General features: G+C 56.1%; 2 protein-coding genes across 3 annotated transcripts; one reads left to right on the plus strand and one right to left on the minus strand.

The window, feature by feature from the left end:
- Positions 1–7,362: 7,362 nt before the first annotated feature.
- On the plus strand, positions 7,363–36,811 carry SMAD7 (SMAD family member 7). 2 transcript variants are annotated; one of them, XM_080683739.1, is made up of 4 exons: positions 7,363–9,110; positions 10,395–10,448; positions 16,386–16,460; positions 34,828–36,811. In XM_080683739.1, exons 1-4 carry the CDS (start codon positions 8,501–8,503, stop codon positions 35,364–35,366), a joined length of 1,278 nt encoding a protein of 425 aa, XP_080539865.1. In that variant the 5' UTR covers positions 7,363–8,500; the 3' UTR covers positions 35,367–36,811. The 2 variants fall into 2 exon arrangements, with proteins under 2 accessions (XP_080539865.1, XP_080539866.1); XM_080683740.1 differs by having other exon boundaries at positions 16,389–16,460.
- Positions 7,376–8,450, minus strand: LOC308255807 (uncharacterized protein; the record flags this gene model as incomplete). Its single annotated transcript, XM_080683742.1, has 2 exons — positions 7,376–7,911; positions 8,021–8,450. 2 exons carry the CDS (start codon positions 8,448–8,450, stop codon positions 7,376–7,378), a joined length of 966 nt encoding a protein of 321 aa, XP_080539868.1.
- Positions 36,812–69,127: the final 32,316 nt, after the last annotated feature.

Genomic DNA, 69,127 nt, shown 5'->3' on the forward strand with positions numbered 1-69,127 from the left:
TGTGTCGCTCAGATCCGAACCTGCACTTACTGGGCAGAGCTGAGCGCCAACGGCATTCTTCAACGACTTTTGGCAGGAGAAGGGGAAGATAAAAGCATACAAAGTCAGAAAACAGCACAGGGTGCCTCGGTGGTCCCATCTGACCAGGGGCTTGGGATCTGCGTGAGGGGGGTGAGACAATGAGAACCACCTGCAACACGGACTGGGAGGTGGCACCAGGGCTCACCAGGGGGCCTCTGAGATATACATTGACTTTGGAGAGAGGAGGGGAGACAGACAGAAACACTAATTTGTTGTTCCGCTTATTTATGTTATTTATGCATTCATTGGTCATCTCTTGTATGTGCCCTGACGGGGACTGAATCCACAACCTTGGCGTAGTATCGGGACGACATTCGAACTAGCTGGGCTACCTGGCCAGGGGCGTCCGAGCTCAGCTCAACTTTTATTTCCTTGCTTTGCTGTCTTTCAAATCCATTTTTTTCAGTGCCCGTGGGTATCATCCAAACGGGGTGTGTGTCTGTACTGCGAGGGCGAATAATCACTTTTCCTTGTTGGCCTCGAGAGCATTATCTAAGGCCCCATTGCAGGCCAGGTCGCCGCAGAAGGCACGCCCCTGCCCCTCGCGTTAAAACAGGCGCCGATTCCCGACGGTTGGACACAGTGAGGCCTGACTGTGGATCTGGGGAGTGGAAGTCACGGAGGCTTTCCTGGTTGTTTGAGAAGCGTCTCTGTGACTGTAGATGAGCTTAGGTTGTGGCTGTCATTTTTTTTCTACAAAGAAAACTTAATTCCAAGGGACTTCCTGAGGCTGAGGAGCAGTCGTGGGTAGTTATATATGTAAGTGACAAACACGGCTTGGGTTTGTTTGGAAGAGAGCATGAAGTTGACAGAAAACTACACTTTTTTTTTTCCTTTCTTTCCTGTTTTCCTGGTTAGTCAACTCAGCTAATCTAGTCCCAAATAGTTCTTCCTTTGTGACACTTTTTGAGACCCTTTCCAGACAGAAATAAGTGCCTCAATTTTCTGTTCCCCAGGCAGTGCCCCCATTCTCGCTGCCAGGGTAGCGCAGGTGACATCCGGTTGTTGTCATGGTTCTGGTCCCGCCTGAGGGCAGAGGCCCCCCACCCCCACCCCGACTGGGGTCTCACCTGGAACCTGGCACCACTTCTTGTCTTTAAAAAAAAAAAAAAAAAAAAGATATATTGATTTCAGAAAGGAAGAGAGAGGGAGAGAGAGAGAAACATCAACATCGATGATGAGAATCACTGATCGGTTGCCTCCTGCACACCCCACACTGGGGATCGAGCCCACAACCCAGGCATGTGCCCTGACCGGGAATCGAACCGTGACCTCCTGGTTCATAGGTTGACGCTCAACCACTGAGCCACGTGGGTCTGGCGCTGGCTTGAATCGGTGCTGCCTACATGGATTGAGAATCCTGGGAACACCTTTCCGTTCCAGAAAGCCAAGCTCTCACTGCCTGAGAGCGGGCAGGCTCCTTCCTGTGTCTCTGTGGCTCCGACATCAGTATTTACGAGGCTGTCCGTCCTGGGTCAGGACTTGCACCTGATTGGTATCTAGAATGACTTTTGATTCAGGCGGGCATGTTTCCTCGCTGACTCCTGCCGGGGTCATGACGAGGCAGCTCCACCCTTGCCGTCTGGGATGACACACTGGCCTCTGCTGTCATCCGCCTTCCTGTAGTCACTGCCCCACAGAGAGAAGCTGCCGGCAGCCTCACTGCCACGTGGGACCTCCCCAACGCGTCCCTTTCTACAAGGACATCAGAAGAGCAAAATTCAAGCCCGGCTGGCCTGGCTCCGAGTTGGAGTGTCATGTGGTCAGCCCATGCACCCAAAGGTGGCCGGTTCAATTTCATTTCCTGGTCAGGGCACCTGCCTGAGCTGTAGATTTGATCCCCTGTTCGAAAGGCACCCAACTGATGTTTCTCTCTCACGTCAATGTTTCTCACATCGATGTTTCTCTCTCTCTCTCAGCCTCCCTTCCTCTCTCTAAGCCAGTGGTCGGCAAACTCATTAGTCGACAGAGCCAAATATCAACAGTTACAACGATTGAAATTTCTTTGGAGAGCCCAATTTTTTAAACTTAAACTTCTTCTAACGCCACTTCTTCAAAATAGACTCGCCCAGGCCGTGGTATTTTGTGGAAGAGCCACACTCAAGGGGCCAAAGAGCTGCATGTGGCTCGCGAGCCGCAGTTTGCCGACCACGGCTCTAAGCATATCCTCAAGTGAGGATTTAAAAAAAAAAAAGCAAATTTCAAGAAATGAGAAAAGCAGGCAGGGATTTAAAAAAATGATCTTTTTTTAAAAAAAAATATATTTTAATGATTTTTTACAGAGAGGAAAAGAGAGGGACAGAGAGTTAGAAACATCGATGAGAGAGAAATATCGATCAGCTGCCTCCTGCACACCTCCCACTGGTGATGTGCCTGCAACCAAGGTACATGCCCTTGACCGGAATCGAACCCGGGACCCTTCAGTCCACAGGCCGACGCTCTATCGACTGAGCCAAACCGGTCAGGGCTAAAAAATGATCTTTAAATCTGTACATTTTTTGAATAAGTAACACATTCTCATGGTACAAAAAGCCATCTACAGTGAAGTGTCCCTCCCAGCGCTGTTTGTTAGTCAATCAGGGCCCTTCCTGGGAAGAAACCACATCACATGTGACTACATATTTGAATGTTTCTCTTGTCCTAGACCTTTACTTTTTTTTGGATGTTTCTCATGTGTTCTCCATAAGCAACATGCATTTCCGCCTGCCCCTCCCTCAGCCCCCAGTACCTGGCTGAGCGCTCTGGACAGCCACCGGGCAAGTGTTGTGGTTCAGCTGACAGCTTGTCTGGAATACAAGAATACCTGATGAGTCAGGGCTTAGAGCGTCTCTGTTTGATTGTGAATTACCTGCATTTTCATTCACTTATGTTCCTGCTCTGCTAAGATAAGCCAAGAAGTGCTGATTGTCACTTCGGCCTCACGCACGCCGGCTTCCTTTCCTGAGCCATCGCTTCCACGTGTGTGGCTGCCAGTTCGGGATGGTTTGGGGCTCACTCACACATTTTTCAGGGAACAGTTGTGCAAGAAATGTCAGTATTTTCCAACACTTTTTTAGCCTCTCCAATTGTTGTTCTCTTTTGGCTTCTGCAAGGAGAAATCCTTATCCCTGCCTCATCTCGGCTTCACCCCTGCCCTCACCCCTGCCCTCGGCTCCACCAACACACACCCACTTGCACTTTGGGCCTCCTCCTGCCCTTCTTGTCCAGGAGCCCCTGAAAAGGAGAAAAACACGAAAAGGAAGAACCCTGTCTTCCCTGGACAGGACTGTCTGTCTGCTTTTGCTTAGGGCTGCTTGTAGGTGTGGCGAGTTCCATGGATTCTCATTTTTCTGCCTTCCTCTTTCTCACATCAATCACCCCCTGGCCACCGGCGTGTCCTCCACGTCCCATGCACTCTGGGGCTCTGAGTGCCGGGGGCCAGGGGCCTGGGAGAAACTTCCCTCCGGCTTCCTCTCTCCTCTGGATGCTTCACCAGCGGTCAGTCAAGCGGCAGCCCCCGCAGCCGTCCGGGTGCCAGGGGCCAGTGATTAAGTAGCCAGGTCTTGAGCTGACTCCATCCTGGTTTGTCATAACTCGGCCGCAAGTTATTTTGGTCTCCGTGACTTGTGGCTGCACCATGATTTCAGTTTGATATCTATCACCAAAGTGACTAAAAGATGAAAATAGAAGCCACAACAGGAAATAAACAACGCAAATGAGATATTTTATTCCATATTCCCTGCCAGCAAGTGATTAGAATCAAACTCATTCACAATAGTTTGGTGAACTTCTAAACTTTTTTTTTTTCCCTTTTAAACGATCAGAATAGTTTGAAACAGGGTGCTTGTCGGTCTTATTTAGGCCCGTAGAAAGGAAAGGAACTCCCTTTCTAGGCACCCCAGCCAGCCAGGAGTTCTCTGCGCCCAGCTTCTTTCTTGGAAAGGAAAAGAATAAGAATGTGACGGGGTGGGGCCCGCTCTCAGGAAGCCTCAGGATGTTAACCGATTCAGGGAATGCCAGGGCGCTAATAAAGCAGCCCCAGCATTGTAGCTACTTGCCCAGCATCCCACCCATCATCTACTTAGGGCAGTAAAATGGCCGCGTGGAGAGGGCAAGAGAGGAATGACGCCTGAATTAAAACACCCACAATTACACTATATGGGAACATATCTCTGCAAGTGTATGCATGTTCCACCCAGACAAGCTGTGACGTCAGGTTCAACTCCTGAAACACCCACTGCCCCTCCCTGCCCTGTGTGTGCTTGGCCTCTCCTTACAGAGTGTTCGCACCATTGGCCAGATTTCCAAAAGTTCAGATTCTCCACAATCCGAAGCTTCCTTTGAGTGATGACATTTGCTTTTCTGTTTAAGTCCTTTCTGTCAGGTTGAGAGCCTTGCCTTGCCTCTCTTGAAAAGTGAAGATCTTCTAAGTGAGGCCCAGAGCAGAGAGAGAGGAACGGGACCCCCGAGAGCAGGACGCTTGCCCAGAAAGCTTTTAAAACCCTGCCAACTGCTCTCCTGATGTGAGGATCACCACCAGTGCGCGTTATTTAACCAGTGAGTGGCAGGGCCCTAGCCAGGAATCAGGCTTTCTGACTTCTAATCTGGTATTTTTTTTCCCCTCAGCTTTTCTAAGGTTATACATTTCCCAGACACCTCAAAATTCTCATTTATGCCTCTTCCGTCTTCCCTTGCCTATGCTGATGGGATCACCCACATCCAAACCCTTCCCTCATCCATTTTTCTCTTTTTCTCCTGGGCTTTCCAGGCTGCTACCTTTGCAGGTTGCTTCTTTAGAACATTACACAACCCTAGCTGGTTTGGCTCAATGGATAGAGCATCCGCCTGCCAACTGAAGGGTCCCAGGTTCGATTCCGGCCAAGGGCACATGCCTGGGTTGTGGGCTCCGTCCCCAGTAGGGGGCGCGCAGGAGGCAGCCAATCAATGATTCTCATCATTGATGTTTCTATCTCTCTATCCCTTTCCCCATCCCTTCCTCTCTGAAATCAATAAAAATATATTTAAAAAAATAGAACTGTTACACACACAGTCTCTTTTCAGTAAGCAACATTTTTATTACAAAATTACGAACTTATACAATTGCAGTCTATGTGGCCTTACAAAGTAACGTATAGAATGCCAGCTTCTTTGCCATGCTACAATGTTTCTGCACTTGTTACCTCCGTGTAGTGGAGACCCCCTTGCTTGGAGATGATTATGTAATCAATGTTCCTGATTTTCTCTCATATTTATATCTCCAAAGGTGCTTTTGGTGGGTTTGGGGTGTGAGGTCCAAATGCCCCTTTAAGTCCTATCCACTATGTTGATTCCTATATATTTATTGAGCATCTATTGCATGTCAGACATCTGTAAATTGCTGGAGGAGAGTGGGGCTGAGCTGTAACGCTAAGAGTCACTTGTGCTTTTTCCTTTTACGAATGTATAATTTAGCTGGGAACATGAAAATAGTACAGCTCACCTTTCCTAAAGATCCCTTAAACTCCCCAATGAGTTTCATTGTCCTCCTGGTCTCACAATTCTAAATGACATAAAAAAATCTTATTTCATGAAATAAGATGTGAAGTTAGATCACCATGCCAACTAGTTGCCTCGTTAATACTGATGCCTATATATTTAAATCAGTACGTTTCTCAGTACCATCTGCTTTCACAAACTAAACGCTTCTGGTCCTTTGCCCTACCAGTACTTTACCCATTTCCATGCGGTAATCTGTCAGCGGGTCTAGGCTTCCCCCAAACCTGGGGTCAGGGGATAAACTCTCTGACCCTAAGCACCTTGAAAGCTACAGGGCCAAAGAGGGTGCCGAAACAGCCCCACATGCATATGCATGTCCTGGGCAGGTCTGCTCCAAAGGTAACCTTCCCGCGCCGGGAGGCGGGGTGACTGAGGTCTTCCGGGCTCCAGAGGAAACCTGCCGGCGGCGGGCGTGCGAGCCCCTCCCGCTCCCCTTCTCTCGCCTGAATGCTGCCCTTCGCAGCTCGTCAACCAGCCAAATGCATTCCAGAGCTGTGCACAAGACACACTTCTCCAAGCAGTCCTAGAAACCCGAGCTCGGAGCGGGAGAGGGCGGGAGGGAGCGCGCGCCCGCCGCTGAGGTCACATTCGCGCCGCCTCCCCGCCCTCGGCGGCCCGGCTGTTCCCTCCAGCGCACACCTCCCAGGGCCTCGGTCCAGTCCAGTGTAAATGTCTTTTAAACCGAGACAGCGCTCTCCTCCCCCTTCCCTCCCGCGAGGCCAAGGGATCTGCTGCCAGGGCCTTTAAAACAAAACGAATGAATGAAGCGCTAGGGCAAGCGCGCGGGACAGCCACCGCGAAGCTCCACGGGCTGGGTCTCAATCGGGCCACCGACCGGCTCGTTCGGCTCCAAAACTCGTCTGCGAAGCCCGCTGGGTGCCCTCGGGGCTTCCCATTTCCCCTCTGATCCGGCCAGAGCTCAGTCGACTCTGGGAGCTTCTTTGCTCCCCACCTTTATTAGCACCCCCCACCAAGGTTCCCCTCTCTGCAAACCCCGGAGGGGGTGGCGGTGGCGGGGGGGTGGTGGGGGGCGGGGGGAAGAAATAGCTTTTAGAAACCCGATCTGTTGTTTGCGAAACACAATCGCTTTTTTTTTTTTTTAAAGCGACAGGGTGTCTAGACGGCCACGTGACGAGGCCGGAGCCGGGCGCGCCACTGCGCAGTGGAACCAGCAGAGCAGAGGGCCCGCGGGGGGTGGGGGGGAGGGAGGCGGCGGCGGCTGGGGGCGGGGGAGGGAAGGGGGAGGAAGGAGGAGGGAAGGGGGCGGGGGCGGGAGGCCTTGCGGGAGGCGACGAGCCTGGGGCACACTCACTCGCTAGCACGGCGCGCGGAGGATCCTGTCCCCGAGCCGCGCCAGCCGAGCCAGCCGGGCGCCTTGCTCGGTCCGCTCACCGCGCGGAGAGAGCTGCTCCAGACAGAGCCAGCCCGCCGGCGCCGAGCTGCCGAGAGCCCGGTCCCAGAGCCCCTGAGTGCGGCGCGGCGAGCCCCCGGCGGCGGCAGAAGGACCCGAGCGCCAGGAGAGGGCGGACGGGGGACAAGGAGGCTCCCGGCGCGACGAGGAGACTCTCAGAGGAGGAGGCGGCGTGAGGACACCGGGGCCTCCTGCCGCCGCAGCCGGGTTGAGGCGAGCAGCCCATACCGAGAGCTTGGCGGCCAGCAGCGGCCAGGGGAGGGGGCGCCGGCGGCCCCCGCACTAGCCAGCAGCTTGCACCCAGGAGGGCGAGAGCGCGCGACCCGCCAGGGCCCCGCTGCTGCCGCCGCGCCGCCCTCCCCCGCGCTGTCAGCCCCGCCGGGCGCTGCCGCCGCAGCATCTTTTGCCTCTGCGCCCCCGCCAGCCCCGAGGAAGTCCCCGCCGAGGACCAGAGCTCCTGGGAGCGAAGGAGGAAAGACCAGAGACTCCCCTAAAACACCCAGACGCGGAGGATTGGAGGAGCCTAGCCAAAGCTTTCTGTGGATTAAAAAGATACACGATTTTTTTTTTTTTTTTTTTTTTTTTTGCCAGAAGAAAAGGAGAGGAAGACCAGCGGGGATCTGCAAGGAAAAAGGGGAGATGTAACTCGTGGATACATTTTTTTCCACCCTTCAAACGTCTTGTTCTACTTTGTAAACATTTTCTTTTTTTTAAACCCCAGCTCAAGTCTGACGGCTCCAGATCTCCAGGGTGCGAGGAGGTGGTGGTGTTTTTCATTTTGGGCTTTGCATATTTGGTTATTAGATTCTGAGCCTTTATTTCGCCAGACATCTCATGCGGGGTGAAGTCCACTCGGCCCCCTCCTCCGAGTCTTCGTGTGCACGGAATTTGAGGAGATCCGGTTACTAAGGATATAGAGGAAAAAAATAAATCGCGTGCCTGCTTTTTTTTAAATTGCCTGCTTCTCCCCACCCCCAAATTAAGTTGCTTAGCAAGGGGGAAAGAGGCTTTTACCTCCCTCCTGCAGCTCAGCCGAACGCCTTCCGTTTTTTGCCCCCGCGGATCTTCCATGTAGGAAGCCGAGGCTGGCGAGCCCGACAGTCGGGAGCCGCTGCGGGGGGGCCTCTTTTTGGGGAGGCGCCGACCCCGGCAGGCTTCGCCGACCCCAGAGAAGCGGCGGCTGCGTTCCTCCGGGGTGCGCCGGGGCCCGAGAGCCGCGCTCGGCGCGGGCCGCGCGGGGTGGGGCAGCCGGAGCGCAGGCCCCCAAGCCCCGGCGGGCGCCTCCGGGCCCCCGCGCGCGCCCCGGCCTCCGGGAGACTGGCGCATGCCACGGAGCGCCCCTCGGGCCGTCGCCGCTCCTGCCCGGGCCCCTGCTGCTGCTGTTGTCGCCTGCGCCTGCTGCCCCAACTCGGCGCCCGACTTCTTCATGGTGTGCGGAGGTCATGTTCGCTCCTTAGCCGGCAAACGACTTTTCTCCTTGCCTCCTCGCCCCGCATGTTCAGGACCAAACGATCTGCGCTCGTCCGGCGTCTCTGGAGGAGCCGTGCGCCCGGCGGCGAGGACGAGGAGGAGGGCGCGGGGGGAGGTGGAGGAGGAGGCGAGCTGCGGGGAGAAGGGACGACGGACGGACGGGCACATGGGGCCGGTGGCAGCGGCGCAGGCAGGGCTGGCTGCTGCCTGGGCAAGGCGGTCCGAGGTGCCAAAGGTCACCATCCCCACCCCCCAGCCGCGGGCACCGGTGCGGCCGGGTGCGCCGAGGCGGATCTGAAGGCACTCACACACTCGGTGCTCAAGAAACTGAAGGAACGGCAGCTGGAGCTGCTGCTCCAGGCCGTGGAGTCCCGCGGCGGTACGCGCACCGCGTGCCTCTTGCTGCCCGGCCGCCTGGACTGCAGGCTGGGCCTGGGGGCGCCCGCCGGCTCGCAGCCCGCCCAGTCGCCCTCGTCCTATTCGCTCCCCCTCCTGCTGTGCAAAGTGTTCAGGTGGCCGGATCTCAGGCATTCCTCGGAAGTCAAGAGGCTGTGTTGCTGTGAATCTTACGGGAAGATCAACCCCGAGCTGGTGTGCTGCAACCCCCATCACCTTAGTCGACTCTGCGAACTAGGTAAGAAGTTGTTGGGCGCCCACCCGCTCCCCCTGGGCTGCAGTGATGGAGGAAAAGCCCCCGTGGGCTGTGTGTGTGGAGCCACCGCTCCGGAGGGGAGTGCCCAGCCCTTCCTGGTAGGAGACCTGGGGACGAGTGAAGAAGGGACAGGGACACTGGAGGGCGTTCCCGGGGGTTCCCTTACAGATGTTTCTCCTATGCTGTGCCCATGGCGGCGGTGGCACTGCTGGTGCTGCACACGCTGCAGAAGGCGGTTAGACATTAGACGTCCTCACTTCCGGATCAGCTAAGGGGTGCAGAGAGGGGTCACGCCTCCCCCGCACCCGGAAAGGCGTTGAGGTGTGTGGCCGAGTTGGATTTGGTCCAAGCCCGCCAAGGAAGGCTGGGAGAAGCGAGCTGTAAAGGCTGGCAAGTCTCTGCTCCTTGAGTCAATACGAGAGTCACTCGGGCTCAGTGGCCCGCATACTGCCCTGGCCGCGCAGCTTTAGGAATTTGGGGGCAAAGAGGGTTAGGATGGGAGGCCGAACCTTCACAACTCTACCCTCCACTCTGCCAGCCCAGGGTGATAGAGAACGAGGAGTCGGAAGTTGGTTGCTCCCTGCTTTCCTTCCTTCCCGCCCCAGAAAGCACAGCACTCACTGTAGGGGTGGTCTTGCCGGCTCCTCCGGACGCGGCCCCTTGCAGCGCTGGGCCTGGACTGAGACCCCCGCCGCCGCCTCTTTATCCGCTCGGCCTCCTCCACTGCTTCCCTTTCTTCTGGGTCTAGGTGCAGGGTGGGGGAAGGGTGCGCCCCGGTGCCACAACAGATCCTCCTAAGTTCACCAGCGCACTTGGGGTGTCTCTGGGGTGGGCTGGGAAAGGGCAGCCGGGTGCTCCCCGCGCGGGTGCCTCCCGGAGCGGCAGGGGGGGGGGGCGGAGCGGGGGTGGGTGTCGGGCGGTGGGAGTTGGGTCTGAAGTTCGGGGACTGGGAGGGGGGCCTCTGTCGGCCCCCGCCCTGGGAACTGAAGTGCGCGGCCCGCGGAGCCGCGGCGGATCGGGGGTTTTGGAGCGAGCGCCGCGGTGGCGTCCGCAGACGCGGAGGAGCGGAGCCCGCGGCTGGCGCCAGGCGGCCTCTTTTGTTTATCTGACAGCTAAATATCAAGGCAATCACCGCCTCGCGGCCCTGCCTCCAACCCCCACAGCTAAGACAAACAGTTGGGCTAAAAGAATGCCTCTGTTATCATAAGTTTTTATCTCTGGTTCTCATGGCTCGGCACTTATTTTCTCTTACTTTCTTAATTCCAGAGTCTCCTCCTCCTCCTTACTCCAGATACCCGATGGATTTTCTCAAACCAACTGGTGAGTAGATGATTTTAAAAATATCCTTCCTCTCTGAAGTTAGACACAGAGCCTCTAGAATGCGGGTTTTTATGTCCTGGCAGCGGCTTGGGGAGGTGCTGGGGTTGCCTGGAGGTGGTTATACGTTTCCTGTGTTGTTGGAAGTTTGGATTTTTGTTTTTGTTGTGGCTGGAGATGATATGTATGCGTATGTATATCATATACACATTATGTAGATAGTATGTATATAATATATGTAAGTTTCTTAGATGTGCTTTACAATTTGTTCTTTTTTTCATGTATTTGCACCGGGACTGAAATTGGCTCAGGTTTAACACGTGGAATTTGATCCACGCACAAGTGTCTTGGGAGCCAAAGAGGACAGGTTGATGGGAAAATTTGGAGGCTCTGTGAGTGCCAGTGGAGTCAGTGGGAAGCATGGATAATTCGGTGGAAGGGAGGGCAGTTGGAAAAGGGGCAGAGACGACTTGTTGGGAGTAAAAGGTTAGAAGAGTTAAGAAGCCAAGACACAACCACCCTCGTGGGTTTCCTCTCCTCCCTCCCCGGCAAGTCAGCACTCCTCCCGGATTTTCTCAGAATTCTAGGTCGGGGCTATAAAAGTTTCTGGCATACTGTGCCTGCCTGTTGCTTTGTCACCGGGTGGCATGGGGCCAGGGCAAAAACTCACTGGAGACTGGCACCAGCTCTGTTGTGATTGTCTGCATTCAACTCCTGGCTGGCAGTGCAGGACTCACCCTATGGAGCTGATATTCCCCAGGGGAGGGGGGGGGGTCAGCAAGGCAGGCTGTGGGGGTGACAACCGGGTGGCCCCTGTGTCCAGGAGCTCCTTCTTACCCAGGGAGGTTCATCAGCTGAAGAGCAGTGATTGTAACTTTGAAACCTGGTGCCCTGTGCACTGGATGCCTGGAAAATAGAATGTTATTTTTTGCCAAGGTTCTGAGAAAAGTGAAGGGTTGGGCCTCATTTCGCTCTTGGAGTTCTACAAGTCCTTGGCCTCCTGAGTTTTGCCTGTTGGGCTTTCCCCCCACTAATTAAAAGTTTTGCTGGGGCGTTGTCATAAATTAAATACTTTAATGAACGGTGTAACCGAAGCCCGCAGCCCTCCCGGGACTCCACGCTGCTCCCTCAAGTCGGGAAGGCGTTGCTGCTTGCCGAGTGCCTGTCTAATAAGTGGCCTGCAAAGCATGTGATATTTTGCTTTCGATTTACAAAACACCAGATAAATGGTCATTAATGAGGAGATAACCAGCTCTCTGTATTTGTAGCAAACGGTAACTGAAATTATCAAGCCCTGTTTTCTCAAAGAATAACTTTGACGGGGTTTTTGGCTTCAAGACTCAAGAATTCTTTCTTGAGGTTAGTGCTCCAAAGGCCACTTCTGTCCTGTTTTTGTTTTTTCTTCCATAGTCTTCAAATTTGGAGGTTTTCCCCAAAAGAGAGACAGACCAATCACCTTGACCCTCTCCCCCCCCCCCCCGGGGTAAAATATCCCCAGAAACCTACACCCCTAGAAGAAAAGGGTTGCATTCTCTCGCGTTTCCTGCAGAGATACCGGAATAAGCCTGCTCACCGGATTTAAGCGGCCATCCTGCCAGGCCAGGAGTTTTCAGTGAGTGGAGTGATATATTTATTCATTAGCAAGTGTTGACATTAGGTAGCAAAATGTGTGTAAACAGAGAAGCCACAAAGACAGGAATGTGCCATTTCCAAGGGGGAGAAAAGTTCTGCAGATCAGCCAATAGGAAGTGATTAACCTGCCAATCGGAAACGCAAACAGCTGGTTACTCACCCAAAACGCTTTGTTTAAAATAAAACCAAAAAAAAGAAAGAAAAAGAAATGAAGGAAAGGCGGTGATGTTTAAGGACATAGAGTGTGGTAAGGGGAAAGGCCCCCCCCCCCCCCCCCCAGCACATGGAAGGGGCTGGGGCTGGTTTTGCTGGCTACCAGGGCCAGGGGTGATGAGGTCAGATCCATAGATGGGAGGCTGCCCCAGGTTTTTCTCCGAATGTGCGAGAAGAATATTTGGCTGGGGAACTTAGATCTGCCACTTACATGCATTCTTTTTTACTTTTAAAATAGATTTCAGAGAGGAAGGGAGTGGGAGAGAGAGAAACATCAGTGATGAGAGAGAATCATTGATCGGCTGCCTCCTGCACACTCCACACTGGACCTGCAACCCGGGCATGTGCCCTGACCGGAAAGCGAACCCTGACCTCCTGGTCATAGGCTCACGCTCAACCACTGAGCCCCGCCGGCTGGGCTGCCGCTTACATTAAGTTTCTAAGCTCTGGGTGGAATTTTTGGCCTTGGGTTCCTAGGTGAGAACCAATGGACAGCTGTTAAAATCTTAACCATTGCACAACTGAGGGAATCCCTTCCGTGAAGTCTCCAACTTGGGAAGAGGCAGTGGGAAGGGGGCTGGGTCCTGAGCCTGCAGCCTTTGGAGGGACTCAGGGCTAACAGCCACGCTCCGTTGTGCTGTGGTTCACTGCCCCCTCTGTGAGGGCCTGACATTTGTTGACCTGGGTGCCAGGCGGTCCCGAGCCAGCAGCATTTTCTGGGAAGGAGCAGGGTGGCTGTGTGCCCTGCGGCAGTCAGAAGTTAGGAAGACCCCCTCCTTCCCTCATTGAGCAAGGGGTAAGGGCATGGTGTTTGCACTTAGATCTCACTTCATGGAGGGGGTTGCTCTGCAGGCTCTGCTCCTTGTGCCCCATGGTTTGAAGAATGGCTGGGGACGGGGGCTGTTGCTGGGTGTGAGGCCCAGGTAGCTAGTGTTCATTGGCAGATGGAGCCTCCAAAGTCTAGTTGAAAAGTTAGAGACCTAGCCTGCCTTTACCTGCTAATTCAGCCTGCTCTGACCTTTTCCAGGCCTCTTTATAAATCCAGATGGTCAAAGAGTTGCCATTCATTTGCTCAGTTTTTGGTTCGTTCATTCATTCTGTAGGCCTGACGATGCGCCTGCCTAAAAACCGGGATGCTTCCAGTGCAGTAGATTGTCCTTCTGTGACCAGGGTTATGGATTGGGGCAGAGCTGGGACAGTCGGTGTTTAGTGGTGGTGGTGATGGCAGTGGGTCCTCTGTCCTGGACAGCATTTAGGAAACTTGGAACTAAGTTGACAAGGCTATCCTGGCTCTGGAACCATTCCCTCGGTGAGGGGCGTGGGACCCCAGCTTCCTCCCCTTGTACTCCTCCACCGATCGGATCCCCAGGCTTGCATCTAGGACAGTGACTGGTGGTCCTTGGGCCACGTGGTCTGTGAGGTCCGAAAGGTTGGTGACCGCTGTTCTAGGACTCTCGCTGCTGGGAGAGTGAGGGACCTCGCACAGGCCCCACACTTGCTGGGTGCTTGGTAATGTTTAGGCTCTAGGAGTGTGTGCCAGCCTGGGCTCTGGGGAGTGGGCATCACCGGCCACAGCGGAGCCCCTGACTGCAGCTGTTCTCTGGCGGAGCGATGGAGGTGGGCTGCCTTGACCTCACTTGATAAGCCTGGCTGGCAGTAGCTTGGGGCCAGTGGGGATGCGGAAGCCTCTTAGCCTGCCTACCTGCAGGGGGGAGCGAGGGCTCTGGTGGCCTGGGGAGGGAGCGTTTGGGACAGGTGCTGAACCCTTGGGGATGGCCCAGCGCCCCGGGTGGTCCCTTACGCTAGTCAGTGACACCTCAGTTTACCTGGGTGCCAGTCGAACAGGTATACTTTGCTACTTCACAGGGGTGGTAGGGAGGCCTAATTAATGTTTGTAAATCCCTCCTGAGATCAAAGACTCTGCAGAAGGGCAGAGCCCCATTTCATAAAAAACGCTTGTGGTTGCCAGTGCGGAGCTGGCTTACCTTTGATCTGAGGCAGGCCGACACCCTGAATGTGGTCCCGGCTCTGCTCTGAGAGGCCGGGCCCTTCCTTTGAAACACACCTTGCCCTGGGATTCAGCCAGCCAAGACTGGGTGGGGGGAGCGGAGCGGAGCGCCCTGGATAAGTCATCATGGTTGATGTGGGCGTGTCTTCCATTTGGGGGTAGGTAGCAGCCAACCTGTAGAACATGTGAAAGACCATCAAAGTAGCTTAGAAAGTGCAGGGGACACACCATGTAACAAGCAACTCCGTTTCCTGCCCTCCCCCATTGTTTTCCATGTGATTAAGTGTATCCTGTAAAACCGAATATTCCTGTTAGGAATTGTACTTTACACTGATACACAGTCTCTCTCTTCCCTGCCTCCCGCCGCTCCTCGTTCCCCCCCTCTCCGGGTTAAAGAGAGTTCTTGAGAAGTTGTTTTTCCAGCCTGAGAGAAGGCCACAGAATGGTGGAGAGGGAGTAGAGAGAACAGAGGGGCGGGTAAGCAGCAGAAACCCAGAGGTGCTTGGGGGTTACCTGTAGGCCCCCTACCTCCCTTTATCAGGTCACGGAAACAGCTGCGGGGCTAGTAAAAGGCTCCCATGGGCTACTGGCCTCCAGACTGCTCTTTTGCTTGGTTTCCTATGGACCAAGTGGTTCCAGTGGGAAACGGTAACGGACATCCCGGTACCTCCTGCTAGTGGCCGGGGGCTGGGGACTGGCACCTGCAACATCCACCCTGGTGTGGTGCTTGCTGCCAAGCCTGGCAGCCCCTTCTCTGAGCCAGCCTTTCTCGCTGGATTTCAGTAAGACAGGGTTGGTGTAGTTTTGTTTCCTGGGACTAATTAGTTCTGATTCGTGGGCATTATTTTATTTTATTTTATTTTATTTTATTTTATTTTATTTTAATTGCTTGGAGGGAAGTTGGTAAGTCAGTTTCTCAGCTCAGTTTGTCCTTATCCTCATTGACTTGCAGGTCACTGGGGCTAGTACCTGAGGGTTCAAAGACGTGAGGAGAAGCTTATAGGATAGTTAGCACAGTCAGGATCTGAAGGTGAAGGATCAGGTCCAGACAGCAGAAGGGAACTCCCAAGTGCTGGATGCCAGAAAGATGTTACAGGAAGTGAGGGCCGGGAGCCTTACAGGCCTGGGGGTTGCCCGGGAAGGTTTCCAGAGATGGGGAGTTTGGACTAGGCCTGGAAGCAGGCAGAGAGCATTTCCCCTCTGGCTGGGAGTCTTGCTGGGAATGTTCTGGGTCTTGATCTGGTGGTGGCTCTACACAGGTGTACGCATGAGTACAGGTCATGGAGTTGTACTTGAGAGATGGATTCTCTCCTGTATTTGTTGCCCCTCAGTTAAAAAGGAAAAAGAAGCCCTAACCGGTTTGGCTCAGTGGATAGAGCGTCGGCCTGCAGACTCAAGGGTCCCAGGTTCGATTCCGGTCAAGGGCATGTACCTTGGTTGCGGGCACATCCCCAGTAGGAGGTGTGCAGGAGGCAACTGATCGATGTTTCTCTCTCATCGATGTTTGACTCTTCGCCTCTTCCTTCCTTTCTCTAAAAAATGAATAAAATATATTAAAAAAAAAAAAAAGGAAAAAGAAGCCCCCCTGGAGCCCAACACCCGTCTTGAGAAAGTCCTAAGAACTGGGAAGTTTGTCTTGAAAAAGATGAGGGTGAGACATTGGACCATGGGGCTGGCGGACAGGTCCCTGGGTCCAGGCAAGGAGTGTCTGGGCTCCATGGCAAGAAGACAGCTGCCAGGGTTGAGAGTCGGAACCGGGGCCTCCTTTGACCTTGGGAACTACCTGGTTTCCTCAATGGGGGACTTGCAGTAACAGAGAAATTCCAGCCAGTCTGCCGATCGAGCCTGACTTGACTAATGATTAACTGGCCTTGGGAGCCCAGACGGGTGACAAGGTGCTGTGGTCTGTCTGATGATGGGCAGCGAGCCCTGAGCAGCCCATTCATAATCAGCCTCGTGGCTGGGAGTCAGCCGTTTGGAATGTGTGGTTTCTCTTTAATGCTGGTTAGAATGTGCTTAAAAATTAATCTTGGTGTTTTTATTTATTTGTGTATTTCTTTCTTTCTCTCCCCTTTTCAAATCCACAGCAGACTGTCCAGATGCTGTGCCTTCCTCCGCTGAAACAGGGGGAACGAATTATCTGGCCCCTGGGGGGCTTTCAGGTAAGACACCTTCTCGGGTTTTCCTGGCAAATTCCAAGACCTTGAAATTACTGGAGACGGAGGAAGGGGGGGTGGCCAGCCTTCTGTCACCCCAGCTGGTCTGGGATTCTCACTTTCCTGTGCATTAAACTGGATGTGATCTTGGTGTCACTGGGGCCCTTCAGCTCATCATTCTGAAGTCCCTGACACACCAGGACACAGGACTGCTCCATGGATGAGGAATGGGGTCCACCTGGGACTGGTGTTGTGCTGTGTTTTATGGTTGTTGTTAAGCAACTCCTGCTTGGGGGTGGGGGGGCTTCCACTTGGCGACTTCGTTGTCATTAGTTCACAGGTTTCAGCTCTTGTTTTTGCTCTTGTCCTTTCGACTTCGGGCGCCTCCAAGGGGATGGGTCCACTTTTCGGGAACTTGTTGAAGACAGATCCCAAGTGTAGGATGGGCGTTCAGAGTAGATGCCCTTGATGCTTCTCCCAAGTCCTAATTCCCCATCCAGCTCAGGGCCGGATGCTGTAGTGACAGGGTCTGGGCACTGAGACACAGGCACTAACACTGCTACCCAGGAGGGAGGGTTTTCCTTAGAGCTGGGGGTTATGGGATTGGATGGGGGGCGTTGGGTAGCCGGAGCATCATTGTCCCTGAGAGACGAGAAGAGAGTGATAAACTTGGAGAAACTCTCTAGCAATGTACCCGAGAGGCATTGCTGTTCTTTCCAAAGCCATTCTGTTTCCACCTGTCTTTCCCAGGATGCCCACCACTGGGTTTTCTAAAAACCAGCTACAGCAAGAGGAAAGTAACCTGGGGGAACATTCCAGCGGAGTCTGGGCATTTGTCCTTTCTTGCCTTTGTTTGGAGCACTGGCGTAGGACCATGGCAGCTCAGAGGGAAGCTGTAAGACTGTCTGTGGGAGGCTGTGGTGCATCCTCTCCTGTGAGGTGACTGACTGGTCAAGCGTCACTCAGGCCCAGGTCATCCCGGGCAGTCCCGCCCAGCGCCTCTCCAGGAATGGAGCTTGCGAGAGTGTCTTCAGGGAGACCTTGTTTGTTTTTATTTCTATGCAGTATATACTCAGTGTTATCTGAGACAGAAGGGATTGTTTACTCAAAGCTCCTAATGAAAACTGAGCAGGACAAAGAGGGACCCCCAGAGGGGAGGGGGCTTAGGCGGGGAGGGAGGATGGGGAGTGAGCCAGAGCTTGCAAGGAGGGGAGGCCCCGCGGCCACACGGGAACTGCATCTTTTCTGCTTTCTAAGGCTCGGAGAGTTCCTGAAAGAAAGAGAAAGAAGGCCAGGGGGAGGAAAGGGTCTGGGCAGAATAACTCAGGCTCTAACTCAGGATGCTGCTGTTAGATGGTTTCGTTTTTTAAATCCTGCGCATGCAGGAGGCACCCCAGCCCCTCTGAACCACATGAAGTGAGCAGGGGAAGTGGCAGCTTTGAAAGGGGCCTTGGGAAGGTTTGTCTGATTGATAACATCTTGTCTGTCTCCTCTGCTGGAGGAAGTGACGACACCTCGCTGTGCGCCCCATGGCTGAGCAGTGTGACCCACTAAACAGGACACCCCGCCGAGCCCCTTCTGAGATGGGTGGGCTTCTGCTCCCAAAAGCTTTTCCAGTTCTAGAAGGAAACGGGGGGGGGGAACAGTTATTAATCCTGCCCCCCACCCCCAATTACAACCAGTTAGATGAATGAGGAGCTGCTAGGAAGGCGTGCTTGCCTCTGAAAGGATCCCGTGGTTTAACAAAACTGCAAAGAGGAAAAAAAAAGGGGGGGCCCCAACATGAAAGAGCATTTGTTTTGAATTTTAGCCCTTGATTTACTAATTCCCAAGGCTTCAAAGTTTGAGCTCTTTCTTCTTTCCGTTTGGAGTTGGAGCAGTTTATTAATAATGTGCCGTGGGGGGAAATTGAAGAAATTGTGTTTTGGGTTGGTGCCAGCGGTTTGGGGGTGTCTGGAGGGGAGGTGATGGGCATGGAGAAAACCTAGGGTTACACCCTTTGCATCGAGAATGCCCCCCAAAAGATGATTGTACTGGCCGGGGGCCAGGGCAGAGGGTTTTGAAATGGAGACAGCCCAAACCTCCTCCTCTTCAAGAAGTTGATCTTTCCATGGGGGGTGGGGGGCAGGGCTGGGTGTGTCTGCCTTGCAGAGGATGAGGCCATTGGGGGCTGCGGTGGCTGCGGAGCCCAGGAGGGGGGCCCTGCTGGGCAGGGGAAGGGGTTAGCAGAGGCAGGAGGGTGAGAGCTTGCCTTGGGGATGGGGGAGGTGGGCATCAAGGTGCAAGCGGCGAAAGCGCCCACCAGGGTTGCCCCCTCCTTCCCCTCCTCCGCCTTGAAATAGCCTCTCTGAGTGTCTCTCTCACAGGCCCCGTGTGCTGTTTTCCTTCCTGTCCTGCCCTGGCCGAGAGCGGCCTTAATGAATGGGGCTCAGTTTAGGGTGGGCGGCAGGTCGGCAGCGGGAGCCAGGGCTTGATGCTCTTGGCACGGGAAGAAGGGAATGAAAAACAGCCGAATGTGAAAATGTGGGGCCTCGGCTGTGGGGGTGGGGCTCTGCTCAAAGGCATGCCCCTCCTGAAATGCAGGGTGATTCCAAGGCGGGCCCTTCCCTTTCCTGCGAGGAAGGGGAGAGGAAGGGGAGTGGGCGGCCGAGGCCCTGGGAGCTGGCCTGCTGGCTGCGGGTCGGAATTCCAGCCTCGCAGCGGGGCTGGCCGGGGACAGGCCGCGGCCTTCGGGCCTCGCAGCGAGCGCACCACCCCTGCACGCTTCCCGGTCTGGGAAAACGGCACATTTTTAGAAGGCTGGGCCTCGGTTCCAGGAGAGCGTACTTTCATTTCTGACAGCCAGCGCTCCAGACAGATGGATTGCTCTGCGCAGGGCCGGGTGGGCTGTGCGCGCATGCGCGCCAGCGTGCTGTGCCGCCGACCCCCAGCTAGGCGGGCCGGTGCGCAGACAGGTGCCCGCAGGTGGGTCTGGGACTGGCCTGGGCCCCTCTCACATGGGGTCGATGGGCTTCTTGAGCTTGTGCGCTTTGGGGGCAAGGGAGTGAGTGAGTGTGGGTTGGCCCTGCATTGTGACTTGTCGCCCGAGGACAGTGCCTTTTGAAAGGCACCTGACTCTACAACCCCAGAAAAACCCCAGAACCGGCCCTTGCTGCTGGGAGGTGTCCTGGCCTAGGAAGACCCCTCGGGGAGGAGAGGTCTGACCCTGACAGGAGCTTCTCGGTTCGGCTTGCTGTTGGCAATGGAGGGGATTGGAGCTTTCACTGTGTCCCTGGCGATTAAACGCATGTGCTAGACGCTGCCATCTCTACAGCTTCCATCTGTGGTTTCCAGGAGGGGGCTGTTATTGAGCGTGCCTGCTGTCCTGGTTTGCGGGAGGGCGAAAGAAACACCCTCTCTCTCCCTTGGAAGTTCCAGGTTATTCACCCATTCTCCAGCCGCCTCCTTTATCTATTGAAGTGCCTGGCGCGGGCTGGGCCTCACCCATGCAGACCTCCCCGGTGAGGGCAGGGAGTGGAGGCCAGCAACCACTTGTACTTGTTTAAACTTCCAAAGAGGTGGCCCTGTGGGCTTCATGGAGGGCGATGGGAAGCCATGGAGACTGAGTATCGAGGCCGTCTCTTGGCTGTGCCAAGTCCTGCTTATTGGAGAGACACTGTCCCACCATCCAAAGGGAGGCCGACTCCTTTGCTAGGTCTGAAGGCCCTTGTAGAGTTGTGTCTGAGTGATGGGAGTGTCCTTACTTCAGCAGCCGCTTCTGGAATCCTCCTTGATCCCTGCTGTCAAGAGGAGTCTTCAAAAATACCTGTATGATCTGAAAATTGGGTCCTGGCTCAGTCCAAGTAGCTTGGGAAAGCTTCCTCCATGTTTTAAGGAAATGTATTCAGCCGCATGTGAACAATTATGTATTGTCTGGGTTGGGATGGTGATGGCAAACGGGGCACCCGGGCGCCTGTGGCTGCGTTTTTGGTGTCTCCTTCCCCTGCCTGGGCACCAGCAGCCAGTGGTTGCACGGAGCTCTCCATTGCCAGGTGGGGGTGGGGTGGATTGAACTCATCCAAGTAGCCAAGAACATTAGGCTTGGAGGGATGAGTCAGATGGACCAGCACATGTGACCCTTCCCTACTCCCCAGGCCACAGTGAGAAGTGACCGTCTAATCTCTAGGGACCCAGTCCATATCTCGCTAAATGCCAGCATCGTGACTCAGGGCTAGGGCCCGCTCACCTGGGGCACACCCACCCCGGGAAGATCAGTCCTGGACAGCAGCTCGGGCTGTTGGCTGCGGCCCTGTGGAGAAGGGCTCACTGCTAAAACCCCTTTTGTCCCAGAAAGAATGAGGTTGACAGGCAGGCAGGGGTTAAATGCAGGGTGGCAGCATTGAAAGTCTGGGGCAGATTTGGGCTGCTGCCTCATGCATCCTGTTGTTGAGGCGGAACAGGCAACTGCGAAGGGGGAGAGGGTCAGGGGAGGGCTCGGTGTTGGTGTAGCTTTTGGCTATCGGCTAGCACACTGCCCCGCCCTCCCCCTCGGGCCTTTTCTTAGCAGAGCCTGGCTGGAGCTGGATTATACTGGAAGACCTGTGGGCCCTGGCTGGTTTGGTTCAGTGAATGGAATCTCCTGAACCCCAGTCTGTTTGTTGGTGGGGTGCTGGCATCCGTAGGTTTTGAAGGCAAGTTGGGGAACCCCAGGTGGAAGGGGTGGAAGGGTCTGTGTTCCTGTGGGGAGTTTCTTCGGTGGTGGAGCCGGTTTTCTGTGATTCTATACAGTGGCCTCCCCTTACCCGCCGTTTCACTTTCTGCGGGTCCAGTTTCCCAGAAATAAAGCAGTTCCTTAGTTTTATATTGCGCACCCTCTGAGTAGTGTGATGAAATCTCTCCATGAACCAGCCCTTTGTCTGGGGTCTCCACACTGTAGACGCTACCTAGTAGCCTCCCAGTGATCAGACCCACCCTTACTTTACTTCCTAATGGCCCTGAAGTGCACTGGTGAGAGGAGTGACGCTGGTGGTCAGAGTGGGCCACAGGGAGCCTACAGGGCTTCCTTAAAGTGAAAAGGTGACCGTTCTCAAATTACACCACCGTGAGAAGAGTGGTGAACGGTACAAGGCAGTTCGAGAGAGATCACATTCACGTAACTTGTATTACAGTATATTATTGTAATTGTTAATCTCTTACTGTACCTACGTTGTAAATTATACTATCACAGGTACGTCTGTCTAGTATATCTGGGGTTTGGTACTACCCGCGGTTTCAGGCATCCACTAGGGGTCTTGGAACGTCTCCCCCTCAGATAAGGGGGGGCCTACGGTATATGCTGCCGCAGTGAAGAAGATGAGTATCTAGCTTTTTGAGCCTCTTCCCAAATAAGGCTTTTGCTTGATTGTGGAAACGTGACGAGGTGTGTATTAACTTGTGCCTTCCTTCAGTAGCCTTTGACGTAGACGTGACCCATGGGGGCCAGGCTTTCCTTTTGGGATGATAAAAATATCCTGGAACTAGACAGTGGTGGTGCTGGTGGCGCCGTTCTGCGAACGCACGCAATGTCACTTTATGGTAAATTTCATGTTAGGGGTAGTTTGCCACAGTTTTAAAAAGGAGTGCCTTGTTGGTAGCTTTTAAGTACATGCAGATATTTAGATAATCAATAAAAAAAACCAGTGACTCTGCGGATAAAAATGGGGAGACTCCTGTTGGGTGCCTGGGATCCACTGTTGATAGACACTTGTTTCCAAAGCACCCCTGAGGTCTCCTGGGGTTGGGGTGTGCGTCGATGAGCCCAGCTCTCGGACTCAGTGTACCTGAAGGAGAGTTCCCTGTGGGGTGTTTTTTGAGCCTGGCCTTTCTGTATGGGAGGTGCCTGCACCGGTTCCCCACCAGCTCGAGGCAGAGGCCGTCTCCCAGAGCCTGGGGTCCCCCCGACCTCCCGCTGGCTGATCAGACCCCTCCTCTGGCCCTGCTGCCGGAGTCCCTGGTCCCCCTGGTCGGTGCGACATCCCTGCCCAGGTTCCAGGGCTGCGGAGGAGGCGGGAGGCGCGCCCGGGAGCCCTGCCTTTGTGCGAGCCTCGTGAGGATACTGTACGGCACGGCCGCCGCGAGGTCACCACTGGCCCTACCATCTTTCTCGCTCGTGTTGAATGGCCAGCCCCGAGCCTGGCTGCCTGCCTACTGTCACGGAGAGGCTTCCTCTCCGGGCTATTTTCAGCGGGAAGATATTATTAACTGCTGAGGCACAGCGCTGGATTTAGTGGCTAACACACCGAGAAAGCAACCATCACCTGGTTGTCGCAACGCCACCAAAACACGGTGGCTCATCTGGGGGACTTGGCTGCCTCGGGTCCCCTCCACTTCTCCCTCTGGGGACCCGGGCCGCCCTGGCCTCGTTCCTGGGGAAACGGATTGTAGACCCAGTCCCCGCTGAAGAGAGAATGAGGCTTTTTATTAAGCCTTCTCTTTCCCGGTGTAGAAAAGGATAGTGTTCATATTCCAAGGCGGGGAGATTTTGGGACAGGGACGGGGCACTGGGTGGAAAAAGAACTTTCTATAGAGTTCAGGACGGGGGTTTAAAACAGGGTAATAACTTTCACCTTGTAAGCGGACAGGAAACATTGGGACAAGACAGGAAATTGCATCATTCCTTTTATGAGAAGAACTCCAGAAAAAAGTTGTTCCTGAGAGGTAGTGGCCGGCCCTGTTCACCCCCTTCTTCCCTTCCAACCCCCACGAGAACTTTTAGGCCATTTCTTTTAAGAAAGAGGCTGTTTGAGAACTTTATGTTATTTTTATTATTTTAAAAAATATTTTACCAGAAGGGTCACCTTCAGTGGAAATGCGCGCTGCAGCCTCCGTTCCCGGCTCACTAAGGGATCTTTCAGGACTGGCAGCTTCCTTCCCCGGGCGGCGGGGCCAGGCCAGGCGGCCTTGGCTGCAAGCGAGTTTTGGTTTGGCTGTGCAGCCCTCCGCACCGAGCCCCACCCAGTGTCATTTGCTCTGTTTTAACTTGCAAAAAAAGAGAGAAAAAAAATCGTATGTATTTCATTTTGGTGGGGTTGGGTAGGCATTTCCTCATGCCCTCGGTCCTTCCACCCTGGGGTCTCCTTCCCCTAAATGGAGGTGCCTGGCATTGGCAGGTTGGAACTCAGGGCTGCCTTATTTTGAAGCCACTGAATTGCCCTCTACCCACATCCCCTCCCCCTGCACCCCAGCCCCCAGTTCCTTAACTCCTGAGACTGTTTCTAGGGCACCAGTGGGGAGAGGGGAGGAAATAGGCGGCAGAGTGTCCCTGGGACAGCCAAGCCCAGTAGCTGTGCTCTGCTCTAGGGGGAGGGAGCCCCGCCCCACGGTGGTGTGGACAAGGTGATGCTGACCCGGGTGTGAAAACAGTGTCCATGGACCCATCTCTCGGCTTCTAAGCCTGATGATGCCATTGTTCTAATGACCTGGGACAGCGCCCCACCTGTGCTGCCGAGAAGCTGGAGACCAGAAAGAAAGCCGTGCGCACGCATGTGTCTGTGTGTGTGTGTGTGTGTGTGTGTGTGTGTGTGTGGCCTGCTTGCTCCCCACTGCCCCCTCCCCCAGCTTTTTCCCTTAGCGTGCGGGGTTTTGTTTTCATAACACTACAAGAGCCCTGGGGTGTGTAAAAGCATTGTTGAACACTCAGTGAGGGTAACTTGTCCAAACAGAGCAGGGCGCCAAGGCAGACTGCTGTGGGCAGGTGGTGTGCCCACAGAGGTTGCCGGGCCGGCGCCTGGCGTGGAGACGCCTCTCAGGATCCTCTCCGCACAGCTGACTGGGAAGTCTCCGAGGGCAGGGGTTGCCCTCTTGCCTTCTCCACGGGGAGCCCAGGACAGGGCCTGGGCCTTTCTGGCTGACCCCTGCCTGGAAGGCACGGTTCCTCCCAGGGTGGGTTCACAGGTGTCTTCCTCTGTGGGTGTAAAGCTGGGCGGGCCGGCTGCTTTGAAGCCAGCGTGTCTCTGGTTCATTCATTTAGCAACTGTTTATTGAGCATCTGCTATGTGCCAGGCTCTCTGGGGTGTGGAGCTGCGGTTCTTGGGCCCTGATAGAACGGAGGGCGGCAGATGGGGTGGCTTCTCTGAAGGTGCCGTTGGGAGGGGACTGCTTCCCAGGCAATCTCTCCAGGACAGAAGGAGCCAGGTCCCATGGGGTTGGGGCCAGGCCTGGGGGTGCATGGATGGGCCCCTGGGGTGATGGAGCCCACAAGGCAGGCTGAGGGCTTCTGTCAACCCGTTTGTCTTCTGCTTCCATGGTGTGGTCTGTTGAGAGTTGATAACAACAAAGCTTGTGGATAAACAGAGGTCCGTCTCCTCCCTCCACACTTGTTGATTGTGAGGTTACAGCAGGAGGCACAGTTATAATCCAGACCCTGGCAGTGGCCTGAGTGTGCAGAGAGGGGACCAGCCGAGCACTGGCTCTGCCAGGGACACCTGGAAGGGTAGTGTCCTGGCAGCCACAGGGGAGGCGGGATGTCTGGAAAGCCTGGGAGTTTGACTTCCCTTTCAAACCCGGTGGGCTTGGTTCTCAGGGAGAGCACCTGGGGTGCACCTGCGCTTTCTAATTTGAAATCTGATGGTCAGGCGCATGTCAGGTCCCAGCCCGGGTGTGAGGCCTTGGCCTGCCTTGCGGGGAGGGGTTGCACGGAGTCATCTAATACTCAATTACCAAGGTGTTTCATTTTCACACTCATCCTGCGGGTCCCTTCCCTGGGGGCTGACTCATGCTAATTTAATTAATCTTGCTTCTCGGTGGAGCCCGATGGCCTGTGGCTGGGAGAGCTGTTGGGGCCTGGAGTTAGATCCAGGGCAGAAAGGGCAGGATGCATGTCACCTCCAGTTTCATCCTGCAAAGGGGGGGTTCCCGCCCTTCAGGCAGAAGACAGCTGGACACCCAGGCCAGGGGGTGTTGGTGGCTCTTGTCTGTTCATTTCTGTTTTCCTTTTTGCTTTCTAACGTGGCTAGTCGCTTCATAGGAACCAAAACCTACGACGCCAAGAAAGGGCTGGGCTCTGCTGTCAGTAGTCACACCCCGGAGGTTAAATTGTCTCCAACCACCCACCTGTCCCACCTCCCACCACGACCAGTCACCTAATGAAGTTGGGAGTGTGTCCTACCCCAGTCAGCGGCGAGGTGAGCTTGTGAGGCTGGGAAAGGGTCATGAACCCCACCCCGGAGCACTTGGGGACCTTGTGGGTCTCACGCTGCCCCTGCCCCGTAGCCAGCATGGTCCCTTCCCCCCATTAATGAGTAACCCAGAGGGAAAAGCTTTAAAAGTTGAGTTCTTCTGTGATTTGGGGTGCACAATACAGTTCCCTCACTCCAACTTGGTGGGGTCTCAATGAAAACCCGCTGGGGATGAGGCCTGGAGTAGGCGGCCTGCAAAGATTCAAGCCTCCCCCCATCCATGTTAGCTGGAGGCCCGGTCCAGGGCCTTAGAGAGAGTTAGAATGGGAAGGAAAGCAAGTGATTGGACCTGGTCTTCCAAGTTCCTTTCGGTTCCGGCATTCTGTGATCTTGGGTTTCTGGTTTTGTGCTGGAGTGGGAATGAGACCCCTGTTGCTGAGGTAGTGGGATGGCTAATGGCCCCTTCTGTGCACGAATGGGGATTGCCGTTATTCCTGTTTCTTGGCTTACAAACTCTTCCTAGAATGAGTGACAGCCAAGGAATCTTCCCCAGAAAAATGAAAATGCATACCCCTATGGCATATATTCCCAGGGGTCTTCAGGCTGGCGGTGGGATCCGTGTGCGCATGCAGGGAGAGCTTTGGGAGAAGCAGGGCCTTGTTCATTGTTCAGGGGGAAGACGTATACCTCACATTGACCGTCCTAACCATTTACAGGGGTATGGTTCAGTGGCATTAAGTACCTCACATAGTTGTGCAATCATCGCCGCCACCATCTCCAGAACTTCTCAGCTCCCCAAACTGAAACTCTGTACCCACTAAACCCTAACGGGGGCCCCCTCTTCCCAGCCCCTGACAACACTTTCTTTCTATGCGTTTGACTATTCCAGGTACCTCCTAGGAGTGGATCATACAGTGTTTGCCCCTTTGTGTCTGGCGGGTTCATCCATGTTGTTGTAGCGTGTGTCAGAATTGCCTTTCTTTAAACGTGTCTGTATACGGCTCGCTTATTCATTCTCCGTCGGTGGACATTGGGGTTGCTTCCAACTTTGGGCTGTTGCGCATAGTACTTCTATGAACACAGGCGGTAAATCATATCTTCAGAACTCGGCTGGGTTTAGACCCAGAAGTGGGATTGCTGGGCCAGGTAGGGATTCTAGGTGAGTGTCATACAACAGGGCCATCTTGACTTGTGTATCTGCATAGACTGAGCCTGCGGGCACCCCATCTTACTCCTGGAGGTGCAGCTGGGTGGGCGTGAGGGTGAGCCCTGGGCGGGGAGGGGGGGTGGTGAGAGAAGAGCAGGGGTCGGGGTGGGGTGACTAAGTCTATCCATGTTTTGGGGGGAGGAGTGGCCTGGCTGTGCAGCAATGCAAGCCAGACTGCAGCCCACCTTTTAGAGGACTCCGGGCCTCTGAAATGGGGGGCACAGCACAGAGCAGCCAGCTCTTTGTGTTGGACTCCAGGGGCCCTGTGGTGGCAGCCCAGGGTGGGGGAGACGTTTCTGTTTTTTTCATTCCATTGGCCTCCTCACTGGAGGCTGGGAGGGCACTGGAGAAGGGGGAACCTCAGGCCCAGGAGGTCCTGGGTGCTCTGGGGTGAAAGGGCTGGGATGGCTGAACAGTGAGTGTGTCAAAGCCAGAGAGATTAGATTACAGAGGCAGACAGAAGTAATGATTAACTTTCCCAGTCTGCACACTGTCTCCAGTCTGGCGTACTGTTGTTTTTCCCTGTAAGTACAGTGTGGGCCCCGGCCTGGCCAGGCCCTGGGTTGTAAAGAAAGAAGGAATGAGGTCTGGGAGTGAGCAGGGGGTGGGGGGCGAGGGGGGCGGGGAGCCAGGGAGCCTGCTGGAGGAGGAGGCTTTTCCATCGGCTCCTGCACTGGAATTTATTGGCCGGAATGTAGTAAATGTTCAAAATGTCATCCCATCCAACAGTTTTCATAATTGTTATGGAACAAGGGGAGCTGGGGAAGGGGAGGGATGAAAAGGACTTTTGTTTCCTACTGTATTTTTCCACGTCTTCAGAGGGTTTTCCCTCCCAGTCTAGAAAACCTGGAGTTGAGTTGGAGCTGTGGGGGGGCTGGGGTGGGGGCAGGGCGGGGCCTGCGGCCAGGTCCTGGAATACCTTTCCGGGAGCTGGAGGTCATTGTGCAGGGGGGCTGATTAAAAGGGGCCCACAGAGAAGGCAGAACCAGGCCGAGCTGTCCTGTACCCCTGGGGGTGGGGTGGGGGGGGGTGTCCTTTGGGAAAATGGGCTTAAGCATTCATTTTTATTAAGATTCTTACAGTATGTAGGCAACATACTTACAAGGGGTCAATAAAAAGCAGAAAGTGAGGGACATTTAGTGGTTTCAGGAATGGTTCCTTGGTTGGATTCACGTGTGAGTGTGTGTGCATTCCCAGTTGGGGATCCCCATGCAGAATTTGGGGTGGGGGGGGGATCTCTGGACTCCCTCCAGGAAAGAGGTGGGTGGGTTTTGAGATCTGATTTGACCACCTTCCTGTTGCCACCTTCACATGTGTCTTCCTGGGAGTGGCCAGCCGGGGTCCATACCCTGTGGGCGGGCAGGTAATGCCAGGCAAGCCTGGGGGCCTCCGTGTGCGCATGTGTGTGGACCCCTTTCTGGAGAGAGCTGCCGAGTTATTTGGGGGTATTGGTGGGAACTTCGCGGTGCAGCTTGGAGTGGAAAAGTCTTGCCGTTAAAACTTGAGAAGTTTTAATGAGGCTGGATGTATGCTAAACAACAGCCAGAGAGGCCATTTACTGTAAATATTATGAATGGAGTTGGCTGGACTGGAGTCCCCACCCTTCCTCTGAGGCCTCTGCAGCGGGCAGGGCTGGCCTCCTCCGAAGGCAGGCAGCCGGGTACACGCTATAATTTGCATGGCTGACGGCTGGGGCACAGGAAGCCGCGTCAGCCGGGCTGGCGAGACAGACGGGAGCTTTTTGATTTCTGTGGCTTCCCTCCCCTGCCCGGCTCTCCCCTCAGCTATATTCTCTGATGGCCAAGCACTGTTCTTAGGAAGGACCCCTGGGCTGGGGCGGCCCTCAGACTTGGAGGTTTGAGGGGCCTTGGGAGGTGTGGGGGTGGGGCCCATTCGGGGAGCAGGGAAGTACATTTTAGCTGTAGTAACTGATTAGTCATCACAATTTGTCTGGAAGGCACAGTCACACATGAGTCTTCTAGACCTGCAGGACCTGCTGATAGCTGATCAGTCAGCTTGGGAGCGTTTGCAGGAGGAGGGTGATGGGTGGGAGACGTCAGGGCGCCAGGGGCACGTTGGAAGAAGGATGGTGAGGAAGGAGACCCTCCCCTGGGGACTCACCCTTTTCCTGAGGGTCATGAGTGACATGACAGAGGACCCAGGTTAGGGATTCCTTGAGATGGACATGTTGGTTTAGAGGTGGGCACAGCAAAAATCTGACCCAAATCTCCCGGTCCTTTTGATTTTGTTTTGTTTTTGTCTTATTGTTGCAAATTAAATGCAAAAAATGTACGCTTTTCTCCCAAAGAGATTTTCTTACCGTCCGGAAGGTAGTAAAAATAAGTGGAACCAGCACGAACACTTTGTGAATCATGGAGTGCAGCCGGAGCCGGGAGTGGGCCCATGGCGCTGTTTTGCCCCAACCCCCTTCGTGTTAGTTATGGACCGTCAGCCTGAGACTCAGAGAGGGCAAGCCACTTGGCCAAGGGCACAGAGCAGCTCCCTTGGCAAAGCCGCTTCTTGGTGTGAGACAGCTGGACCCCCACACAGCCCTGAAGCAGGCATAGCCTTTCCGAAGTGTGTTCCGAAGGACACTTGTTCTCTGACATCTGCGGAGGAGCCCTTGGGGACGGGTGGCTTCAGGGGCCTGGGGTGGCTGCCCACCCACAGCTCACACCTAGCAGCAGCGTTCTGGCCTTGCATCCCAGCTCTGCTGTTTGGCAAGTGACTGTGCCTAATGTCCCATTTAACGTAAGGACAGGAATAGCCTGCGACCTCGGAGGGCTGTTGGGAGTCGCTTTGGAGCAGGGCCTGTACACAGTAGGTGCCTATTAGGTGTAGGGTGGGGCCCAGAATGGGTCTTCCACGGGGATGGGGTGGGCAAAGGAGAAGGTGGTTAGTGTTTTCCCAGCAGCTGGAGACCCCGAGAGATGAGACCCTGGAGTGTAGAGACCCCGAGAGATGAGACCCTGGAGTGTAGCTGCAGGCTGAGCCCTGGCTCCCCGCTAATTTGTAACTGATCATCATAACAGCCCTGTGAGGCTGGCACCGGGACGCTCCGAGCTGCCAAGGTTCCGTGGGAGGTCGATCTGGACTGGGGCGGTGGGGTGGGGTTTGCGTGGAGGTGTCACACCATAGCCAGAGGTCCCTGAGGAGCAGGATTTGGGGAACGCAGTCGGTTGGGCCCAAGGAGCTGAGGAAGTCCCCGGCCTTGGAAGGAAACCCTGTGGCTCCCCCTGCCCACCCCTCAGTCCAGCCACCTTCGTGGAGAGAACCTTGTTACAGAAATCCCGCTTTCTCAGCCCTACGGCCGCGGCCGGATTCCATCCTCTGGACCTTTTGGTGGAAGTGCTTGGCGCGTGGGTGCGAGGTGGGGTCTGAGAGAGGCGGCACCGCTCGGGGTTCGTTTCCACCCCGTGGGCAGCTTGCTCCAGACCCCAGAGCTGTCTGTGCTGCCTGGGAATCGGAGTCCTGGCGTGATCTCGCGCGTCCCGACGAGGGTGAAACACGGCCGATCAGAGCTGACCCCAGAACCCAAGCTGGACCCAGACACCTCATCGGTTTTTGTATATTGACTTCAGTTCTGGGCCATTTGCCTCTTGAAAACAAGAGCCCGGGAAGGGTCCTTGACCATTGTGAGCCTTTGGGATGAGAGCAGATCGACGATGGGCACCGGGCGCCGTTTCCTGACAGGGTGGGGAGCAGGGCCGCGGTGCTGTTAACCTTTGAGATGTCTGTAGGGGAAGGCAGGATGAGGCAACCGCTGGTGGCGCCGGCGTTCTGAGGAGAGAGGACCCTGGACCTGTCGTGGGCGAGGCTCGGTGATGTTTGCGTTCCAGGGCTGCTGGCTTTAACTTCTGGGTCTGCTTTGTGCCCTTCATCTGCCCTCATCCGCCTGGGTGAGGCCGCCATTTCTGCCCACGCCCATCTCCCCTGGCTTCTCCATCCTCAGCCTCCTGCTCTGCTGGGACCTTGGGGAGGGGGGCTCACAGGCCCATCCCACTGCTGGATTTTGGCAGAGAAGTGCCCCTTTACAATCCAGGTGCCTTGCAGAGGTGAGCTGGAGTGGAGACCCCTCCTTGCTCACCTGGTACTCCAGCCCCCTTGCGCCCTGGCAGTGGGGGGCACTGGAGGCAGTGGGCACCAGCTGTGTGCCTCTGTCCTGCTTCTCAGGTGTGTGCCTGTCCTGGAAGGCCACAATCTGGGGGACCCTCTCCTCTTTAGCCCCACCTCTGTGTGGGCACAGCCAGGCTCAGATGGCCTCCTTCTCACGCATGCCCGTGTTCTCAGTGGCATGGGGTGACCAGGTCTCCAGGCCAGATTTTAGGTGAGGGGAGAATTTTCTCGCTGGCGCTTTGGGAATAGCGCTTGCCTTCCTGGTCTCGCGGTGGACTTATAAGCCGGAATCAGAAGGGGGGGATGCCTGAGGCACTGGCCTTGCCTCTCCTTCCTTCCTCTGTTTTCCCCTCATCTCTTTACGCCTTCAAATAAAACTTTTTTAAAGGGGAAAATTCTTCCCCTACCTAAAATCTGGCCTGGAGATCTAGTCACCCATGTCGTTGAGACCCCGGCAAGAGCTTCATTCATGAGCCTCTGGTCTTCTGGAAGGGCCCGGTCTGTCCATTCATGACTGGGGTCATCAAATGGCGCTTTGTGAGCCGCAGAGAGCTCCTTGCTACGTGGCCTTCCCTAATGCACGTGCCAACACCAGGCAAAGGCCTTCCTCGGCACCCCCTCCCCCTCCCCCTTCCTCTTCAAGGGTCGACTTTATGCTTTAAGGGAAATGGGAAAAGGGGGGCCGGGGGACAACCTTACAGGAATTTTAGGCCGATTCAGCATTTTTTCTGGGATCGCTCCAAAAATTCCCTAAACCATAATAAAAAGAAAAAAATTGTGAGCAGGCATCTGATTAGTTAGCTTTTTACAACACAGCTTTTCTTTTTGATGCTTAAAAAATGCGCAAATACCGTTTTAAAACAAGCCCCTGTGCAGTGTTCTGAGGAGGGAAAATGCCAGAAAAGGTGATAAAGCTGAGGGAAGTTAACGAGGGGCGGCCGGCTCGCCCTTGGAGTGTGTGTAGCCAAGCTGGGCTTCCGAGGCCCTTGCTTAGCCCTGGTCCCGGCTCACCAGGGAGGCTCTTCTTGATCCGCCGGGGTCCTCGCCGCGAGACCTGGGGAGACAGACGCTTGTGCTTGTGGGCTGTGGGCCCCGTTCAGGGAACTGGGTTTCTCTGAAGATGATGCTGAGCGCTTCCCCGAAGTGAGCCCAAGTGACGGGGAATTTGGGGCAAAGGAGGAGAATCTCCGAATCTGCCACGCGAATCTGCCACGCGGGACGCTGTGCTGGGCCCGCAGTGTGCATTCAAGGGGCCTTAGCGGTTGCAGCTGTTTGTGCTCAGAGACGGCCCAGAGCAGCCGGGGCAGAAGGCCGTGGGGTGACTGGGGGTCCCGGTGCACGAGATCAGGGCACCTGGTGAGCTTTCAGGGGCCTTGTTCACACACAGGGACTCCCACACGCTGCCGTTTATCTGGGCTGGGCCATTAACCTCCACAGAAAAAGGCTTTTTCCAGGGATGTCTGGCAGCAAATTGCTGGGTGGACTGGCAGGCTGCACAGATGAAAGAGAAACCCGCCAGAACGCTCCCCTCTCTCTCTCTCTCCCCTCAGGCGCTGGGCTGGGCTGGGCTGGAGTCCAGCCGACCTCAGGCCCAGCCCCGCCCCAGCCCCTCCCGGCTTCCTCTGCCCCCAAGAGGCCCGTGGGGCAACACGGCCCCTACTTCTTGCCCATGGGCCTGGCACAAGGGCAACTGATCCCAGGCCCCCACCCCACCCCACTCTGCAGCTGCTCCTCCCTCCTAGCCGGGGCCAGGGCCAGGTTTCAGGGGGCCAGGCTCCATGAAGCAAAGTATTGTAAGGCTCTGCTGAGGGTCTCCTGCGCCGCCCTCCCCGTGGCTCCCTTCCAGCCAGGATTGTTGCCCGGAGTTGGGACAGTAAGGGAGAGCTTCTTACGTTTCCGACACCCACCCCCTCTTCCAGAAGAGGCGCTCCGCCAGCGCCCTGCGCGCAGAGACCTTCTTTACGTGGCTGCTGTGGGTCTTTGTGTAGCCTTCAGGGCCGAGCTCCCTCGGCAGGAAAGTTCAAAGATTGCCAGCGCTCACGAGTTTATTAGCAGTTGATGGATCCTTTGCAGAAACAAGTTAATGCCTGATGAGTCACCTTCTGCTTGGAGCCCTTGTCCCTCTCTTGTTTTTCCATATGTTCCCATGTGTGCGCATGCAAACACAACACACTCAAGTGTGCTCACATTTGGGGACACACCGTCTCGCTCACACTTGTGCTTTATAGGTGCCTGTGGGGGGGGGGGCGGGCCCGTGTTCTGGGTTGGTTTTCGGTGGGGTGGGGATTAAGGGAAAGGAATGAGCCCTCCGTTCCCCATTGTGTGGCTGTCGGGCAGGCATCTGAGAAGGCCAGGTGGGGTGTGTGCTTGGCTGCCTCAGTGGGTCAGAGGGCACATTGTCCACTTACTCATGGGACACCTCCATGCGAGACTGGCTGCTGCTGAAAAAAAAGTTCATGGGGCTCCCAGGTCCTAACATGCCTGTCCACACTGGACGGAGTTGTGTGCTGAGCTGCACGGGGGCAGCAGACGGGGGCGGGGGGCGGGGGGCCGCCCTCCTCCACCCCGTGGCCACGCTGCAACAATCCATCTATTCTCCAAGCCCAGTTGTTCCAAAATCAGAAAGGCCAAGCACACCGAAAGACACCTCACAGCCAACCCCTCCTTCCTGTCCTAAGCCTTTGCCTCCTGCCCCCCACCCCCACCCCTCTCCCCATTTTTGTTAACAAATACAAGACTTCCGGTCTCCGCCCTGCCACCACAAACCGCAGCCTCGTTCCTGCAGCCCGGCCTGGCTGGGGAGATTTATGGTTCCCAGTCTGAGGCCTGCCCCGCTGGCTCCAGCTTAAGGAGTCGTCCGAATGCCAGCCGCCAAGGGCTCCCTTTCCTTCCGTACATCCCCCTTTAAAGAGCTTCATGTGCCAGTTTAGGAAAATCACCTTACCGGGATCTCACCAGCCTCTCCCAGGCTGCCTGCGGGAAGAGACACTTCTGGGACGGCTGGGGTGGGGCCTGCAGGGGCGGGAGGAAGGAGGGGGCAGGCCAGGCGCCTAGATGCTGCTGGGAGGGAGAGGAGAAGGGGTGTGAGCAGAGAAGGGCACTTTAAGGGTGGCCATGCCCAGTTTAGACACATAATCTTCTGTCGGCTGGAGGAAGGGCTTCGTTAAGGTGGTCTGGGTTAACTGGACCTATCCTGGGTTGTGATTTGGCATTTTGGCGGGAATCCACCCTTTGTGCGCAGCGCTGCTGCTGCTGACAGACACCAAGGTTTGTTTTTCTGTTAGGGAGATTCTTTTGCCCCAAAACACCTCCATTTACATTTTTACCAGACAGCTCTTTTGCCCAAAGCTCTGATCTTGAGAACCTGGTGAAAGTCACAGAGACCACGGAGCAAATGGGTCTGGAGCCTGACGGCCTGGGCCTGGCCGTGTCATGCTCCAGGGCCCGAGCAACGAGCTTTCTGGGGCCCAGGTTTCTCATCAGGATGGCCAGGGCGCAGGGCACTGGCCTTCAGGATGCCATCAGCTTACAGAAGGAATTCTAGGCCATCGGCAAGGCCTTTTACAGCTTTTAGCCTCTGAGCGCACAGGAACGGGGCCTCCTTAGGCCAGGGGGGCGCACGTACTGGTGTCTGGGTCCCTGACAGGATGGGAAAGGGGTGGGATGAGGTGTGCCCAGCGAGCCCCCTGCTTAATTAAAGGCAGGACACTTGTACCAGAGGGTCAGGATTTCTGGCCCCAGTGGCAGGACTGGAACCGGTAGGACACACAGCCCCACCAGCACCTCCTCCTGTCCTGTGCCGAGAGCCCAGCCGGTTGTGGGTGCGAGGGGATGCGCCTGTGTGTGCGTGTGTTGATTCCGGGAGGAAGGGAAAAGCCCCACCCCCGCCAACCATGTCTACCGTTTTGTCTTGTAGATTCCCAACTTCTCCTGGAGCCTGGGGATCGGTCACACTGGTGCGTGGTGGCATACTGGGAGGAGAAGACGCGCGTGGGGCGGCTCTACTGCGTCCAGGAGCCCTCCCTGGACATCTTCTATGATCTACCTCAGGGGAATGGCTTTTGCCTCGGACAGCTCAATTCGGACAACAAGAGTCAGCTGGTGCAGAAAGTGCGGAGCAAAATCGGCTGTGGCATCCAGCTCACGCGGGAGGTGGACGGCGTGTGGGTGTACAACCGCAGCAGTTACCCCATCTTCATCAAGTCGGCCACACTGGACAACCCGGACTCCAGGACGCTGCTGGTGCACAAAGTGTTTCCCGGCTTCTCCATCAAGGCCTTCGACTACGAGAAGGCGTACAGCCTGCAGCGGCCCAACGACCACGAGTTCATGCAGCAGCCGTGGACTGGCTTCACCGTGCAGATCAGCTTCGTGAAGGGCTGGGGCCAGTGCTACACCCGCCAGTTCATCAGCAGCTGCCCGTGCTGGCTGGAGGTCATCTTCAACAGCCGGTAGCCGCACGCTCGCGGGCGAGGACAGAGCGAGCCGGGCGGGCCCAGTCCAAACTACTTTGCTGCTAATATTTTCCTCCTGAGTGCTTGCTTTTCATGCAAAACTCTTTGGTCATTGTTCTTTTTTCCCACCCCCTCCTCCTTCTTGTCATTCTTGTTTATGTTCCGTTTTGTTTTGTTCTTTGAGAAATAGCTTATGAAAAGGATTGTTGGGGTCTTTTTTGCGGGGAGGGGGGATCGTACTGTTAGCAGGACACCCCCATGTGAAAAGGGGAAGCAAAAATCAGTCCCCCTGAACACAGTGTATGAACGGGGAGCAGCCCCTAACCTTGGGGGTCATCGTTTCACTTACCAGAGTGGGTATGTGGACAGGTGTGTGTGTGTCTGTCTGTGTGCGCGCACGCCCGCGAGCTCTGAGCTTCTTAATGACCTCTCCAGCTGAGAGGTTTGTGCTCCCAGCTGTGTCTCCCTTGCCCTCTGGGCATGCTCAGTGGGGCAGAGACAGTACCCCGGCAGCCTGCGCCCAGTGTCCCAGCAGTTGCCAGAAGCAAGGCTCTGCCCCCAGCCAGGGAAGCCCCCGCCCCACCCTCCCCTTCTGAGGACCCAGGCCTGTCACTAGGCTTCTGAGAAACAACGCTGCAAGAGGCTGACCCAGAATCGGTTGTTTTCGAGTTTGTCTTAACTCCCCCTCCCGCCACCCCGCTGCCATTGTCTTCCCTTTTTGGCACCTGCTCCTGGATGTGTCTGAGCTACAGTATTGCTCACCTGGTGCCCTCTCAGGCCCTCAGCCTCTCCCCTGCCCCGGACCCCTCAGGTTTCACCCGGACTCAGAAAACCAGCTCAGCACTTTGCCTGCGGCCTGTGTTGAGCTCTGCTGTTAGACCAGCGAGGGGAGCCACCCCCTTCCCACCAAGGATTCGGTCCATCGTAACCCAAGGTACCATCCTGGACTGACACCTAACTCTTCTTTCGTTTCTTCTCCAACTCATACACTCGTATGATGTGTTGACACTGCTCTTAGCTCAATGAGCATGTTTAGACTTTAACATAAGCTATTTTTCTAACTACAAAGGTTTAAGTGAACAAGAGAAGCATTCTCATTGGAAATCTAGCATTGTAGTGCTTTTGAGAGAAAGGACTCCTGGAAAAAAAAAAAAACAAACCCTGAGATTTATTAGAGAAAAAATGTATTTTATGTTATATATAAATATATTATTACTTGTAAATATAAAGACGTTTTATAAGCATCATTATTTATGTATTGTGCAATGTGTATAAACAAGAAAAATAAAGAAAAGATGCACTTTGCTTTAATATAAATGCAAATAACAAATGCCAAATTAAAAAAGATAAACACAAGATTGGTGTTTTTTTCTATGGGTGTTATCACCTGGCTGAATGTTTTTCTAAAGGAGTTTATGTTCCATTAAACCATTTTTAAAATGTGTACTTGATTCCATGTTGTCCTCCAGCTCCTTTGTCTGACGATGGGACATGTGGGGAGGGGTGTCAGAGTCTGGGACAGTTGGGGTCTCCCTGGCCCAGCGCTTGGTTGGGGAGGGGGGACCGCAAAAGGAATGTCCAGAACAGCCTGCCTTTCCGTGGTCAGTTCTGTGTGTAGAAAGACCCGGAGCTACACAGACATCCTTGTTAGGCGGGGACCCTAGGGTGTAGCCGGCTGGGTGCCCTGAGTTTGTCATGGGGTCAACCCAAGGAAGCTCGGAGTTACAAAGGTGATTTTTTTTTTTTTTTCAAAGCATGAAAGAATTGAGAAAAGGGTTTTATTTTGGGTAGGAGGTTGCATTGGGAGATGCGTATGGTCTCAGGAACCCGGGTCCATCCCTTCCTGCTTGCTCAAGGTCCCGCCCCCCTGATTCCAGGACAGGTTCTCCGAGGGACGCAGCTCTGGGAGGGAGATGAGGGGAGGCTGGGAGTTGGTGCTGGGCGAACTGGTGGGCCACCTCCCCAGTCCCAGGCCAGGCACTCCAGAAAGTGGAGGAACCTCAGAGCCCCGTCCTGCTCTACCGTCTCCTTCCCCACCCACTGGAACTCCAGTGACAGGTCAGTCCCCTCGCCCAGCCCAGCCCCCAATGGCACTTGCTGGTAAAGTGCCTCTGTGGTACTTGACCTGAGATTTCTGTGGTTGATCTGAGCCATGATTTAGATTCAGACTGGCACGAGATGGGCACTGTATAACCCATGGGCACAGAGAATAGGGCTGTGAAGGCCGGGGAGGTGCAGGCATGGGGTGGAGGGGGTCAATGGGAAAAAGACAAAGGGGACGTCTGTAATACTTTTCAAAAATAAAGATAAATTAAAAAACAAGAGATGGTCACCAACCAGGAGTTGTGTAGGTATCTGTTGGAGCTCTTAAACCTGGGATCCAGGAGGGGGTATCTGAAGGGGGGAAGGTTAAGATTTGGGGTATCATCATCTGGTAGAATTTCAATAAGCCTTTTTGGATGGCCAAAGTATGAATGGCCAATTTTTCATTTTGCCAAATACTGACACAGCAGTACCTCCTCCTGGCACCCCCTTTTCATTCAAGGGACTTCTAATACAACTATGTGGTAAGAAATACTAACACGTGTCCATTTATGCTCTAGCAGTGGTTCTCAACCTTCTTAATGCCGCGACCCTTTAATACAGTTCATGTGGTGACCCCCAGCCATAACATTATTTTCGTTGCTACTTCATAACTGTCATTTTGCTACTGTTATGAATTGTAATGTAAATATCTGTGTTTTCCGATGGTCTTAGGCTCTACAGCAGCGGTTCTCAACCTGTGGGTCGCCTAAGACCATCGGAGAACACAGATATTTACATCACGATTCATAACAGTAGCAAAATTACAGTTATGAAGTAACAACGAAAACAATGTTATGGTTGGGGGTCACCACAACATGAGGAACTGTATTAAAGGGTCGCGGCATTAGGAAGGTTGAGAACCACTGCCTAGAGCAGGGGTGGGCAAACTTTTTGACTCGAGGGCCACAATGGGTTCTTAAACTGGACCGCAGGGCCGGAACAAAAGCATGGATGGAGTGTTTGTGTGAACTAATAAAAATTCAAAGTAAAGGAGCGGAGGGGAGAGCAAGAGAACCGGATAGAACAGCCGGATCCGGCCCGCGGGCCATAGTGTGCCCAAGGCTGGCCTAGAGCCTTAGTGCCAAATGGCCAACTGGGCCAGCTGGTTCGTTGAGGTGCTGGGGAGCTCACTACCTATCAAAAAGAACATTTTGCTTTTTTCTCGGTTGAACTGAAACCTACCTTCATTTATTCTAGTTCTGTGACCCAGAATAAGTCCTATCCCCACCTCTGGAACACACCCAAGGAGGGCTCTAATTACCACCGGGGCGGAGGGGCGGCGGGGCGGGCGGGAGGTGCCCCGGCTGGGAGCTGTCAAAGGCCTTTCAGTTTGCTCTAACTTGCATCAGCACGCTGGGAAGCTGCATAATGATAGCCACCACCTACTGAGTGCTTTGCTGGGTGCCAGGCAGGGTGCTCCCCGTTGAAGGGAATTATTTCTCTTAGGACCCTCTGCAAAAATGGAGGCTGCTTCGAGAGGTTAAAAGACTTGCCTCGGTCGCTCAGGAGGAGATGCGGAGGGAGGCCAGGGTCTGACGCGTCCGCCCATGCCCCGTAGGCATGGTTATTGATGGAGTGGGGCTGGTGCCAGTCCCACAGCTCAAAATCAGGATAATATGAGCCACCACGCTGCCGCCTGGCCCGCTGTTGGGGCGGGGCCTCGGGTTCGGAGGCAGGAGCCGTGGTGGCAGCGCCTTCAAGCCCTCCTGTTACCCAGATTTGGGATTTGACCTTCAGCCTCAAGAGGTCAGAATTGGGGTGCGGGCGTGTGGATCCCGGGGGTGGGGGTGGCTGGCTCTGGGTGGGCAGGGAAAGAGGACCGCTTAGGAAAAGCCAGGTGTGGCTGGTGGCCGACACTCCTCACCTGGCCAGAGGGACTTCACCTGAGCGCCTTCCCGGTGCCAGGACTGCGCTGCGGGGCAGCCTGCCCCCAGTGCCCTGGAGGGAGGACAGGACGCCACACCCAGGGTGGTCTCCACAGCACAGGGAGAGGGGGTGTGCCCAGGCCACCGGGCCTCATGGAGGAGGCGGCTACCAGCCCAGGTGGGGTTTGGATTAGTGAGGGGAGAGAAGGTGCCCAGAGTTTTCCTGCCGCCTGGCCCTCCCCCTTTGTATTTCAGCTCACCCCTTCTATTTGGGGGTGTCCCTGGGCAGCCGGCACCACTCAGGTGGCTGATCTCCTCTCACCTGGGCGTGTCTCAGCTGCCCCAACCAGAAACTTGGATTCTCCCATCTCTGCCTCATCCCCAGTCATAAAATAGAAAACCAAATCCCGGCCACCCTGCCTCATTTAATCCATAGTTAGAACATTAAATATCACTCCCAGGTTTCCTTTCTCCATCCCGGACTAGAACGATTTCGTTCAGGGACTTCCCGCATCTCCTTGACTCTCCTCTACTCCCAATGGCCTTTCAGCCCCTGCCTCTGCCAACCTCACCCTTTAACCCCACACACACCCCGCCCCCCTTGCACATAGGGTGACTTCACTTCCCCGCCCTGAACACGCCTTGCTCACGTGCTTCCAAGCAAGTGCTTTCCGGCTCCTTTAATTGGCTGTCTCCTTATCCTTCAGGTGGCAGCTCGGGCCACACCTCCTCCAGGGAGCCTTCCAACTTTAAAAAATGCCTGCCCTATAGAGATATCAATGGTGTAGTATTCGGCCTCCCCTACTGAACCCTAAGTTTCTGGTACTCTGGGGTCTCAGCTGGGGCCCCAGGTAGGATCTGCTGGTGCAGTGCTGAGACAGGGCTTGTCCCATAAAGGAGGGAGGAGGGGAAGGGGGGGCAGCCCTGTGGGCTTAGCTTGGGCTGGGAATAATAATAATGGCCAGCACTGATTGTTTTCTGACTTTGCTGTGGGCTGGTCCATTTAAACCTTACAACCACCCTAAAACAAATAGCATTATCTTTAGCCCCATTCTAGAGATAAAGAAACTGAGGTTGAAAGAGTTGCCTGAGGTCCCCCAGCTGGTGGCATCAGATTTCATCACCTCCGTGTTATCTAATCTCTGGGCTGACTTCGTGGGCACATGTTTTCTCTAAAACAAGTTCTGGTTAGGAAAGACCAAGCCCGTCTGATTGCGGAACCACTGAAGCAACGCCCGGCATCTGTGCAGTGTGTAGGCACCAAGGGCTTCCCCGCTGCAGCAGGAAGCAGGCAGGGCGGAGCAGACCCTCCAATCGGCGAGGGACTGACCCAGGACAGCCTCACCCAGTCTGTGCACGAGGCCCAAGTTGCACCCAAGTCCACAGCAAACAGACTCCCGAAGGTCAGACCCCTCACCCAGCCCGCTTCGTGTCAGCCTGTGCTGTCGGTGCTACAGTATCACAACAGCCAGTGACCGACCAGGGTTGGGCAGGTGGGCCGAGGGTCTGACATGACCGAGGACGTGAGACACTGGTGTGGGTTGTGCAGTCACACAGACCAGGGTTTGAGTATGGTAGTCTCTTGGGGAAGTCACTTCACCTCTCTGAACCTCAATTTCTGCAAAATGGGCAACACACCTGCCTCATGGGACCAAGACGCGGGTTCGGGAGAAAATACACCTGGGGAGCGGGCCACGTGAGAGTGAGGTTGGACTGCGTGGGGCTGTTAACGCCGGACCATCCTGACTACACAGATGGCCTGTCACTGTTTAATCCTCTAGAGCCGTGGTCTGCAAACTGCGGCTCAGGAGTCACATGCGGCTCTTTGGCCCCTTGAGTGTGGCTCTTCCACAAAATACCACGGCCTGGGCGAGTCTATTTTGAAGAAGTGGCGTTAGAAGAAGTTTAAGTTTAAAAAATTTGGCTCTCCAAAGAAATTTCAATCGTTGTACTGTTGATATTTGGCTCTGTTCACTAATGAGTTTGCCGACCACTGCTCTAGAGGCTCATTCAGGCATGGCGGTTAGGAATCTCCAACCTTCTTTCCCCTTACAGGGCAGCCAGGAGCACACAGGGCCCCTCCTCCACTCCCCCCCGCCCCGCCCCCCATGGTGGTAAGTGAGCTGAGAGAAGAGTCAATGAAGCCAATTGGCAGTGGAGGGAGGTCTATATTGGGGTGACCCCTTCCTGCTCAGAATGTCAACAAACCACTGAGACCAGGCCAGAGAGGAAGTCAAGGCCAGAGAGGAAGTCGAGGCCAGAGAGGAAGTCGAGGCCAGCAGTGTTGTAGGCACCAGGAGTCTGACCCGTGGGGTCAGACCAAACCTGGGTTCAGCAACCTCAGTACTTGGTTTCTGGCTAGGGAAGAATTCAGAGCCAAGTTGCAGAGGTAGAAGGAGCAATTCCTAGAAGAAATGGGCTTAGCAAACAAGTTCTAGAGGTAAAGGAAGGCCTCGGAGCTTGGGAGTGAGGAAGCTGATGGTAAGGTGCCTGGCGGGGAAGAGGGGAAGGAAGGGAAAGGCACGGGCGTGCTCCCTGGAGGGAGAGCCCCTGGGCCCTCCAACCTAAGGGTTTATTGTTTTTGTTTGTTTGTTTTTTAATGTATCTCTTTATTGACTTTAGAGAGGAAGAGAGAGGGATAGAGAGATAGAAACATCAATGATGAGAGAGAATCATTGATCGGCTGCCTCCTGCACGCCCCCTACTGGGGATTGAGCCCGAAACCCAGGCATGTGCCCTTGGCCAGAATCGAACATGGGGCCCTTCAGTCTGCAGGCCGACGCTCTATCCACTGAACCAAACTGGAGTGATGGCACCCTAAGGGTTTTAAGGGGGCGATTTCAGGCGGTCCCAGGGGAAGAGCTCAGTAGACGAAGCTGCAGCTGTCCAGGTGTGTCCTTTCAGGCTGAGGTCTCCACTGATTGATTCCTGGCCCCAGGGCAGGGGGTCATTATTCCACTCAGCTGGTCCTGACATCAGCTGTGGCCGGTTTTGTTGCTTATCTGGGCCTGGAGCTGAACTACAACTGAGGCCTGGATGTTAGCTCTAGGGAGGAAAGGTCAGGGGTCCAAACCACATGACCGGTGATATGCTGGGGGTGGGGGTGGGGAAGTCACCCCGGGGGCGAGGTCCCACCCTACAGCTGATTGTCCACTGCTAGGCACCTGGGGCTTTCCACCTGGTGGCCTTCTCTGCCTGGCCCATCGCCCTTGCTCTGCTCATGTCTGTCTAACTGCCTACAGCAGCAGTAACCAGGACAGGAGGACTGGGGAGCCCTCACCAGGGAGGAGGGGGCGTGCCACTGAGCGGGAGCAGCGTGCACAGCCCGGGTTTCCTGGCGCTGGAGCAGCAGGCCCGAGCTGCCAGCTCAGCAGGTTTTCCAACCAGAAATGCCCCCTCTCTTTCTGAAAGTAATGATTTTCTAAAAATGGATTCCTTCCCCTCCCCCAGCTGCAATTAATCTACTAGAACACCAAGTGGCCGCTGGAGGAGGCCCCTTGTGAGTTTGGACCAGTGCAAGCCTTTGATTAATTCAGGGACGATCTACCGGCTTTGGGGGTGGGAGTGGGGGGTGGATGAGGGCACACAGCCTGTGTGCAGGCTGGGCCAGGCTCACCGCGGGGTCTGCTTGGTGCCCATCAGAGCCTCAGAGACCAGGAGAGCTGGGAGCCTCTTCCCAGGAAGCCTGTATGATGAGCCCTCCTCAGGATGGAGAGTGCAGGATCTCAGACCTGCTCCAAGGTCACCCCGTGGACATGTGTGTCCGGGCCTTTATTTACACCCTGGGAGCTGCCCTTTTAGTAGAAGCCGCGGGGGAGAAAGGATATGATGGTTGTATCCTGAGACAAGCCTACATATATGTTAGGTAGTAGATGCAAACTTGAATTGTCCACTTGGAGGCTGTGTCCTTGCACCCAGCGCTGCTCTCGGCGTGGTCCCAAGCCATGTGGGCATTTTGGTGGAAAATCTGAGATGCAATCTATGCCTTGGATTTACAGGTGAGACACAGAGGCATGGAGGTAGAAATAGAGGGTCTCTTAAGGCTGCTTTGAACCAGAAAGAAATATGGCTAATTGGTAGCTAACAATATTACGCCAGATCTCAGCGCCGCCGAGAGCCCGTTCCACACACTTTCCTAATGCGTCTGGATGGAGCTCTGATGATCCCATTCTAGAAGAAACTCCTCAAAGAGACCCATGACTTACTTGGGTACCTAGCCAAGAGGTGGCCAAGCCACAGCTGGCAGCCCTCCTTAAGCCTACACTGGGGCTTTTAAACCCAAAGCATGCCTCATCTGCTCTGTCCAATGACCCTTCCAAACCCCTCTTCCTCCACTTGGAATTCCAGATCCTGGAAACACCAAATGTCTGTGGCAGAGGCATTTCATTCTCAGGGAGTTGCCACGTGTGCCTGCCATTTCTCAGCCTCCATTGCATTTTCTTTAGGGTTCTATGACTAGTTCTGACCAATGGGCTTGGAGTCAAGGTTGCACCTGGCCCCTCTGGGCTAAAGCGTAGAAGAACTGGTGAGCACAGTGATCCAGCTCCCGCTTGCTCTGCCACAGGGACCTGGAAGATGTTTTGAAATGATGAGGCAGACGATGAAAACAGCCTGGATCCCGCATCACCGCCCTGGAAAGTCGCTGGGTCCGCAGCAGACTTTGTGTGAAAGTGCACCTGTGTGTTACTGGACAGATTTGGCGGCTCGTCTCTCTAGCCGCATCCCTGGCCCATTCCACACCCTCAGGTGCTTGACCCAATCTGTCTTGCTTTCTCCTTTTTATGGAGCTTGGTCTTGTACCTCCAGCGTGACTGGAGCTCCCTGCGCCCAGGCACCAGCTCTCACACCTGAGTCTTTCACAGCACAGAGCCCAGCTCGGGCTCAGAGCAGGTGCCTAGTCATCACCTGCTAGAAGGGCCAGGAACCAAATGCAGCCCCGGGAGGACTGTTGGGGTGCCCTCCAAGGGCACAGCCTCCCCTCTCTCACCTCCTACAAGGCACTAGCAGCCCCTCCCCAACCTCCTTCTCAAACCTTCCATCTCCACAGGAGCAGGTCACAGCCACAGCCCAGCAGTATCAACTGAGACCCAGCCAAGGCCAGCGCTCTTGGCCAAGGAGAGAGGTCCAGAGCGCAGCTCTGGCTCCGCTGAACACATCAGTGCCAGTCGTCAGATAACATTCCCAGAACATCACTCTTCTTACCCTGCTGGGCTTCCCCATAGCACTGTTTGACTTTATATGAATTGTATTATATACACATTTTTAAAAATATATATATTTTATTGATTTTTTACAGAGAGGAAGGGAGAAGGATAGAGTTAGAATCATCGATGAGAGAGAAACATCGATCAGCTGCCTCCTGCACACCTCCTACTGGGGATGTGCCCGCAACCAAGGTACATGCCCTTGACCAGAATCGAACCTGGGACCTTTCAGTCCACAGGCTGACGCTCTAGCCACTGAGCCAAACCGGTTTAGGCTATATACACATTTTTTAAAAACTATTTTTTAAAATTTATTTCAGAGAGGAAAAGAGAGGGAGAGATAGAAACATCAGTGTTGAGAGAGAATCATTGATCAGCTGCCTCCTGCATGCCCCTACACTGGGGATGGAGCCCACAATCTGGGCATGTGCCATGACCAAGAATCTAACCATGACCTCCTGGTTCATAGGTCGATGCTCAACCACTGAGACACGCCAGCCGGGCATATGGTATACACATTTAACATTTTATTGTATACTAGAGGCCCGGTGCATGAAATTCGTGCAGGAGTAGACCTTCCTTCTTCTGGCTGCTGGCACTGGCTTCCCTCTGGCCACCGGGACCTGGGCTTCCCTCACAGAGGGAGGCCCCGCCCACCCGCCACAGCCCAACAATCGGTGGCCTGGGCCTCCCTCTGCGGGGAGATCTTAGGGCGATGGCCAGGCCCCCCGACCAAGTGCATCGCACCCCCCTTGGCTGGCCTGGTGCCAGTGGGTTTCATAGCGTGGTCCTGGATGGTGGTCTGGTTCGTCGTCCAGATGGTCATCCGCTGTTGGGCCGTTCAGTCAATTTGCATATTACGCTTTTATTATATAGGATCTCCTTGTTGGTCTGGCTATTGCCTGACTCCTCCAACACAGGGTGAGCTTTGATAGCAGGGACTCTGCTCTGGTCACTGCCATATCCCCAGTATCTAGAATAGTCCCCAGCACATAGTAACTTAACGTTCCAACTGAAATATAGGCATTCAAGTTCCAAGTGAATTTATTTTCCCCAAGAAAAGTGAGTTTGTACTTTCTTTGTGGTATTTGTGAAAGGACAGAGTGCATTCTTGTATTTTCCCCCCAGAAGGTGAATGCAAAATCTTGTCTCTCAGGCGATGGTAGCAACAAAACCACCACCGCCGTCATAATAATTCAACGCCTGCGTGTACCGAAGGCTAAGTAGGCCAGGCGCTCTCTGCAAGGCCTTGGTGTTGTCTCGAAGGTTAGGGTTGCCATTAGCCCATTTTACAGGTGCGGAAGCGGAGGCCCAGAAAGGGGGGCAGAGCGGGAGCCAGGTCTGCCTAACGCTGCAGCTCTTGCTCAGACCCCTGAGCCCCCGTGGGCAGCTTCATAGGAACAAATTCTGTTCCAAGGTTGAGATGTAGCCCAGGGCCCAGGGCCCACTAAGGCAAAGTTGTCTTTGCCTGGAGACTGGCTCTGTGCCAGGCTGTCCTGTTCCACTGGGGTCTGGAATCTGTGCTACGTCTGAGCCTTGTGTCACCAGCATCAGATCTTCCACTGACACTCGGCAGCCCGGGAAATGACGGTGCCTGGGAAATGACAGTGCCCGGGAGACTGTCCGGGAGACTTGTCCCGGAGGCCCTGCTCAGGGTAATTCCAGAGCTGGAAAGAATTCTGGGAATAAAAACAGACAGAGCAGGATGCCAGCCTGAGGGAATAGAACGGTGTGGGGTGATAGTGGGGCAATCAGGACGGAGAATTTTATTTTATTTATACAGGGTTTTTTTTCTTTTCAAATTTAAAAAAATACTGAAAGTAAAAATTAAAAGTAAAAGTTATCCTTAATATCATTGCTGTAAGCGGGGAGAAGGGCACCAGGAGTCTGACCTGTGGGGTCAGACCAAACCTGGGTTCAGCCACCTCGGACCTTAGGTTCTGGTTAGGAAAGAATTCAGGCAAGATCAGAATGCCATGCCCTGTGCTAAGAACTTTATTGACATAATACAATGACGTGCCGAACCCAAAGCCCCTCTGTGCCCGTGCTCACGTATGGTGAGCAGGGATGGGGATAAACAAGGACTCGGAGGCAGAACGCAATCAGCAGGACGTCTGTTAATGCCGACTTGCCTGTATGTCGCCTGGACTCTCTACCTGACTCGGGGAATTCTTTTTACTTAACTCTGCCGAGCGGCTGGCTGAAGAGCAAGAGGCCTGCCCCCCCGGCTCCCTCGTCACCAGGTACAGGCGTGCGACCTGGGGCTGGCCTGTGGATGCCCTCGCCCTGGTCTCACAGGCAGGATGTGGGAGCAGAGAGGCAGGATGCAGGAGACTCCTTCTGGGCGTGGGCAGTGCCACACCCCATTTCTGAGGAACAGCAGAGCCCAGGGTTTGGTGCCCAGGGCTGATGTCAATGGGGGTGAGGGGGAGAGCCATCTGGTGCTCCAGGGGGCCTGGTGGGTTCTCAAGAGGCCAGCTCTGTGGAGTGGCTCCGGCAGCCACCCTGCCACAGAGCTCTCTGGCTCGCTGCTGATGCTGTGACTTGCCCAGGACCCTGCCAGAATGATTTTCTGTAGTTCAAAGCTACGAAGACTGACCATGGGTCAGAGAGGCCAGGAGGGGCAGAGGGCATGGATGCTGCAAGCCAGCCCACTGGAGCCTGGGAATCTCTGTCCCTCTCGATGGTGATGATGGCCATGGGGTCCCCCCCACCCCATGGTCACTCGGGTCCTAAGCCGGTGGAGGCCACCCAGCGGGGGCAGAGTGGTACTTACAGAAGCCCTTGGGGATGCTCGGGAGGACCCAGGAATGTAGGAGGCAGTCACGAGATGTCCCTCCATCCTGAGAGCATGCAGTTTTGTTTTTTTTTAAATAATTCTTTATTGTTGAAAGTACCCTTTTTCCCCCTATTGAGCCCCTTCAGCCCGCCCCAGGCCTTCAGCACCCCATTGTCTGTGTCCATGCACCTTGCATCTATGCATACAAGGTCTTTGGTTGATTACCTCCCACCCTCCCCCGCCTCCCCTCTGAGATTCGCACTCTGTTCCACGCTTCCATGTCTCTGGATCCACTCCGTTCATCAGTTTATTGTGTTCATTAGATTCCACATAGGAGTGTGATCCTGTGATACTTGTCTTTCTCTGACTATTTCACCGAGTGTAATACCTGAGAGCATGCCGTTTGAAGCCAGGGCCGCCCTTTAGAGCAGCCGGGGTCTGGTCCATGGTCGGGAGGATGGGCTCTTACTTTGCGGCAAACAAGTAACTGTGTGGCTTGGGCAAGTCGTTCCTTTTTCCTGGGCCTCCGAGTCCTCGCCTGGCTCTCTGGGTGTGGACAGATACACTGAAAGGCCCGCTCCTGTCCCAGTACTTCCCGTATGACAGCAGGTCCCTGCCCTACACGTAGTAGGTGCTCAGAAAGTGTGGTTGACATCACCAGGGAATGGCCGGCCCAGTGGAGGGTGTGGCTGGGGTCTGGGGAGCTTTTCCTGGGGACTCAAGATCTTCCTCTCCTTGGTCTCCACATGGGGGGGTGGGGTTGGCCCAGCAGTGCTCCAAGGCACATAGCAGGCACTATCTGGGAAGCCATCCCTGAGCCTCGCCCCATCTGGCTAGAGGAGGCCCCGTCTCCAGCCCCTTTCCCTTGAACTGGAGCCAGGAGGTCCTCACGCATTACTCACTGGCGGGCGGCCCTGGCCCAGGGCCAAGGCAAACAGGCCTCCAGCCGGCCGGGGGGTCTGGTCTGCCAGGCTTGGGAGCGGGGAGGCACCCATCCATGCCCCACCCCTGCTTCGGCCAGCCTGCTCTGCCCCCTGCCAGCCCAGGCCCAGCCCAGCCCAGCCGAGAGGTCAGGCCTTGGCCCAGCCTCCGCCAGGGTTGGGTCCGGCAGTCCTTGTGGAGCTGGTGCTGCCGAAGGCCACCCTCTCTGCCAAGGGAGAAGCCACCGGTGCTTCCCCTGTGGCCAGTGCAGTGGCTTCACCTGCCACTGACCAGCCCCTGGGGCAGCAGAGGAGGAGGAGGGAGCCAAGGCCCTCAGACCTGCATCTCAGGGCAGCACCATTGACAGAAAGTGACTGGTGATAATGTGTCACGTCCATCAAACGTGGTGCAGTAGAAGGAGTGCAGGGAAGGGGCAGACCACATGGGCCAGGAAGACTTCCTGGAGGAAGTGGGGCCTGACAAGGCCTTGTACAGCCTTCATGGAGGGTTGTACAGTGGGTGTGGGTCTCAGAATGTGATGGGCCTGAAGATGGGGGTGGGGGTGGGGTGGGGTAGAGTGTGAGAGTCAGGCGGGCAGTAGGGGGCGGGGGCGAAGAGCTAGGTTAGGGGGATGTGGGCAGATGCTAGTGGTCCTGGGCAGGCCACTTTGTCTAGAACCCACCTTTCCACCTGTCCCTCCTTTCCTTCCATCCAAACTATGAAGATCTATTGAGCACCCACTATGAGCCAAGACCTCTAAGAGAGATTTCCCCTGACTCTTACACATGGGCCTGGCTCATGGAAGTAGGCTCAATAGCAGGGGTCCTCAAACTTTTTAAACGGGGCCAGTTCACTGTCCCTCAGACCGTTGGAAGGCCGGACTATAGTTTTTAAAAAAAACTATGAACAAATTCCTATGCGCACTGCGGGCCCGGGACGTGTCGGCTGCTAAGCAGGACTGGCAGTGGCACCCCGCGGGCCGGATAAATGTCCTTGGCGGGCCGCATGTGACCTGCGGGCCGTAGTTTGAGGACCCCTGAAATACAGAAATGGCAATCACAAGAGACATATTCTTGCCCTCAAGGAACTTATCTTCTTGTGGAACAAAAAATATAAGATTACAAATGGTGACAAGTGCTATAAAGGAAAACACCAGAGTGCCAAGAGAAAGAGTGAGGGGAGGGGTGTGTGTGAAAAGTGTGGGCTTTTAGACTGCTGGGGTCCTGGACAAGCCCTCTGACACCCCCACGCCGCTGTTTCTGCCTTTGTAACGTGGGAATGAGGATACTGCCTACTTTATAGAGTTGCCCATTAATTTTTTCCAATGATCAAAATTAGAAAGTGTTAATATTGACACAATTTTCTAATCCGCAATCTATATTTAGTTTCAATGGTCTTAATAATGTGTTTTTTTTAAAACAGTCTTGAGATCTAGTTCATATACTATACAAGTGATCCACTGAAAGTGAGCAAGTCCACGGTGTTCAGGATAGTCACAGATGTGTAACTGTCACCGCTGTCAATTTTAGAACATTTTCATCCCCCGGAAAAGAAACCCCGTGTATACGTTGGCTATCACCCACTTACTTCCCACCCCCGCCCTAGGGAACCAGCAATCTGTTTTTTGTCTATAGATGTCCTTGTTCTGGGTATTTCATAGAAGTGGAATCATAATATAGTCTTTTGTAACTGGCTCCTTTCACTTAACATAATATTTTCAAGGCTCATCCCTGTTGATGTATCAACACGTCTTTTTTAAGAAAACTTTTTAAAAAGAGCAATTTTAAATTCACAGAAGTGAATGGAAAGTACGGAGTTCCTCCACACTCCTTCCCCTCAACCACAGCCGGGGTCCCCCTCCGTCCCCGACACCCCATGCCAGGATGGTAGGTACAGCGTGATGCCAGACTGTCACAGCCCAACATTGACACATCATTCACAGCCACAGTCCAGAGTTTACCCGAAGGTTCACTCACATTGGCTGGAAAATGGTCCGCGATATGGATATGCCACATTTCATTTGTCGTATTAAGACTCCGTAGGAGGCCTGGAGGGGCCAGGCTGAGGGCCCCGGGGAGGCCTGTCTGCCCCAGAGGGGTGCCTGCAGGGAGCAGCCTGGCTCCTGCCCTGGCTGCTTCCTCCTCCCTGAGCTTTCTGCTTTCACCTTGTGGCTCCCTCGTTTTCACATCCCTTTGAGGATCTCCTCTGGCTCTGGCCTGTCTCCTTTGCCACGGTCCCCCCTCCCTCACCTTGCCTCCCTGGCACGCAGGAGTGGGCAGCAGGGGATCTTGGGGACCCTTGGATGGTGCAAGGCCCTGCTCATCAGACTGGGTGGGGAGACGGAAGGGTGCCTCCCTCCCTGTGACCTTCCCCCCAAAGCAATGGGCCATCCAGTGGGGAGATGTCTCGCTGCACCCGCTGGCTTTCTCTGCGTCTGGTTCCAGCCTGGGGCCTCACCCTGGCCAACCGTCTCACAGGCGGTAGCGTGGCTGGAGGCCTGGCCAAGCGGCCTGCATCCTGAGTCGGCCAGTGCCAGCCCAGGCCTCTCCCTCCTCTGCACAGGGCCTCTTCCTCCTGCCTGCTGTCTGGAGGGGCCCTGCAGGTTCCTCATTCCAACCTCTGCTTCCTCTCCAGCGCAGGCCCCATGGCGCCCGGAGGCAACCCGATGGCCCTTTGCCTCAGCTCTGATCATCCCTGTCTTCATCGATACCAGACCTCTGTACCCACTCCTTTGTCACAGGGCAAACTGCACAGGGATGAGGAAGGCTCAGCTGTGGGTTCAGGGCCCCGGTCCTGGGGAGATGGAGATGTAGGAGGAGGTATGGCTCCTGCCCCTCCCACCTTCCTACCCTCCACACAGGTCCCTGCATGTGAGATGGACAGGCATCATGTCTGGGCTGTGGCCCCGTTCAGAGAAGGGAGGTCAGCATGGGCTGCAAGGCTGGGGCAGGCGTGGACTGGGATGGACCAGGTTCCCTGAGGTGGTGGATGTGGCTAAACACTCTGGGACCCTCAGCTGATCCCTGAGGGACCGTTCCTCCCTCTGACTGAGAGGGGACTTCCGTGCTGGTGGGCAGACAGCTCTCCACAAGGAAGGGGATCCCGGCCACGGGGCTAAGTGAGATGCCACAAACTGAGGCCAAAAGCATGGACTGTGGCCCCAGACTGCTTGGTTTAAAAACACCTGCTAAGTAGCTGTGTGACCTTGGGAAAGTTACTTAACTTCTCTGGGCCTCAGTTTTCTCAGCGGTAACATCGATGTTGATCACAGACAATGTCTCAGACTCTACTAGTAAGGCTTAGAGCAAGGCTTTCCACAACTCGACACTATTCATAGTTGGGGCCGGATGATGCTTTGTTGTGGGGAGCTGTCATCTCTCTCCTCATTAGACCCCATTAGCACAGCCTGACCCGAGTTGTGACAACCAAAAACATCTCAGACGCAGCCCGACGTCCCCTGGGGCAAAGTCGACCCGACTGAGTCCGCCTGGCTCAGAAGCTCACACAGGACGTGGGGGAGTTGATGTCTGCACTGCACTTAGAACAGGGCGTGTCTCAGAGGAAGCTCGGATCCTGCTTATCCGCTGTTATTATTACAATCAGGCAGCAGAGGCAAAACCAAAATAGAGTCAAAGACAGAAGAGCATTTCTAATACACAGTGACTGCAGAGTGGAGCTGGAGATTAAGGCGGGGAAAGACTGTGTATGAAAAAACATTCATTTATTGGCTTGACCAAATCTTCCCATTATTGGATCTGTTAAGCAGAATGCACATGCAGAGACCCCACGGGTGCTCTCGGTGTGCTGGGCCCCCCTGTGACAGAGGGAGAGGGAGACAGACTCCGCCCACCCACCCTAACTTCACTCAGATAAAAGCTCAGAAACGTAAACTCTCCACCAGGGCCCGGAGGACAGAGCCACCAGGGCCAGCCGGCCGGGCGTTGGCTGGCGCAGCCACTCGCTCACCCGCTCATGGGAAACGCTCCCTGAGCGCCCTGCGTGCAGACGCTCGTGGTCAGGAGGCAGGAGTGTGAGTGGTGCTTTGACGGGTGGCCACACTTCAGAAAGAGGGAGGAGGAGGAATGGCACTGACTGGGGGGACTGAGAAGGCGAAGGCCCTGAGAAGGTGAATTCCGGGGAAGTGCCGTGTGGTTCTGTGGTTGGCGGCAGGACCGGCACCAGGTGTTTGACCGGTGGGGTCGGACCGAACCGGGGGTCAGCAACCTCGGTACTTGGGTTCTGGCTAGGAAAGAATTCAGAGCAAGACCCAAACTGTGAGAGCCTAGAAGAAATGGGCTTAGGAAACAAGTTCCAGAGGCCAGGGAAGGGCCCTCGGAGCTTGGGCTGAGGACGGTGAGGGTGACACGCCTGGGGCAGGAGGGGACGGGAACGGCCCCAGCGTGCTCCTGGGAGGGACAGCCACGGGGCCGCCTTCCTGCGGGTTTTCAGGGGGAGATCTCAGGGGCGGTCCCACAGGGAAAATCTCGGTTGAATATTCAGCAGCTGTCCAGGCGTGTCCTTTCAGGCTGGGGTCTCCACTGATTGACCCCTAGGTTCCAGGCAGGGGGTCATTATTCCACTCAGCTGGTCCTGACATCAGCTGTGGCTGGTCTGGTTGTTTATCAGGACCTGGAGCAGACATGCAACTGCAGCCCAGATGTTATCTCTCGGCAGGAAAGGTCAGGGATGCAAACCGCATGACCAGCGACATGCTAGTGGGGGGGAAGTCACCCTGGGCGCACCTGGGGCTTCCCACCTGGCGACCTTCTGTACCTGGCCCGTCGTCCCTGCTCTGCTATGTCTAACTGCCTCCCACGGTTAGAGGGTGCCCTGGGGTCCGCTTGTGCACTGGGGGCCTTGAGCACGAGGAGCAGCTCTTCACGCTGGAACCTGAGGATTTGAGCAGAGGTTGGGGGAACCCAGGTCCGCTGCTAGGAGAGAAGGGGCTTGGTTTTGTCTCAGCCCCGCCACCGGCCTCCCCAGGCAGGGGATCTGGGGTGGGCTCCTCAGGCAGGGATGGGGCTTGGGCTCCAACTCCTGCCTGCAGGCCCCTGGGTGGCAGACAGAGGCTCCACAGGACTGCCCAGGCTGGACCCTGGCCTGATTCATGCCTTGCCTCTGAGGGAGGCTCCACCTCCTTCTCCCCAGCTGAGAAATGGGCCCGTGCATCTGCCTCCCAGGGCCCTCCCCCCACTTGGCATAATTGAATGTTGCCTCCAATTGCTTTGAACTCCATGGCAGTCAGACAGCTCAGCAGGAGGAACAGTTTGGAGGCCCCTCTGCCCGTGGAGCAAACCCCAGGCCTGACCTTCAGGGTGCAAGGTCACTGGGAGCCCCAAGGAGACCCCCCCGCTCCCCGGACGGGCAGGGCTGGGCAGCAGGAGGCCAACTCTGCATGAGCACCTCCTCCTCACCTCCATCTCAGCCCCCTCTGGTGCTCTTTGCTCTTGCCTGAGGCGCCAGGAGGCAGCCGCCAGGGCGGACCATGCCCTCAGCGTTGTTAAAGCACCTGGGCCAGGCGTGGCCCTGGGGAATGAGCTCACCAAGTCATTGTCCTATGAGGGGCCAGGTTCAGGCAGCATAGACATGACTGGTCTGCCATGAAGTTCAGGTGCAGAGCCAGGCGCCGGGAGGCTGGCCCAGGGCCAGCCCAAGGTTGCCCTTGGGACCTCAGTCTACCGAACTACGCCGTCATCCCTGCAGGCATGGTCTCTCTTTGGCTCAAAAGGCAATTTGGAAAATGTGAACCAGGCTTCGGAACCCTGCCTGCCTCTTGGCCCCGGGCACAGGTTGGCATGGAGGGGGCGAGGGTCCCAGGGAGGCCGGGAGGAGGCCCACGCCGAGGACCAGGATTCTGTCCCACCCACAGGGACGTGCGAGGCTCTGTTACTCACCCGGGTCACCCGCATGGGTCCCCTTTCTCCGTGAGCCTTTCCACTGGGGCTAGTGGGAGTCAGGTTTGCCCTCCCTCCCTTCAGGGTGGTTGTGAGGATCAAATGAGATCACAGAGATAAAAGAGAATAGAAAAGAAGAAAGCTCCAACACATAAATGGTTGTTATTGTCACGGTTGTTATTATTAGCTCCGCGCCAACCCCACTCGGAGCAGAGCCATCTGGGCAGGTTCAGTCCTCCCTGGCAGTCCCAGGGCGTGCAGGGCTGACCTGGGCCCTGCCGAGCCCCAAAGCTCTCTTGAGGGGCACCTTGGGGATCCAGAGCCTACCCTGTCCCTCTCAGACTCTCAGCACAGGCCCCCACCCCCAGGGGCGGAGGAGGTAGCGGAGGGGGCCACAGCCTCTCTGTGGGGGGTTGGTCCCTCTGGGCACTGCTGACGTTACATGGGAACCACACACTCAAATGTACACACGTGCTCATGTGGGGAGACATCAAACACACACAAACCAGCCCCCGTAGCACCCCCCAGATCTAGTCTGGTGCACACACACACACACACACCCCTCCTGCGGCCCGGAGGCCAGTGGGCCCGGAGGCCCTGGGTCTGGCAGGGGTATGATTACCTGGGAGCTGCCGTTGTTAGACCGTCTTCAGGAAAGTCTCAGCTCGGCAGAAAACATCAAACAGCGGCCAGCGCCTCAGATAGCAGAGGCGACAGGCCCTTTGGGGCCCTTTCCAGTGCAGACCTGCCTCCTCGTTTGCAAAAACGACTTACTATTAATCTGCGATTGAAACTGTAATTATGCCATCACTGTGTCAACAAGCTGGAACACGGCGAGGATGGCAGCGCCGTCTGGAAACGTGCTCCTGCCCTCCACCATGACCACGCTGGCATCCTCCGTCCCCTGGCTGGGCCACGCACCACCTGCCCAATCCAGGCCCACCTCTCTCAGGGTTCCCGGCAGAGTGTGTGCGCGCGTGTGTGTGTGTGTGTGTGTGTGTGTGTGTGTGCGTGTGTGTGTGTATGAGTGTGTGTGTGTGCGTGTGTGCGTGTGCATGATTGTGAGTGTGTGTGCGTGCGAGTGTGAGTGTGCGTATGTGAGTGTGTGTGTGAGGTGAGTGTGTGTGTCTGTGAGTGTGTGTGTGCACGTGTGTGTGAGTGTGTGCGTGTATGTGCGTGTATGTGAGTGTGTATGCGAGTGTGTATGTGTGTGTGCGTGTGTGTATGTGTGTGAGAGAGTGTGTGTGCGCATGTGTGTGTGTGAGGTGTGTGTGAGTGTATGTGTGTGAGAGTGTGTATGTGTGTGAGTGCATGTGAGTGTGTGTGTATGAGTGTGAGTGTGTGCGTGTGTGAGTGTGCGTGTGTGAGTGTGTGTGTGAGGTGAGTGTGTGCGTGCGTGTGTGAGGTGAGTGTGTGTGTGTGCGTGTGTGAGTGTGTATGTGAGTGTGTGTGTGAGAGAGTATGTGTGTGCGCGCATGTGTGTGTGTGAGGTGAGTGTGTGTGTGAGTGTGTGAGTGCATGTGAGTGTGTATGAGTGTGAGTGTGTGCGTGTGTGTGTATGTGAGTGTGTGTGTGAGAGAGTATGTGTGTGCGCGCATGTGTGTGTGTGAGGTGAGTGTGTGTGTGAGTGTGTGAGTGCATGTGAGTGTGTATGAGTGTGAGTGTGTGCGTGTGTGAGTGTGCGTGTGTGAGTGTGTGGCCAGCTGTGGTCCAGGTGGGCTCCTGGGGTGAGAGAGCCCAGGGAGCTCCAGGGCCCCAGCTGGTGGGCGCACTGGGGGACTGGGAGCTGTGCCTCAGCAAATTAGGGGTGAGGCGGGCCGGGCCGCCCAGCTGTGGCCTTCTCAGCGTGCCCGCGTGGTGGGCCCGTCCTCAGAGCACTTCTCAGAAGGTGCTTCCAGCGTTGCCCCTGTGACTGGTGGGCCCTGAGGTGTGGCCGGGCAAAGGCCGGCTCCTCAGCTGTGTTCACCTACTAAGGACCGCCTTCCCTGACCACTCACTACGCACCTGTCCGGTGCAAATACTTGATGCTCAAGATCTCATTTAACCTTTGAAGCCATTTAAACCCAGAATGCAGTAAATACAAGGATTGGCTTCACAGATGAGAAAACTGGAGTTAGGCGGCCACCAAGGTCCTGCAGAGCGGGGTTCAGAGCCAGGGGATCTGACTGCCAGCCCCCCTCCCCTGCGCCTCCGACGCAGCCCACGCCCTCCACCGGAGCTCCCCGGCACTGCCTTGCCTGCACTGCTCTGCCTGAGGCCTGCAGCCTGGCACCCAGCAGGAAGGAATGAGGTAAAGGTCAATGTTCAACATGGGCTATTCAGGACAGGCCTGGAAGCTGGGGTCCTCCCTGGGGGCACTCCACGTGCTGGCCCATGGCTGAGCCTTCTGATCAGGGAGGGTTCCTCTTCTGTCATGTTGTGGGCACCAGATGGGCAAGGAAGAAAGGACAACCCCAACTAGCCCAGAGGGAAAGGGCTGTGTGTGTGTGTGTGTGAGAGAGAATGTGTGTGTGTGTGAGTGTGTGTGTGAGTGTGTGTGTGAGTGTGTCATTGTGAGTGTGTGTGTGTATGTGAGTGTGTGAGTATGAGTGTGTGTGAGAGTGTGTGTGTGTGTGAGTGTGTGTATGAGTGTGTGAGAGAGAGTGTGTGTGTGTGTGTGTGAGTGTGTGAGTGTGTATGTGTGTGTGTGAGTGTGTGTGTGAGTGTGTGTGAGTGGGCCAGCATGGTCACTTGTGTGATTTCAAGAGACAGCAGAGGTCACATAGCTGGCAGCCTCGCTGAGACATGACCGCAGGGCTCCCAACTTCCACCCAGGGATCTTCTAAGCATCAGCCTGGGAGGGTCACAGGCCCTGTGGCCACATACACCCGCCTCTCACTACCTCCGGGGTCATAGGGCGGAACCATGAGGCAAAGGGCAAGGCCCTCCAGAGGAAGGAGGAGGGGCTTTGGCGTGAGGTGGGGTCTGAATTCAAATCCTGACTCAACCTGAGTGCTTGTGGGTAGGTCAATTTTCTGAGCCTGGAAATTCTCTTCATTTGTAAAATGGGGCTGACCAGGCCTGCCTCACGTGGTTCTGCTGGGATACAATGAAACCATCAGTTTATTTTGATGAACAAAATAGATCCAGAGACATAGAAGCACGGAACAGACAGACATATTTCAGAGGGGGGCGGGGCGGTGAGAAGAGATTAAATAACATACGCATTTATGCATAACCCATGGACAGACAATAGTGTGGTGAAGGCCTGGCAGGGGAGGGGTGCAGGGTGGAAGGGGTCAATGGGGAAAAAAGGGGACACCTGTAATACTTTCAACAACCAAGATGAATGAAAAGAAGAAATCATATACTATGAAAGGCTGGAAGGGACCTCCCTCCCAGGGTCCTGCATGGAGACAGGTGCACTGCCACGGTGGCTGTTTGGAGCCGCACTCCATGTAGACTCAGAACCTCTGAAGCTTAAGCTGGGTGTTCAACAGCAAGGTGGCTTTCGGTCTGGGCACCAAGTACCTGGGCACTGCTCCCCACGCCCCCAGAAGGCCACTGCTCCCCACTGCATGCCCCACAAGTGTCTCGGTCACTTGCCCGCCCCCCCCCCCCTCCAATTCCCTGGTGTTTTATTATTTGACGTAAGACTTAAAGCATTCCCTAGGCAGTGTGCCAAAACTTTTTAGATGTAAATGTCCCCATGCATTCATTTACTCATTCATTCATTCCGTGGGCCTCAGGCAGACCCTGGGGAAATGGAGATAAGCTGGGTATCTGGGGCCTGACAGAGGGTGGAGAGGGGAGGCCCACAGCGAGGGCCTGGAGGTGTCTGGGAAGGAGGGGCAGGAGGGGCTGGGGGGAGCACCCTGAAAGCAGCCTTCCCTGGGCTGGCTTGACCCCAGGTTAACGCTGCTGCAGTGGTTGGGGGTGAGCAGAAGGACGCAGCCAGGCTGCCGAGGTGTTTCCGAGGGAAAAAGCCATCTTTTGGGGCATTTAAAAACTCAACAGGGAGAACCACCGAAGGTCCAGGGGTGAAACCACCGTGGCTGTTTGAGGCGCACATTTTCTGCGTGGGGTGGAGGGGGGTGCGCATGGCCCTGGTGGCCTGGGAAGTAGGCAGCGAGGGCTCCCGCTGTGGGGCGGGCCAGCTGGAGCAGAGCTCCAGGTGAGGCCCTTCTCGGACGCAGGGCAGGTCGGTAGGGGCGTGCCCACCCCACCTGTGAGTCCACGGAGGGCGAGAGCGGGGAGGCCCAGAGACAGACGGACCAGCCCCGCTTGCCTGAGAACCGGCCTGGGGTTGTGTCCACGTGGACCCAGGGAGCCCGGGGCCAGTGGGGAAAGGCCAGCTGGAGGTTCTCAGTGCCGCTGGTCCAGCCCCTCCCTCGCCTGCAGGCGGGGCAAACATTTTGGAGAGATGAGGCCGATCTTCCCCAGCCCCGTGCCCTTGGGGCAGTGTGGAGTCCCTGAGGCCGATGGCCCCTGCCCCACAGAGGCTGCTTCCCCCGGTGGTGCCCAGGCCTCAGATCGCGGCCCAGCCCCGCTCACCTGCTCTGCGTGAACGTGCGTGCAGAGAGCAGCCGGGAACACGGGAACACTTACGCAGGCTCACGAGGCCGAGCAGACGGGCGATAAGCTTAATTAATAGAATCAGGACACACAAATAGTCTCTCCCCGCCCCCACGGCAGCAGGCTGTGCGAGGGCAGCTTGGCATTCTGGGGAATTGCTCACCAACCCAGGGACGCCTGCGTGCTCAGCCGGTGCAGACGGAGGCGGGGGCAGGACGGGCCTCTCGGGAGCTCCGTGAGGAGACCCCGAAACCATTCAGGTCTTTCTGGGCGGTGGGAGTCTAAGAGGCAATGGAGTTCCCAGGAGGAGGGAGAGGGCTGTGTGGTTGGCTGCCAGGTCAGGGATGCTCAGATCGGAAGTGGCAAGGATGGGTAGAAAGGGGGGAGGGGAGGAAGGGGAGAGAATGAGGGAGCGTCTGTGTCTTGCCAGCAGGAGTGGACCCTGGGTGGGCTGGTTCTTTCCCCAGGGAACCCCTGTGTCAGCCTCCGGGGTGAAGGTACCCCGTGCTCACGACCAGGCCGGCTAGTTGCTGCCCAGGAGTAACACTCGCACCGCTTTCCGAGGTGGGTGCTCGACAGCCAAGGACACGCCAGTGCAGAGAAGCCACACCGCGTGCCGGGCCCCCCAGGAATGAGGAGGGGGTCGGGATGGACGCGGGCCTCTGACGCCAGGCCTGGGACCGTGGGAGCTGGCCCGACCCAGGCGCCGGGGGCCGCTCCCAGCCAGGCAGGGGCCTGAGGCAGGCTGGGTGCTGGGAGGTCTGGGACTCCCAGGAGTGGCTTTGGCTCCGGGACCCTGGGCGGCCCGGCTGACCTTCACGTGGACGCTGCCACCCAACCCTTCCTGCGCATTTCCCTGGGGTCTGTGCTCGAGCACCTGACCTAGGGGCTCCCACACGGCCCGCCTTCTTCCCCTTTTTGCTTCTGCACACCCTGTGGTGGGACGGGACCCCGGGACAGTGACTCACCGCCGGGGAGACGGGCCTGGCCTCCGGCTGTCCCTCCAGCCGCTGAAAGACACGCCTGGCCACCCTCTGGCAGCAGCACGTTCTGCCCCTTTCACAGATGAGGCAGGAGAGGAAGCGAGGGCTGTCCCCGTGCAGGTGCCCAGCTAGAGGGACCCGGGGAGAGGCCCTCTCACCTGCCCTCTCTCCCTCGCCTCCCTGCCCTCAGCTCTCACGTGGGGGGAGGGGGAGTGGCAGCTGAGGGAGGGTCCAGGAGGCTGGGGTTTCCATGGAGCCCAGCCCCGCCTCAGCCTCCCTGACCAAGCCCGGCTGCTTCTCCTTGTAAAAGCTAAATTTACTCTTTTAACAAGTCCAACGCTGCAGTAAAGTACGTGGAATGCTTGGGAAGGGGGGTGCGGTCCGGGGCCAGTGAGTCAGGACCGCCATGAGCAGTCCTCTTGGGGCCAACCGAGCCTCCTGGAGAGAGGGGACCCCCCCCCCCGCCTCCTCCTCTGGGGAGGTGGCCCCTGTCCTGCTTCCAGGCCCCAGGCCATGCCCCCAGAGGCTGCTGCAGGCCCCACGTCTTCCTGCTCCTGGTGCTTTGAGGACTCCGTGGCCTGGAAGTGGTGCCATTGGATCCTTCGACTCGGGCTGCCCACCCCCACGCAGCCGACCCTCACGAACCCATCCCTGCGCTGGGCCTGGACTCCGGTTGGGATTTTGGGACCTGAATTGGGGCTCCTTCCCTCCCATTTCCTCGCACCCCTCTCTCTCCATCCTGAAAGCAGGCCAGCCCTCCAGGGCTAGCTTGTCTGCCAGGACTCCTGCTCTGCTGTCACCCCTGACCTGACAGCCGCTGCCCCTCGAGGCCTCTGCACACACATCTGCGTCTCCTGAGCCTCCATCATGTGACTCTCCCGGCTCCCTGGGACTCTGCTTCCCAGAGCGGGGTTCGCCTCACAGACCCCCCGGAGGCTCAGCTTCTCTCTCCTCCGCATCCGTCTCAGAGGTGCCGGCTTCGCCCCCATCTCTTCCTCCTCCTCCTCCTGAAACCCAGCTCTTTCTGACGCTCACCTCCTGGGTCACACACTCTGCCACCTCCTGGCTGTGCCCTGTGGACTGCCGGGTCCTGGTCACTTCCTTTCGTTCCTGGGGATGCTGGCTCTGTCACCAGCCTCTGGGACTTTCCATGTGGGTGACCACTGCCCAAGTCTCGGTTCCGCGAGTGCCTTGCCGTCACCTCTCACCCGCCCCCGATGGGCACAGGCTGGCTCTTGTCACCACCGAAGACAGAGACCTGATCCTAAGGATCTCCCTCTCTCATCCCTCCATCCCCCGGGACTGGGCCTACCCACGGACCCTCATTCCTTCCCCATCATTTCTAGCTTCTCTCTCCCTTTCTCCTGTCTGTTTGGAGAATCCCAACCTTAGCTGAACCCACTGTTTCCACAAGAGCTGAACTTGGCCGAGAAGAGGCTCGAGCCGGGCGCTCTGGGCTCACAGACCTCCAGGGGACTCATCGCCGCCTGGAAAGCCCGGGGCGCTTCCCGGGAAATTTGCTGTCCCCCAAGGCCTCGTCCTTCCCTCAGACCTCCCACCCCTGCCCACTCTCGCGGATGACTGCGCCTCACCCTCACGGGGGAAAGAGAAGCGGAACCTTCTCGCCTCCACAGCCTCCTCAAAAGCCCCAGTTTCTGCCTTCGCCCCGGCGGCCAGTGGAGGCCAAGGGCTCTTTCACCCTCCATGCGCCCTCCATGCGCCCTCCTGGCACTCACCACAGTACGGGGCGCCGCTGACTTGTTATCTATTCGTCCGTTTCTGCTAGGAAGCTACCCTCGGAGTGCCTGGCCCAGAGCGGGCATCGGTACCTATCGAGGCACAAATGTGTATTCGGGAGAGTTAGGTGGACTTCATACCATTTTCAGATGACAAAATGAGTGTGGAATGCACTCAGTGACACAAAACTCGAGGCAGTAGAAAAGTACAAGGAAGAACAAACAATCATAATTCTCTCATTCATTAATAAATGCTGTCAACATTTTGGTACTTACGCCTTTGAAGGTTTCTACACTTTTTTTCTTCACAACATGGCCCTGGAATAGCTGTAGACGATGAGTCAGCACGGGGTGGAGAGCATCGCCGGCATCGCCCCATGCCCTTCTGAGTATTTTAGAGACGCACAGTGCTCCATGGATGGATGGCCTCCATTTACTTCCCCACTCCCCCGGCGTTGAACATTCCCATTACTTCCATGTTTCTTCTTTTCCCTAGTTTAGTGTCCTTGTGCATAAATATATGAATTCATTCTTTTTCCTGTGGCTGAATTCCTAAGTGGACTTGTGGGTCAGAGGGTATGCATCTTTCAAGGCTTTTGATGTGGATTATTAACTCACAAGAGACAATTTGCTTTGGAAACCAAGTAAGCACAAACACAGCCTCCTACTTAGCCGAACCCTTCTCTGGAGTTCTGGAGGCTCATCCCCGCACCCCCACGGCCGGTACCATCCTTCCTTCGGCCTTTCGCTGGATGTCACCTTGCCAGAAAGGTCTTGGTGCCTTTCTCAGACAAAATGGCATCCCTCCTTCCCTTTCTACATTCCCTTCATCTTGTCCTACCTGCCCTCGGCACTCTGACTGGGTCTGTATTGGTTTGTGTCCGTGTCTTCCCAGATCCATGAAGGCAGGGGCTTGGTCTGACGTTGTTCATCCTGTACCTCTGTGCCCAGCACCGAGTCGGTGCTCAATAAATGTTTTGTGAATGAATGAATGAAGGTGGACCCTTCTAGTCTGAAACGAATAGTGAGGATACGATTCAGGGCTCCTTAGGAACTGTGTTAAGCCGGAGACTCAATTTGTAGACAAGAGCTAAGAAAATAGACAGGTGAAGTGACTTCTAAATATAGTCATTGTCATGAAGGGGAACCTGAGTAAGACAGGACCCTCAGGGAAGGCCCCTGGGAGAGGTGGCATTTGGTCCGAAGGATGAGCAGGAGTAGGATGTGAGAAGAGCGTGGATAAGCACATCCGGCCCATGGAACAGCGTGTACGAAGGCCATGGGGCGGGAAAGAGAATGGTAGGGTACAGAACAGAAAGAAGACTGGTGATTGCTCAGAGTGGGCGGTGGGGTGAGAGCCACACGTGGGGGTGGGGAGATCAGCACGTGCTATGAGTCAAGGGACATGAGGACGGATCCCCTCCTTGCACTGCTCCTTCTGAAAGCAAACACTCCATCGTGGCCTTACGAGGTGTAAATGAACATAGCAGATGCCTCTGGGGGCGGGGGAGCTGAGAGTTTTTGTGTTTTTTTTTACTGCACTGGGGTGGGGACGTGAAGTCCAGTGCCAGGTCCTGTGCAGGGAGAGATCCACGAGAAGTCAGCTCCTGACCTTTAGGCAAAGCCCACTGTCCCCTCACTTATGAAGTGCTTGCTGGGTGCTGTGCACAGTACTGTCCTCTTTCATCCTCATGGCAGCCCGACACCATTTTCACGGATGACAGGGCGTCAGGGCGGTTGGGTGCTCGTGGCCGCGGTCTGCACGTTAGAAAGAGACAGGGGCGGGGTCCAGGCAGCAGCCCCAAAGCCCAGGCTCTGCCCAGGCTGATCCACCAGGCGTCTCATCAAGGTCATGCTTAACGCACGGCACTTCCCGCTTCTTGTCTTACATGCCATCAAATGTCCTAAGTGACTTTTACATGTGCACTCTTTACTACATGCTGCCCATTAGCATGTATGTTACCCACACACACGAACACTACCCTACAGAACAGTGATTTTCAACCTTTTTCGTCTCAGGGCATGCACAAACTAAAGTTCTGGGGCACACCTAATTTAACAAGAAATAGGTATAATCTGCTTCATTCACACGGGATGGGTATTGTTGTGTTGGCTGCTGTCATTTTTCACTTGACAATCGGAAGGAAAAGAGGTCAGTGCCCCTTTTAGAAAAGAGTCAGGCGTTGCATGTTGCAGGGGTCCTCAAACTTTTTAAACAGGGGGCCAGTTCACTGTCCCTCAGACCGTTGGAGGGCCGGACTATAGTTTAAAAAAAAAACTATGAACAAATTCCTATGCGCACTGCGGGCCCGGGACGCGTCGGCTGCTAAGCAGGACAGGCAGTGGCACCCGGCGGGCCGGATAAACATCCTCCGCGGGCCGCACGTGGCCCGCGGGCCGTAGTTTGAGGACCCCTGTTTTATTTTATTTTATTTATTTATTTATTTATTTATTTATTTATTTATTTAAATGTGGTTTGTTTGTTTTTTTAATATATGTTATTGATTTTTTTACAGAGAGGAAGGGAGAGGGATAGAGAGTTAGAAATATCGATGAGAGAGACACATTGATCAGCTGCCTCCTGCACACCTCCTACTGGGGATGTGCCCGCAACCAAAGTACATGCCCTTGACCGGAATCGAACCCGGGACCCTTCAGTCCGCAGGCCGATGCTCTATCCACTGAGCCAAACCGGTCAGGGCGAGGACCCCTGTTTTAGGGATCCCTGTGGCACCTGTTGAAAATCGCCGCTCTAGAGCGCTGCTCATACACGCCCTGTAGGCTCTCTGTGGGGCTTGACTGCTGCCTCCTGATGCTCATGACCAGAGGCTGCCTCCAGGCTGGCTGCCGGGGCTGCCTGAGTTGGCGCAGCCTGAGCCGGGGCTGCCAGGAGGGTGCTGGTCTGGTCCCCGCAGAGCTCTGCCCCCACAGGAGGCACGCCTGCTGCTCTCTGCCGACCAGCGCCACCCACAAGTCTCCGCAGACGAGCGCCAGGCTCGGCGTTCAGTGTCCGGCACAGGCTGTCTTATTGCTTCCCCTTGGCAACACCAGCAAGAAGCTAGAACTACCTCCACGCCACAGACGAGGCGACGAAGCTCCAGGGGATTCGCCAGAACCATGCCCACCTCCGAAGAGCCCATCTTCATTTCTGCGCCTGGTTGTTAGCTTCCCCGTGCCCCGCAGCCTCTAAGCCACACGAGGGTGGGAGCTTGTCTGTATGTCTGCGCTATTCCGCACCGCAGGCTCCTGCTGGCACAGAGCGGGGAGGCGACGGCAAACCTGAATGAGGAAACAAGGCCTCAGGTCCCAAAGCTGTTCACGGTGGAGGCAGAGCTCCAGGTCCTGACCCCGGTCCACCATGCCTATCACCCCGTCACAGCCTGGTGGGGATGTGCTCAGCCACCGCCGGGTTATCCAGCACTGTCTCTGGGTTGGGATGTAGTTGATTCCCTGCCATGTGAAACCATGGGGGCAGCCTGGATGCCAGGGACCCATAGGGCACTGAGGGATGGGCTTGAAGGACTTCAGAAACAGGAGTAGAATTCTATAAGCATGTGCTTGTTTTTCTAGAAAAAGACATTCCAGGTGTCCCTCAGATTCTCAGAGAGGTCTAGGGCCCCCAAAAGGTCATAAGATCTTGGGCATGGAGGTTGGTGCCTTGTCTGCCCCCCAACATTTCTACCCCTTGCCAGGGAGGGGCTTCCTGAAGCCACCCACGGATTGTTGGGGTGACTGGAGAAATGGCCAGGACAGGAAGCTGAACAGGTGGACAGAGCAGTGCCCGGTGGGCCTCCTCAAACCCCCCAGGGTTGGCGGGGGGTCACTTGCCAAAGGACCGTGAATGATGGAGGTGTCTCCTCCTGCCAGGAAAGCTGTCCCACCGGCCGAGCGGCATATTTGAGCTCCTGGTTCTGAGGCACCCGCCCTGTGAGGCTGGGGGTGCGGGGGTGGGTGTGTGGGAATTCCCAGGCCCAGCTCACCACTTTGAAGTCTGTGGGAGGAAGAGGAGGAAGAGGAGGAGGAAGGGGAGGAGGGGGAGGAGGAGAGGGAGGAGGAGGAGGAGGAAGGGGAGGAGGGGGAGGAGGGGGAAAAGGAGGAGGAAGAGAAAGGAGAGGAGGAAGGGGAGGAAGGGGAGGGGGAGGGGGAGAAGGAGGAGGAGGAGGAAGGGGAGGAGGAGGAGGAGGAGGGGGAAGGGGAGGGGGAGGGGGAGAAGGAGGAGGAGGAGGAGGAGGAGGAAGGGGAGGAGGGGGAGGAGGAGGGGGAGGAGGAGGGGGAGGAGGAAGGGGAGGAGGAGGAGGAGGAGGGGGAAGGGGAGGGGGAGGGGGAGAAGGAGGAGGAGGAGGAGGAGGAGGAAGGGGAGGAGGGGGAGGAGGAGGGGGAGGAGGAGGGGGAGGAGGAGGGGGAGGAGGAAGGGGAAGAGGAGGGGAGGGGGAGGAGGAGAGGGAGGAGGAGGAGGAGGAGGAGGGGAGGGGGAGGAGGAGGGGGAGGAGGAGGAGGAGGAAAGGGAGGAGGAGGAGGTGGAGGAGGAAGGGGAAGAGGAGGGGAGGGGGAGGGGGAGGAGGAGAGGGAGGAGGAGGAGGAGGAGGAGGGGAGGGGGAGGAGGAGGGGGAGGAGGAGGAGGAGGAGAAAGGGGAGGAGGGGGAGGAGGAGGGGGAGGAGGAGGGGGAGGAGGAGGGGGAGGAGGAAGGGGAAGAGGAGGGGAGGGGGAGGAGGAGAGGGAGGAGGAGGAGGAGGAGGAGGGGAGGGGGAGGAGGAGGGGGAGGAGGAGGAGGAGGAAAGGGAGGAGGAGGAGGTGGAGGAGGAAGGGGAAGAGGAGGGGAGGGGGAGGGGGAGGAGGAGAGGGAGGAGGAGGAGGAGGAGGAGGGGAGGGGGAGGAGGAGGGGGAGGAGGAGGAGGAGGAGAAAGGGGAGGAGGGGGAGGAGGAGGAGGAAGGGGAGGAGGGGGAGGAGGAGGAGGAGGAGGAGGAGGAGACCCGACTCCCTGATGGAGAGGGGACAGATTGAGTCACAGGCGCCTTCCTGCCTCAGGTTGGCCGGGCCTCCCCTGGCATGGGGTCCAGAGGGCCTTCTGCTTGGATGAAACAGACGAGAGTAAGAGCATTGGGCCTCTTTGGGGTGCCTCAGGAGAGGGGTTCCGGACGAGGTCGATTCAGAGCCAGGCTCTGAGGAGGACTTGGGTGCAGGACCACGCGGCAGCTCCGGCTTTGGGCGGGATGAGGGGGAGCCGCCTGCTCCCAGCCCCCCTGCGATGATCACAGGGGTAAACAGTAAAACCCGAAACGATGAATACTGACAGGAGGGCAGTAATAACTGTCTTTTACGTTCAGCCGGCCGGGTGAGGGCTGTAAATCTCACTCGGAGTCCGAATCGATACAGCCAGGAGCCTAACCCAACTCCGGGCCTGGGAGGTGCGTGTGCACGGGGCTGCTGGGACTCCCGAGGCCGCTCTGGCGCTGGAGACGAGCCCTCGGCGGGAGCCCAGCCCGGGTCCAGCCCGGCTCTGCTCAGCGTGCTGGGCGCCGCCGGGGCTGCCCGCGCCCTCTCTGGCTCCTTCTCCTCGGCTGTGAAGCAGCGGGTTCCAGTGTGCTCTGACCCCAAACCCCCCACCCCACCAGTTTCTCAGGGTCCCGAGGCTCCTGCCCCTTCAGGAGGAGGCGGCCTCTGCTGGCCTTGGAGGAGGCCGGGAGGCGGGTGAACGAGGGTCCTACCAAGGCCCCTGCCCAGCCAGTGACAGGAAGGCAGCGGCTCGTGGCACAGGGAGCGATTTTACTGGAAAGATGAAAGGAAATTGCATCTTTAATAATTCACCGCGCCGGTTTGGAGGGAGGCAGGTTGGCGGGCTGCGGAGTTGCTGGGCGATCCCAGCCTATTCCTGGAAGCCCACTGGCTCCGGAGCCTGCCCAGAGACCCGGCCTCCATCTCCTCCGGCCCAGGACAGCGGGAGCCGCTGGAGTCTAGACCAGGGTGAGAGGTTAAAACGCAGCCATCCCGGGAACCCGCTAAATTGATATCTCCAGCAAAAAGGGAGTCGAAATAATCGATACGGCAGCCCAGGAAAGCGGCCAAGCCCGGGCCCCAGCGTGGCGCAGTGGCTGCAGGAACGGAGGCTGGGGCTCTGCACACCACGGGGCCTCCAGCAAGCAGCCGGCCTCTGCCTGCTCCTGCCCCGCTGGGGAGGGGCCGCAAGCAGGGGCCACCAGTGCTTCCCTTCCCGGGACCATCCTGGGCTCCTGGGAACCTTCAGTGCGGACGAGAGAAAAGGGACGGAAGCCAGAGGCGCTGGCCCAGGGCAGAGGTGGAAGGTGCCAAAGACAAAAGTAGCGAAAGAATCATTGGTTCTGGAGCCCAGCGAGGCTGGGTTCACTCCCAGCCCAGGCCCTCGGGCGAGCCCCTCCCGCGAATGGGCGATAGATAACCTGGTGGCAGAGCCTTGCTCCCGGAGAGAGCTTTGCAGCCGAGGCTGTCCGTAGTGGCAGGCCTTTCCCGAGGCCTGGAGAGTCCTCGTCGACTAAGGGGAAGTTTAAAGCTCTCCTGGTGGGTCAGCTTCCGTATAAACTAGATTGGGGAGAGGGTGCATCATAGAGGAGATCAAACCAGGGGGCTGGGGGCATCTGGGGGGGGGGGGCAGGCAGAGACGCTGTTGATTAGCAAAGACAACTCAACCATAGAGAGGCCACTTTAAGAACAAACATACTCATCCTTCTTTTACAGATGGGGAAACGGAGGCCCGAGGGAGAAATGCCTCCACAGACACCCAGCTGACGAGTGCGGGATCAGGGTTCGGATTCGGACCTGCTGACTCCCTTGGTGCTGCTTTTCCCAGGAGTCCAGTGGCCTCTGCTTCTCCTTCTCCACACTCGGGGGGTGGCAGGGCTGGGTGGCCTTGAGGCAAGGTGCCCAAGCCAGGGGCCGTAAGACTCATCCTGACTCACGGATTTGGGGTCACCCCAGCCCTCAGGCTCAGCTTTCCTCCCGGAAAACAAGGCTAAGACCCACCCCCTCAGCCTGCTAGGCCATCTGGGGGGTGGGGGTGGGGAGGGGCGGAGGGGGTCACATGATCTAACACAACTTTCACTCTTGGTCGGCAAAAACTCGCTTACCCGGGGATGCACCACTTTTGGAAGCCATCCGGGGACAGAAAGTCAGCAAAAATGGTTTCGGAGTGGGTGGAATGGCTGCCGCAAGCATCCGCCACGCAGTAGAGTTTACGCTCTTGGCTTACAGAAATGCCCGGGGCCCTCACGCGGGGCCTACTGGCTCTGAGGTGAGGAACAGCTCTGACCTGCTGACGGTAGGGAGAAGAGCTTCATGATAAGAGAGGGCAGACAACCTGTAAAAGGCACAGGCAGTAATTAGAAAGCAAAGGGGATGGATCCAGCTCGATAACCCCCAGGGGTAACCCAGAATTACAGTCCTGCCTGCTCATGTGTGGTCGAAATGAGCGAGTCATCAGGAAGGGGGAGACAGCCTTGCCCTCCGCCCGAGAACGCAGGATGCGTAGGAAGGAGCCCTGGTAGGAAGATTTCTATCACAAAATGCTTCAAAAGGTTTTTCTGTTAAAGGAGGTGAGTTACAGCTACAGAGAACGAATGCCTGGGCAACAGCACCCATGACGCTGCGGCCGGGAGCCTGGGAGGGCGAGGGCTGGGCTTGTGTGAAAATCAGAACCTGGAGTTTAGATCCTGGTTAGTCCCCTCCCCCCCTGAGGTGTCTCCCACCTGCATCATTCACCTGTTTTCTTT

This window comes from Plecotus auritus (assembly GCF_963455305.1).
Source record: "Plecotus auritus genome assembly, chromosome: 8".
In the NCBI taxonomy this organism is placed as follows: Eukaryota; Metazoa; Chordata; class Mammalia; order Chiroptera; family Vespertilionidae; genus Plecotus; species Plecotus auritus.

What these genes read in the sequence shown, in the direction of transcription:
- SMAD7 (XM_080683739.1), top strand. Translation starts at nt 8,501, where the DNA reads ATGTTCAGGACCAAACGATCTGCGCTCGTCCGGCGTCTCTGGAGGAGC. An exon ending in TAGTCGACTCTGCGAACTAG is followed by an intron (nt 9,111 to 10,394) that starts GTAAGAAGTTGT and finishes TCTTAATTCCAG; the next exon opens with AGTCTCCTCCTCCTCCTTAC. An exon ending in GGATTTTCTCAAACCAACTG is followed by an intron (nt 10,449 to 16,385) that starts GTGAGTAGATGA and finishes TCAAATCCACAG; the next exon opens with CAGACTGTCCAGATGCTGTG.